This window comes from Euprymna scolopes, chromosome 2, assembly GCF_053919585.1.
Source record: "Euprymna scolopes isolate OS-2025 chromosome 2, ASM5391958v1, whole genome shotgun sequence".
In the NCBI taxonomy this organism is placed as follows: Eukaryota; Metazoa; Mollusca; class Cephalopoda; order Sepiida; family Sepiolidae; genus Euprymna; species Euprymna scolopes.
Window position 1 is genome coordinate 43,927,313 of NC_136483.1, and position 72,089 is coordinate 43,999,401.

Here is a 72,089-nt window from a genome sequence, read left to right on the forward strand (position 1 = left end):
ATTCCTTTTAAATCTGTAAATGACTGAATTTAATTTTTTTCGATTTCTGATAAAATAAATCTACAACATATAGCCAATATTACGCGAAACAGCTGTATTCCAAAATTAATAATAGACAATTGATTTGTTTAGGAGTTAATCCGGTACATAAAACGATACACTTATACATAAATAGACAAATATAAAATTGTGTTAAGTTTGTTTTACTCTGTCTTTCCTTTTATCTCTCGTCTTTTTCTTTCTCTTACTCACTTTCTCTTTCTATTTCTCTAGACCGTTCCTTTATGGGTCTTTAGCCGGTTAAATAGTTTTAAGAGGTCAAATAATGGGTCTAAAATGGAAAAAATCGTTCTACATTTTGTACATTTATCATAGTCTATTTTTAATCAGTTCCTATGATGTTAACGTTTGTACACTAGTAACGTCGCCATCTTTGAATGCTAAATTTTGCTTTTGAACTCACGGCTCTATAGTAATATATATGAAATCTGGGCAAATTAAAATATCATATTTTAGCGTATTGTTACGGCCGGGCAAAACCGGGCGCCCCCCTCTACTATATATATATATATATATATATATATATATATATATATATATAGATAGATAGATAGATAGATAGATAGATTAAGAATAATCTGTTATTTATGAAAATTATTATTCTCATACTTAATAGGCAATTGCTTTTTTCTATATGCAGTTGCCAATAGCAATGATATGGGTTTTATGTTATTACTTGCAGACGGCCAGCATTGCTCTGTCAAAAATACGCAGAAAATATTGTATTTTGATTAATGTATACTATATTTTCTAAATATTTCATTTCTGGTAAAAAAATACTCGAGCTTAGATTGAAACCAAAACCTGAAGACAATGAGCAAAGTACGAAAACAATTAGGCCAAGTTGAACCAATATTTAAAATATGTTTCCAAACATACTTATTCTTAACATAAGGATTCGTGGACGATTCACGCATGCTTATAGGAGAAATAGTTGACTAACAGATAAAAATCCGATGACCACCACGTACCTATTTTATAATTTTGACTCATTAACTGTACTTTTTTCCGGATAAAACCCGATTAAAAAAGATTTCACATGTCTGAATACCCTATATACACAATATCAAATCTGTATACGAAAATTTTGTTGAGTAGGTAGATTGAGAGGGATCCTTACTCACACACATTCTCACGTTTTTCGAAATGTCCTAGACTAGATATATTAGATCTGAATGAAAACCGGTTATATAAGTTGTAAAAAGATGTTTATTAAACTCAGTTTGCAATATGACTTTGCAAAAATGTAAAAAAAAAGTTGCGGAGGTGGGGGAATCCAATATAAATCTCATTTTCTCTTTCTTTCTCTTTCTCTCTTTGTATAGATATATATATATATATATATATATATATATATATATATATATATATTATAGAAATATATTTACTTATAGTATATAAAAATCCTTATTTAAGAAGCTCAATGTAATTACGGAGCAATATAGACAATAAATGACAAAAACTATATTCCAAAATTCATGATGTTGACCAGGTTTGATAAAATTCAAAATGGCGCAATGGAAACATATTAAAGGTATATGCAGCTTCTCTTCCCATTTTTGGATTTTAATCATGTCAAATCACGCTACATTTCCTTTTGAAGGATTGATTAGTGCTATTTCTTCTGATGAGTTAAGGACATAATAGATTCACTGATTGATATAATTAAGTGATTGATTTTGCGCTACGAAACAGATACTGCCAAGAATTGTAAAAGTCAACTGAATTAAAGGAATAAATTATAAGATGGTTAACATCATAGATTTTGGGATATAGTTTTTTGTAATTTATTCTCGCAGTCACTCTGTCTGTCTGTCTGTCTGTCTGTCTGTCTCTCTCTCTCTCTCTCTATATATATATATATATATATATATATATATATATATATACTTATTTTGGTTTTATAACAATAATGTGCAACTATGAGAGTAGTTTTGGTGTGGAAAATGTAACGAACATTTATTAGTACATAATTGCCGTTTATAAGACAATATGGATTAATGATTATTTAAATAACGTTTTTAAACAGTTTTAATTAAAGTTACTTTATTATTATTTTTAGTATGTATTTCAATCATGTCAAACATATATGTATATATATGTATATATATATAATTATTTACTATAATAATTAAATACCTACACACACGCACACACATACACCCATATATATACATATATATATAAATATATAACATTCCGTACTTTAGTAGAAAAGGGATTTAAAAAACAAGAGAATGATTGCAAAATGCCATCATATTTCTACGAAGATATATACTATACAAGGAAGATATTTGATAAATAGGCTGATGACTATGGTAGTAAATTTAAACGACAAGGTGAAAATTCCTTCCACTTCTATGAAGAGATGACTGTCTTAGAAAATGTCGAGCTGGATAATGCATAAAACTTCTTGAAATCTAACGAAGCGAACATATTCTTTTCCGGAAATGCATAATGAAATGTGCCAAAATCCTGAACTCTCATTTAAACTCACATTTAATGTTATATAATTATATAGTTTTATAATCTACTTGATGATTTTAGTCGTTGATTTCGTCAAAAATTTAATAATCATGATAATAATAATAATAATAATAATAATAATAATAATAATAATAATAATAATAATAATGCATTAGTTGAGATGGGCTAAATGACACAGCAGTAGATAACTATATAGATAGACATAGAGAAAAGAAAGTAGGAAAAGCAAAGAGAAGATAAGGAAGGCGAGAAGGAAAGTCTTAGAAAAATTAGAGAGACTGATGGTGAGAAGAAGAGGGAGAAAGATAGACAGGAAAAACAAAGTGAATAAACAGGGAGGGAATGAGAAAGGAAAAAGAGAGCGAAGATAAATAACAACGTTAGAAGGGGATAGAGAGTGAGAAAGAGCCGGAGAGCAAAAGAGTAATCGATTTCTGTGCATGTATATGAGACTATCTGCTTTCTATATGTCATGAATAGAAAGAAAAACACTGATACTGTACGAGTAGAGGCGAGAACCGTTTATCAAAACCTCTGCTTAATCTATAACGAAATGTGACAATGTTATTAGAATTGATACGCTTTTGTACCGTTATAAATAGACACTTGTCTGAACGTATGGAATGGTGTGAATTACTTGTTCAGTATAACATATCTGTCTGCCTCGACATATCCGGTCTCCAAGTCAGCAATAACATCGAATCAACACTTCCCTGGAAAATAGCGATCGTGAACGAATATGACTTTGCATAAATCTAGTTTGCCTTTACAGAGCTTCGATTAATTTCGAATTCGCTGTAGCAAGGAAATTGCAACAAGGAAAAAAAAAGAAAGAAAAATGTATTGACAATCAGAAAATGTAAAATATAGAATAGCTTTCTATCTGATCCAAATATCGGGTGTTTTATGGCAACAAAAACTTCGAAATTTGTGACAAGGAAACAGACAGCTGAATCTAGATAAGTAATGGTAAACTGAAAAAAAAACGAAATAAGTTTCGAATGTTCTTAAAAGTGAAGAAATCACGTGTGTGCACGATTCATAACTATGAAATTAATATATCAAAGTGTGAGATAAAGAAAAAGCGAGGCAGAATGTGAGAGGGTAGAAGAAGAGAGGGAACGTAGATATGGAGCGATATTAGGAGAGTGAATAGATAGAGAAAATAAAGTGGACATGTATTACAAATTCAACCTGCCAGCCTTCATTCATCTTAATTTGAATGTATGCATGGTTTACTGCACAAGGCTAGAACATAACCACTAGGACGAATTCAAAACACTAAAACATGCTAAAAAGAGGTTATTATGATTATACCGATTTACTATGCCTCCCTACGGGACAGAGTTAGACATCAGGGTCGTTTTTTAACGTGGAGAAAAGGTACAAAAATAAAAATTGTCCCAGTCGTGAAGGATTTCTCTTCCACCGAAAGAGAACAAGAAATAGAAGTGCAGCACTTCTGAAGAACAGATACTACACTTTGATCTTGTCCCGAAGGCCAAGAAAAAAAATTCGACCATTCAATCTGCGAGTTTTATAAAGATCTAAAAAACTATATTCAAAATTTAACGTGACAGATGGAGGAAATTATATTACGAACTTCATTATGGTAGGTCAGAAACTGCTTTTCAAAATTTTAGTGTTACAGATCGATGGAAATTCTATTAAAATTTAAACTTGTTAGTCGGTGAAAAATCTATTTCAAATTAACGTTTAAGAGACCGACGGCAATATTATGTCAAACTTAAGTGTAACAAACGACTGAGGTCAGACACATCATCTCATACGGATTTGTGTATTCATTTAAACAAAAAAGACATCCTTATTCATTAATAGTAAGATTTGAGAAACAGTAACATTGTCTATAATCAAAAGTAAACTTATTAAATAAGCTATATTGATTTTTGCTGCCATCTGGGTCAGGATCAAAGTGCAGTAATTGTCCTGTCCTCGGTCGCGAGAAGAGAACTCTTTCCTTGCTGAGGCAATTTTAACTATTGTATACATCATAGTGCCATTTTGATGAATCTTAATATCTCCCACATAAAGGGTCAACCTTTAGTATAACTTTGCAGTTATGGTGAGGCAGGTCTTAACTTTTCTTATAGAGAGACGATTGGAAAGAAGATTAAAATGAAATAATAGTGAACACTTTTAATAATAAACTAATTTTTTCCCCTTTTTCCCCTATATTTCAAAAATGTAATTGATAATAGTCATACCATTAACAAACATCTAATGAAATAAATAAAAACTAGACGTTAAAACACTAGTTCTTGATAAATACATTAAATTAAACACCGTTCAGTTTAGGTAGTACAAAGTTGGGTAATCATTTCAGTAGATCAAGTGTCCTAGCTCAGAATATATCCTTCGAACCAGGTTTATTAATAACCTTAGCCAAAATATAAATTTACAACCTCTGTATACAGTTATGATTAGGAAAGTAGACTTTACTCTGAAATATCGTTAGAGAACGAGGATGCCGAAACAAACATTAGTCCGTATATTCGCTTATCTTTACATCACTTCCGGTTGTGTCGGATAAAACCAAACAACTAGAATTAAACGTTTTGCCAGGAGAAGGAGATTGTAAATCGAGTAGGCACCTTTTTAGAATATAATTTATTCGCTTCATATTGTAGTAAGGTGTGACAGAGGATTGAAGGTTTGAGAAAAACAGCCGCTCGAAGAAAGACTTTGGTTGGGTTTAAAAAAAAAAAAAGCAGTAAATAGACTTGTCGATAGTACCCGGTAGGGGCACCTCAGATGATTGGTGAGAAACCTATCTCATCTAAAAAGTGTAGATACTGATAAATGAAGTATACATTATCTCCCTTCACAGAAGGTGGCCAAGTCAGTTAGTCTGTTATAACCTATGACCTTGCACAGATGGGTGAATCAGTTGGCAAGTAAATAACAGTCTTGCTGAATAGAAGGTGTGGATGACTTTTAATAGTTTTGCCTTGAAACTGAGACACACGATAGTAACACCCAATATGTTTTATTTATAAATCTATGCTATTCATTAAACCATATCATATAATTAACGTATACATACGTGGGAAACTACAATTTGCTAAAAGGTATATCTTTAAGGTCAAACATCAGGTGTTGACAATTCCATCGTTGAGAGCGTTTGAAAATCTGAAATGCAGTGCTTTAAACTCACTTCAGTAACCGTCTCAGAACAGGTTCATATATATATATATATATATATATATATATATATACATATATATATATATATATGTATATATATATACATATATATATATATTTCACATATATGTATGCATAAATATATATATATATATATATATTTGTTAAGGTTATTATTTATACACATAAAAAGTGCGTATATACCTATATATACGAGTATACGAGTGTATATGTTTACGTATATATATATATATATATATATATATATATATATACATATAGATATGCATATATATATATATATATCATATTTTTATTCATACAGAAAAATATTACCTAGCGGCTATGTAATATTTGTCTATATAAAAAATATATTTTGCTCTTTTTATTGAGCACTCTTGAAAACCTCGTTTTAATTTATGAGTTTTATCTCTTGAATACCTTTAACTTAGTATATATATATATATATGTACATACATATATACATATATATATCAATAATATTAAGAAGTTTGTCTTAATTTTTAAATTGAAAATGTACGCTTTTAATAGCAATGTCAATGCGAGTACACTCAGCTTTATATGTGTATATATATGCACACTATGCTGTATGCTTATTTATATCTCTCTCTTTTTCTTTCCCTATCTCTCTCTCTCAATATATATATATATTATATATATATATAAATATATATATATATATACTAGTAAAAGTACACGTCGTTGACTGAGTTAAAAAAAAGCCTTCAGAAAATGGACTCTGATTTATGAAAGTATGATAGGTTATGAAAAGAAGGGTTGTAAAGAGATAGCTTCGAATTTGGGGGTATCAAAACCAAAGCAAAATATAATGAAAGTAAAAATAAAATAGATGAACCCCATAATTTATTATACCATACCTGCTCACACTGAAACACTTATCACAATATTCTGTGGATCTATATTAAAAAACCTTGTTAAACTTTGTGACATATTTCCATTCTATGGAGGTCAGGTGCGAACGAACACCCCATAGTTTTATTATACCATATTTCTTTAGACTGAAACATAATTATCAAAGTATATTTACGCAGATAGATATGAAAAGTCTTTATTAAAGTGTGTGCCTATTTCCATTCTATAGAGGCCAGGCGCGAATGCAGAACCCAAAATGTATTATATCATATCTATTTAAGTTAAAACATACTTATCAAAGTATTCTTATGTACATCTATATCTACAACACTTGTAAACGTTGTTTTAAAATTTTATACTATCTTATTTCCATACTTTGTGGACCAGGCGCGAACGCATACCCCACAATTTTAATGAACCACCGTTCTGACAGATCAAACATACCAATTCCTGTGTCTCGATACATCTTCTATCATTATATGTAATCAGTTTTTTAAAAATATTCAACCATATAGGAGCCTATTCGTGACCACACACACACCCACACACACACACACACACACACACCCACACACACACACACATATTCAGCTTTATATTATAGATATACATATCGGTAGTTATATAATGTATAGTTATGGATATAGATAGTTATATAATTTTATATTGGAAGATAGGGAGAGAATTTGAGAAAATAGAAACCCGTAGTAGGCAGGTAAAATTAATTTCATGAAAGTAATTTTAATTTCCTTCACCTTAATGTCAAAAAGATAAGAATAGATACATAGTAAACCCCATATATAGTATCCTTATTCACATTTTCATCAACACACTGCATTAAAATTAAAACTGAAATTCTGTGAATCTTGGTTAAGTTTGATGATAATGATTATGGGTCAACTTCAATGTAAATCTGAAATATCTGAATTTTTATTTGGGATGTTTTGCCGATATTATATCCCCTAAGATATTTTTAAATACTCTGAAGAAACTTAAATTTCGGGAAACCTTCTTAATTGATGTCTAAGAGAGGTGTGCAATAAGTAATGCCACTGACCCACTTCCAATTTTCTTATCTAGCTGAAATTTTTCATTTGCAATGATTGATATCTCTACTGGTTATGTGGCAAATTACAGCTCTGAACTAATTGTAGTCTCTGTTTCACAGGTGTTTGAACTGAATCAGGTGTGAAATGGAGCATGTTGAATGTCGAGCAGTGATCCGGTTTTTGTATGTGAAAGGACGAACACCACAGAAGACTTTTGATGAAATGAAAGAAACTTATGGAGATAATGCCCCATCATATGACCTTGTAAAACGCTAGCATCGTGAATTCAAACATGGCAAGAAGTCTGTGGAAAAAGCTCCCGGACATGGTGCCCCCCTTCTGCCAATGATAAGGCATCTGTCCGTCAAGTTGAGGCTGCCATTTTGGAAGATCGGTGCATTACTATTCGCCAAATGCCCCTGATGTCAAGATTAGTACAGGGTCTGTGGAAACTATCATTCATGACCATTTGCATATGCATAAGTTGTCTGCCAGATGGATTCCCAGGTTGCTGACGACATTCCAGAAGCGAGAATGCGTCGAGTGCTCGAGGATGAATTTGGAGATGTGCCAAGAAGATGAGTCAAATTTTTTCAAAAGACTGATTACACAGGATGAAACCTGGATCCATCACTATGATCCAGAGACCAAAGCCCAGTCAATGCAGTGAAAGCACTTGGACTCACCACCTCCAAAGAAGGCAAGGGTGCAGTCCTCCGCTGGCAAGGTCATGCTCAGTCTTTTGGGACCAGGATGGAGAAGTGATGATAGATTTCTGTGCAAAGGGTACCACAATTACAGGAGCATATCATGCTTTACTTTTGAGGAAATTAAGGGAAGCTATCAAAATCAAGAGGCGGGGCAAGATCAGCAAAGGTATCCTCCTCCTGCAGGACTATGCTCCGGTCCACAACTCGCATGTCGCCATATCAGAAGCACGGGCGTATGGTTATGAAAGTCTCCCCCATCCGCCCGACTCTTCTGGCCGTGCACCCTCTGACTTTCACCTCTTCCCAGCCATGAAGTTGCTTTTGAAAGGACAGCGTTTCCTAGATGATGCAGCCTTGATTTCTGAAGTCACGTCGTGGTAGGAGGACCAACCTGGGGTGTTCTACAAAAACGTCTCCAGAGCTGCATCAAACGATGGGAGAAATGCATAACTCTGGGTGGTTCTTATGTAGAGAAAAACTAATATTGTGCCAAATTTCGTTTCTCTACTGCTATGGAAAGTGGGTCTGGGGGATTACTTATTGCACGCCCTCGTAATACATAATGTTCTCATTTCACAAAACCGACAATATTTAAATTTTTACAAAGGGATTCTATTCCCTGTTGAATGAAACTAAATTATCTTTGATATAATCCGCACTGATATTGGCACCTACTAGATGTGTTTCATAGTTTATTACGATTGGTTTATTAATGTAGGAGTATGTTTTTACATGCATGTAGATAAACATATAGACATTCTTAACATTGTAAAGAGGAAGGTTTATTTACTGTGGGGTTATTTTGTTCATACTGAATTCCACTTAATAACCAGAGTGATACTCTGGTCCCGAAGTAAATAGAGTCACCACAGTTTATATTTGCATTTCATGATTTAAGTTGAATATTAGAAAATTTCATCTGCAAATGATCGATGGTTAAGTTAGACATTATCTCGGTTTTTAATTTAAGCAAATTCCGGCTATTCAAAAACAGGAGTTGTTAATTGTGACTAAATTTCCTCAATCTATGAGCATTCCTCTTTTTATTACTGATGACAGGGAGGATATTATAATGTGATGCTAGCCAAATACTATTAGCCTTAAAACATTATCTAATTGGATCTGTGTAGATTATTACATTGATTTGAGAAAACTTATATAATTATATGCATAATCTAACCCTTCTATCTCCACAAAATATCAATTATAGAAAAATTAATAAAATTCACTACTTCTTCCAAAAATCTTTGGTTCAAAATCTACACAAAACATTCATTAGACTTTCCCTAAGGTTTCAGTTATAAATATTCTTCGTTGTATTTCCGTCAAATGATATACATGAATTGTACACATTTGTGTTGCATGTAACCTAGGTAAGACTTACTAAATTGCACATAAATTGGCACTGCCTTGATTTCGTGGAAATGGTTATGTTCAATTCAATTATAGTCCATGGATTGTGTTTACATGTATAATGGTTCAACTCAAATTTTAAAATCTGAGGTGCTAAGGTATAATGAAAGTGGAGTTCATTCTGTGTGATGGACCACAGTTTTCCTTCAGTCATCTTGAGTGTTAAGGCTTGTCTTCCCTCCGATGAAATTACTGTTTCCCTTGCAACGCTTATACGCCCACCGAAAGATGCCCAGAACTTCTTAACATTCACGGGTCTTGATCATTACTGACTGCTCATTATCATCTTCTAAGCGTTTTGGACCGATTATCCGACGCTCACATATTACAAATAATGCAATGAACTAAAAAAGTTAATTGAGCTTGACAGCAAATCTGAAAATAAAATCAGTGATTTATTACAGTTATTGACAATTTTACCCATCGGAACAGGTTAAATAGAGATAAAAACTAACATTGCTTAACATTCATTACTGAAATTTGATGTACGAGTTTGTATAGATTAATGTTTATTTATACAAAATAGATTTTGCTTGTAGAATAAGTTATTGATGTGGTAAATAATTTAATCGTGAACCTTTTACATAATAAAATACTGAATATCCTAAATATTCGGTCATGTAATATATAGAATAAAAGAAGGTATCTGACAAAAACATATCGAAATTATTGAAAGTACATTAACTAAATTCTTTCTTTCTATATTAGTCTATCTCTTTTCAGTTATGAATTAATAATATTTTAAAGCTATTAATTCGCATACCCTGTCAGATAGACTTATTTTATACTAATCTAGTAAATAATGTTTTGATTGCAGAAATTCCCCTCTGGACCAAAGTACCGTACGTTTCCAACAACAAACGCTACATACAAATCTGTGATGCTTAGACTATTAGCCACTATCTTATGTAACTTTAGAATACCATTTAAGACACAGTTAGTCATTAGAATAAAATTCTACATTGCATCCTAGAAACAAAATCATCACAATCGCAACCATTATTAGAGTAAATACTTCCTATTTTTCTCTCTGAATAACAAGTACTCATACCGCTCCCAGTCATAACCGCGAGGAATGTTGCACTTGGGATATATATATATATATATATATATATATATATATACATATATTTCGTTGGTTGGTTGGTTGTTTTACGGCATATCAACACTTCAGGTTATTTAATGCCGAATCCAGTGATTTTGAAGAAAAGTTGTTTTAATAGAATATATTTATTTTTCAAGTCGGTTTCTATTTAACCCATAGTTGGGACCCTAACAGGTCTTACCACTCAAGGTCAGAGTGAACCTGGAGCAATGGCAATTAAAGGGTGGCTCCACACTCCCCAAAGCCCGAAAGCTAGGGGCCTAACCACCAGATATAGTTTAAGGTTATATCCAGAACCTTCAACCTTTGTAACTGAATAATAAACTCATTGATATAACATAATCGTTTCCTTTTCCGTTACAAATAATAACAAAGTATCCCTAGATTTATTCCGTTCCTTCTGATTATATGATTTCTGGCCATTCCCTTATTCCAGAATAACGGTATTAGCATAATGAACGCTTATCAACCATTCACGCATGGCATCGCAACGATACCTACTGTTGCCTAATGAGTAAATTGCTCGCTGGATGTGTATATTTGTTTCAGTAATTAATTAAACTTTTTACATAATTACGTTTTTTTGCATAGGTAATTCTTTTATCCATACTTTATTTAAACTTGCGTGATCTTCTAGATTCTCTCGCTGTATATATTCTTCTCAACTCTCCCCCTCTCTCCCCCTTCGCCACTTCTCTTTCTCGCTCGCTCAGTTTACAATTTACGATTTTTGCAAATAATTTAACAAAAATTTCTTAAACAAACTTAAATTAAATTCTGTTAAGCAAAAGAAAAAGAAAATAAATAAAATATGTACAAATCTGTACAAAATCTTACAATTTACGGTTAATAACACATTCATCTTTCCTTAAAAAAACTGTTGATAAACAATTTCCACAACAATTTTTTTTTTTAAATAAACAAAACATTTACATTCCGTCATTATATGGTAGGTTTTTGTTATTTATGTTTAGTGTAGTTCTATTTTTCCGGTTTGTTTGTTTGTTTGGCAATTAGTCTGCATCTGTTGCTGCGTTCGGCTTAATTCGATGGTGGCCGGTCGCGCCCGATTCATGAATGGCTGGATATCCCGGGAGTCTGGGTCAAATGGAAAAAAAAAGTTAAAAGCATTTAATCCCCACACCCACCACATCTCTTAAGTATCAGAACACCCCAAGCGTGCTAGCTACTAGTTAGTTTTCGAGATGACCTCGGAAGAAAGAGTCGGTGCCTTCATAGCTAAGTTAAAAACTTTATCCATAACTGTTGGAATGTATCCTGTCTTAATTTTGCCAATTTTTTTGTATTATATATAATTTATTTATTTATCTTTGTTCTCTTATTGCAGTCTTACTAAAAATTGAAAGTCCTTAACATTACCTATCATGTCTTATTACTCGTGTTTTAAACATTTTTTGTTAAATAGGTCTGGTATTATCCTAAACTAGCCTTTAAATAAGGTGCCCCCAATCTAAAAAACATAAGCTGTCCTCAGAAGTTGCATTATTGAAACGTAATTATGAGTTTAATCTGGAAGGTTCTATCACGAGGAACCAAAAGCAAAAAAAAAAAAATAAATAAAAATAAAAACACTTCCACGGATTAATATGGGAGGGGAGACTATCGTCAAACTCTATTCTAAACTGGGAATGGGCAAAGGACTTATACTAAGTAGATATAAATAAGTCTCTCTTACCGTTTTTTTTAATGGAGAGTAGATAATGCAGTGGATTTGTTATCGGCAGCTCCAGTAACTCTCGCTGCTCCTTTTTTGTCCCTCAGTCCTCATTTCTAATGAGTGATGTTTCTGACAAAGGGTAAAGAAAAAGCTGCTTCCCAGGTTGGTAGTACTTCGTGAACAGTAGTCTGAGATGTCGGAAATTTTCTGTCTCTATGTCTATCCTTGCGGCCATGTCACTAGTAAGGGTGCTGGAGGTAAACGCTTTCATCTGGACTGACGTTAACTGCCTGATAGTCAGGGACCCGAACCTTGGAAAAACCACTAAGGAGGCTGTCCTATCAGCAGGTGCAAAGTACTGGGTCTGCTGTATTGCCATTTGGTGAATGGATTCTGGACCATGCAGTAGTCTCTGGTGGGGCCTCTCAATGTCATACTAGTGGGTAATTGTTACGGCTTTACCTTATGATGTGCTACAAAAAAAATTCCTGTCTTTCCTCTCTTACTGTCCCTCTCTTTTCTGCTCTAACCAAGTATGCTGACCTGTTCCACAAACCCAAAAACCCTCAACATGAAATATCTCAAAAAAGAAAACACGAATAAACCTAGAACCCCACACTCCTACGTAGACCCCTACTACCATATCTCCTTCTCCAACATCAGGGGTCTACGCTCTAACCTTCCAGAGGTTGAAATACAATTACAGGAGACGACACCTGACATATTCTTTCTAAGCGAAACTGGAATAGGGCCGACCACCTCCCTAGATGAGTTCATAATTAAAGGATACTCTGACCTAACACCTAAATCTGACCCCCAAGACCGCCACGGGCGTGGAATATGTGCCTACATTAAAGATGGCTTCCCATGTGGCAGGGATATCTCAAGAGAAGACCCTGATCTACCTTATATGTGCTTCCGGGTTGCACTTGCTTACACCACCGCATTTATATTTGCCCTCTATCGCCCCCACAACAGTGGAGTTATTGTCTTTAAGAGTATATCAGAAAAAATTCGGCTAACATTCACATTTGCGGTGACTTCACTGTCCATAATGTGGAATGGCTGACCCACTCAAATAAGACTGATGAGGAAAGGGGGGCTCTGTCGTTATTTTGCCATTGCCTATGACCTCACTCAGATTTTCCGCGAGCCCACCCGTGTGCCCGATAGTACAGGTCAGTTCGCAAGCCTCCTAGACCTTTTTCTATCCACTTCCCTTGAGCTATGCTCATGTTCTGTTCTATCTCCTCTGGGATCCTCAGACCACTGCGTCGTATCAGTTAAGATAAAAATGAAGTATAATAAATCTACACACGTACCTCTCCACCGTACTGTATACCGATACTTTATGGCGGACTGGGATAGCTTCCGTACATTCATATCTGATCTCCCTCTCCATTCCATGTTTAAAAAGGATGTGTGCTCTATAGTATCAGATCTGACCGAATGGTTACTTGTAGGCATAGGCCAATTCATGCCATCCAAAAAATTCCAATAAAAACCTAACAGCCAGCCAATGTGCTGCTTCCATCGCACACAGAAATCACTTTTTCCATAGCTACCAAAGTAAAAGAGTAATAAAAATGCAAGAGAACTATATGCGCAATCCGTTCAGTCCAAAGTAGCTGAGCAGCGGCTTGTTTCCCACCAGTTCTGGCAAATAGCAAATAGGATCTTGAACAGAAGTGTGCGTTCTATCCCAACCATTATCAATGGACCAGAGGTCATCTCGACAGCATCCGACAAGGCCAAACTATTTGCCAAAACCTTTGCGGCAAATTCTACCCTGTGTGACGAAGGCCATCAACTCCCCATATTCCCTCCTATAACAGACAACATGCTATGCAACATACAAATATCTGTGCGTGAGGTCGTCAAGCTAATCAAGAACCTTGACTCCAGTAAAGCAACTGGTCCCGACGGTATTCCAATTATAGTGTTAAACAAATTACAACCAGAACTTGCCCCCATACTTTCCAAACTGTGTAAGCGTTGCCTTAAGGAGAAGTGCTTTCCAACATCCTGGAAAACCTCATCAGTATGCCCTGTATTTTAGAATTCATGTGATAAGTCATCCCCCTCTCAGTACAGACCAATAAGTCTCCTGTGTGTCATGAGTAAGTTGCTGGAATCCAAAATAAATAGAGAAGTAGTCAACCACCTCAGCAGAAATAACCTTCTTAGCGACACGCAATATGGTTTCCGCTCTGCTAGATCTACAGCAGATGTGCTAACGGTTATATCTCATAGGATTAGCGATTCTCTCGACAAAGGCTTCATTTCTAGGGCAATTGCTCTTGACATATCAAAGGCCTTCGATAAGGTTTGGCTCAAAGGCCTACTACACAAGATTTCCAGCTACGGTATAACTGGAAATGTTTCCTCTATCATTAAATCATTTCTATCTGATAGGCTCATAAGAGTAGTGGTTGATGGGAAGAAATCAGAGGCCCACAGTATTAATGCTGGAGTCCCTCAGGGGTCCATACTGGGCCCAACTCTCTTCCTGATTTACATCAATGATCTCCCAAAACACATACTAAAATCTTTCCTTGACATATATGCTGATGACACGACCATCTATGGCAACACATCAAAGGCCGTAAATGATGATGTTCTCTCTGATTCTCTCTCCTCTGATCTTGAGCACGCGGTACAATGGGGAAAGAGGTGGCTGGTTACCTTTAATGCATATAAGACCATGCTCCTATATCTACATCATCAACGCTCTGATCCCCATCTGCCATCAATTGAAATGGATGGCTCTCGTCTAAGGGAGGCCCCAGGATTTGATAAGCTCCTGAGTTTGACCTTTACACCTGATCTTAAATGGAACACATACATCAAGTCTGTGGCTAAAGTCGCTGGGAAAATGGTGGGATCCTTCTACCGCTCCAGAAGATATCTCACTAATGATGCAATTCTCTATCTATATAAGAGCCAAGTACGTCCAAAGATAGAGTACTGCTGCCACATCTGGGCGGGGGTTGCAAAATACCTATCCTGCCTTGACGGAGTACAAAATAGACTCCGTGGCTTGGGGGGATGCCCTTTTCTCTACCCTGCAACCTCTTTCCCACAGAAGAGACGTAGCGAGCCTGTCATTGTTCTATCGTTACTTCCATGGCAGGTGATCGTCTGAGCTCCATTCTCTGGTCCCCCCTCGCCAATCTTTCTCAAAAAACACCTGACTAGCTGAAACCACCATCAATAATTTTCCCCACTCCCTATCTGTGCCTAAATCAAAACGTAGATTCCATGAAGAAAGCTTCTTTCTTAGAACTGCACGCCTTAGAACTCTGTTCCGCTTGCCTGTTTCCATCCCGACTTCAACCTGGATGTCTTCAAGTCCAACACAAACAAATTCCTGATAAACCGCCCCCCTAAGTAATGACACCTTACCAATTCTCCAATACTACTGCTACACTATCCCTTTGATTACTGTACACAGAATAACCCTTATCCCTGAGTGGCCATTGGGCCTTGATAAAAGGTGAACTTCATGTAAAAAAAAAATCCATATTTTGCTGTCATACTTTATTTGACAGACTTGCACGCGAGTTGTCAAGTTAGGGCTTTGTCTTAGTCACAATTACTGAGTTTTTCACTGATTAACTACGCTACAGTTTTAACGTAAATTTCATTACATAGGGAATTGAATTCGGTCGAGTATTTTATTTAAATTTCTTTTTCGGTCTTATTCACAAGATTGTGCACACGTTAATTTTTTTTTGTGGGGGGGGGAGTAAATTTGTACATAAGCCCATCTTCACATTTTTTTAGAATGACTACTTTTGTAGATTATTGACTACGCTGATTAACAATTTTTTTTCAAATTTTTCAGAGACAAGTACTTGTAGAGATATAAATATCTGTATTAGGCACTGTAATTCACTGGATGCCAGCGCGACCCCCCCCTACCGACATTGCTAACCCACCTATTTTTTAGCATTTGCGTATGGGTATGCTGACAAGGATTATCACGGTTAAATTTGAGGGAGTAATCCCCCACCCCCCCAAAAAACACAAAGGTGTGTTTACTCAAAAAGCCGTTCACATGGGGATGTTGGAGGTGTCTATTCCAAATGCCATTCTTAAGTTGGGGAGGTTCATGGTGTCTATTCTTAAAGTTGTTCTTAACATGGGGATTTTGGGATGTCTTTTCCAAACGCTGTTCTTAACATGACAATACTCAAAGAAGTGAAGTGAAGCGAAGAAAGTTGTAATTGTTTCTCCAGTGATGATGAGTTATTACCCGGAAGGGCCTTTGGAATAAGTACCATCCACAGTTGAAAAAAATATTCAGGTAGATAAATAAATAAATATAAATAAAAAATAATATTAAAAAACATACTGAATTATTTATCATTTATTTATTTATTTATTTATCTGCTCATAACGAATGTACACTCCTGCATTGTAAGCCTTCAAAAATACTTTTATTTCTTTAACAATGCTTCAAGCTAACCACGCCGTGTTTCTCGTAATTGCTTTGTTTTACACGTTAAAAACGACATAAAACCTGAATTTACTTTAATACTACTGGTGGAAGATTTGAAATGTAGAAAAATACTTGTACAACCAACGGAAACAGCTAGGGCTGCTGCCACTAATTTCGATCACTCTAAACTGAGAATCCCTAACTTCTAAAACTTCTTTTTTGCTTTACTATATTATTCTAATAGGCCATTTTCGTACTTGTATTAATTCATACTGATTTACGCATTCCCTTAATTACTTTTATAAAATTCAAACAGTACCTAATTGTCATCGCCCCATACTTTTTTGCTACGTTTTGCGAGAAGAGCGCGCAGGTTTTCACCGGGCAACGCAGGTTAACAGGTCATGTTATTAAAATATAATAAGTAGCTGAAAAATGTTTGCATTACATTAAAAAAAGAAGTTTTATGTCGTGCAATAGATACACAAATCTAACCGTATGTCATAGAGAGGTACTACTACTATTACTACTACTATTACTATTAGAATTAATACTATTAATGCTAAAAAAACGAACAACTATTACTTTTAAAACCTGTAGAACTCAGTAATTGGCTGAAAAAACAGAATTTAGAACAAATTAGTTAAAAGTAGTAGTCGTACTTGACGACGAGCTGTTTGAATAACTTATGTAATAAGAATAATAATTCAATCATAAAGCGTTAATGGCACTTCGCTTTAAGTATATTAAACGGGTACTTTGGTAGTAGAAATGTAAAAAGTAAAATGTGTTAAGCAATTAAAGTGCCTGCTAACAAAGGAACAAAGCACCAAAGTACATCATATATATACATAAATATACTAGGGGAAGTTGATCCGTTGAGTCGCCTATTCGAATTATTTCACATTATTTATATAAAAAACATGAATTATAGAAAATATGAAGAGAAAGTTCTAAATTAATCGATTTCTGATCGCTATATTTTCTCCAATCCTTTTCCCTTACTTCTCTCCTTTTTCCTCTAACCTACAGGTTAAATAGTATTACAGCTTGTGCCTTTATTCCCTTTCGTTCGTGATAGACTATACCAAATATTTAATTGTTTACTTTTATTAACTTCAAATGCTGATAACTAAAGTGAGAGGGAGAGAGGGAGAGAAAGAGAGTGTGTGTATGCGGGGGGGGGTAGCGAAAAAGAAAACGACAAATACTGTATGAAATAACAGTGAGGGGGAGAAAGATCAACCAAAAAACCAAAAATGAAAAATGAAAACAGATATTTTAAAAAAGTAATGAGATAAACAAGTCAATTGGTGAGTTGATTGCAAATTAAGGTTAATGAGAGCAATTAAAATGGAATTCTTTCAAGGATAATCCCAAAACTTAAGAACATTTAGGAAAAAACTTTGAGAAAATAAACGTTAATTATACTCTCTCTCTCTCTCTCTCTCTCTCTCTCTCTCTCTCTCTCTCTCTCTGTATATCTGTGTGTATATATATATATATATATATATATATATATATATATATATATATATGCGTACATATATAGTTTTCTATACAATATATTTAAGGTGAACGAATTAAATTTCCGCTCAACCTGTATTAAGATTCAGCCAACAAAATCAATACTTTAGTATTAGTTAATCAATATAATTTTATCTAGTTCACATATTAGATTCCATGTTTGTCTAGCGAGCACCATATTTATAAACTTGATTCTGCCTTTTGGACTGCATTATAAACACACACACACACACACACACACACACACATATATATATATATATATATATGTATATGTATATGTATATTATGTACGTGTTATGCGTATATGGATTTGTTCTATTCTTCCTTAGTCTATTGTATGAACAATTTTATTTTTAAATCTAGCGTTGTTTGTCTCAGTGCTTATCAACTCTAGACAAGTGTTCGTTTATAATTTATATCCTAAAAAATGAAACCTTCAGCGTTGTTTTATATAGTTATCTTGAAACAAATATTAGACACAATTATTACTATGTATATAATACTACGCTAAGCCATTTCATGTCCTTACGTTATAACTTTTCACCCACATCAAACAATTAGATCGCTTAATGCTGATTATCTTATTTTTTGTTTGCATGCATAAATAGGTTTTTGTGTAAATAAGTTGATATATGCATAAAAAAGGTTTGTGCGTAAATAGGTTTGTATATACATAAATAGGTTTTTGTGTAAATAGGTTTGTATATGAATAATATGTTTGTGCGTAAATAGGTTTATATTTGGATAAATTGGTTTGTGTATGTATAGGTTTGTATATTCATCAACAGGTTTGTGCGTCAATAGGTTTGTATATGCATAAATAGGTGTGTGTGTAAATAAGTTTGTATATGCATAAGTAGATGTGTGTGTAAGTAGATTTGTATATTCATCAACAGGTGTGTGCGTAAATAGGTTTGTATGTGCATAAATAGTTTTCTGTGTAAGTAGGTTTGTATATGCATAAATAGTTTTGTGTGTAAATAGGTTTGTATATTCATCAACACGTTTGTGCGTAAATAGGTTTGTGTGTAAATAAGTTTGTATATGCATAAGTAAATGTGTGTGTAAGTAGATTTATATATTCATCAACATGTTTGTGCGTAAATAGTTTTGTATGTGCATAAATAGGTTTGTGTGTAAATAGGCTTGTATATGCATAAATAGTTTTCTGTGTAAGTAGGTTTGTATATGCATAAATGGTTTTGTGTGTAAATAGGTTTGTATATTCATCAACACGTTTGTGCGTAAATAGGTTTGTATCTGCATAAATAGGTTTGTGTGTAAATATGTTTGTATATGCATAAATAGTTTTGTGTGTAAATAGATTTGTATATGCATAAATAGTTTTGTGCGTAAATAGGTTTGTATGTGCATTAATAAGTTTGCGTGTAAATAGGTTTGTATACGCAGCAATAGGTTTTGCGTAAATAGGTTTGTATACGCATAAATAGGTTTGTGTGTTGGGTTGGATGGGTGTTTATTGCATTTATTGAAACGTATGGTTCCGATAATAGTCACAGACGTAAAAATGATTAAATATTTCCTTTCGCGAAATAAAATCGGGTGATTCGCGTGTCCAGGAGTCGTTGCCGCGTTCTGTAACCATTTCGCAAGATCTGGAGGCATTTGCCAGCGATTGCTGAAACTGGTGGCGACGGTGGCATCGACAGTGGCAGCGACGGTAGCGACGGTGACGTATATCCCGAGGTGCGCTTTCTCTTGATTAGCCGGGCCTGATTGTTCATGGCACATGTCGGGCAGAATGTGGACGCCAGTGAAATTACATTGTCCCCCTGGGCAATTCGCCAGCGAGAAAGGACCCTCTTTCACACGCACCCCGTCACTGTGCTACTTGTTTTGTGGAAGAATAATGAGAATCGAGATTTTCTCTTTCTAGCCACCGAACACCAACTCGTCATTCAGCTTATTGTTATTGGCGCTGATTGATTTAAGATTTAACTTTGTTGCGTAAATGTGCGATTTTCTTTTATTCAAATCGAGTTTGGCTGTTCTGGTTTCAAGTTATATGCTTATATCAAATTTTCACACATTACATGTTAAGTAATGTCTACACACCGTCAATTCCATTTAACAATCTCTAACAGGTTCATCCAAATGAAAGTTTTACACTTTTATTCAATAAGCCTTTCATAATTATTTATTTTACGAACGAATTTAAGAAGGTGCATAATTAACCTAACTGATAAAATCTTGTCCTCTGGAAGTGAATATATTGTGACCATTTACGCTTTATTTAACTCATATTGTCGTTCACAGGTACGAACTCGTAACTTTTGTCAGCTTCTGATAAAATACCATATTCTCTTTTGTTTCTGTTTTTCAACATGAAGCAATTTAAATGCAACGTGAACAAACAATTTTCTGTAAAACTACACACCTAAATTGCCCCCAACTATATTATCCTTCCACGCTTCAATCGAAATATGTCTTGTTTGGTTCGAACAAAGAAGACAAAAAGTGTTTATAATGTTAGATAACCATTATTAATATATTCAAGATATTTACTTTCCTGCTTAGATTATTTAGTTATTAAATGTAAAAATACAAATTATTAAATTTTCTCAATTGTGTTTTGTAACTTTCATAGAAAAAACACATACACTGCACATATCCTCCTCTCTCTCTAAGGACCTTAAACCATATCCAGTGGCGAGGCCCGAGCTTGCAGGCTTTGGGAAGTGTGGAGCAACCCTTTAATTGTCATTGCTCCCAGGTCCACTCTGACCCGGAGTGGTAGTACATGTTAGAGTCCAAACAATGGGTTAAATAGAAACCGACTTGAAAACAACAAATATATTCTATTAAAAATGTTTTCTTCCAAATCTTTGGATTCGCCATTAAATAACTTGAAAAGGGTTGATATGCCGTAAAACAAAAACAACAAACAACAATCCTCTCTCTAAAAAACCCAATGATTATAATTTACACACACACACACACACACATATATATATATATATATATATATATATATATATATATATATATATCAAATTTATTTATACAAACATTAATGGCAACATATGTGCATACATGTGTCTGTAATCACCCTCGTTGGGGGACTACGTCTTCAGGCCAAGAATTACCGTCGAAAACTGATATTTCAAACAAAAACATTTTCCTATTTCGTTTATAAAGTTAGAATGTAACCAGGGTGGGAGTCATAAAGCGGTGAGAGGACAAGTAAGGTCTTTGAAGATAATAAACATCTTCTTTTTCATTTCCCTTTCTCTTTATCCATCCCATCTTTTGGTTTTATGGCATAAGGTACTTGAGAATTTAGTATTTTTGTCTTGCAGTCTGTAAATTAAAAACATATCCTATGGTCACTGAGTACTGACCGGCGTCTTTCAATCTACGCCCATCCACCCACGCACATGCATGCACACACACAACACACACACACACACACACGTTGATACAGATATTCAGAAGAGAATATATGCTTTTCGTTTTATTTTACTCACACGCCCGCACTGAAACTAGGCAATAACTATAACTACGCAAGAATAAAATTAAAATTAGGTAAATAAAAAATTAAAATTAAAATAAGGTAAATAAAAAAACAAATAAGCAAACGAAATAAAAATAAACATAAAACCTCGAAAGTTATCTAAACTCCACATTTACATATATATATTAATATACTTATAAACGCCCACACCTTGCTACACCCGCGCATATATACACACACATACATACGTACATATATATATATATAATAGTCACATGCAGTTATGACATGTTTACATCCATACCTACATACGTAGTAATATCCATACGCGGAATCTCAAATCCAGACATCAATGTACACACTTGGGTACCATACATCATGACTGTTATTATATCAAAATTATATTAATCCCACTAATAATCCTAATAATAACAATTCTTGTAATATTGATAACACTAATGATACTACCAATATCAATAATAATAACAATGATAAGACTGTACGATTAGGAACCCCAAAACCAGTGGACCCCAACTGGATACACGTCCTCATAAATCAACCCATATATATATATATATATATATATACATATATATCTACATATATATACATATACATACACACATACATACATATAGATACACACATACATATACACATACACACATACATATACACACACATACACATATATACATACACATACATACACACGTACACACATTTATATATATAAGCACAAAAACATATATACACATATACATACACACATACATATACACACACGCGCACCAGCATACCCACAATACATAAACATTCAGACCATCCGCAGGCGCAGACAACATCCCCATCCACTCGTGTCTCCACATCTCCACAGACGTATATAAGACACATACACATATAGATACCAACACAGACCACCGCATACACCCACATACACACGCGCGCAGGGACACACATAAACCCGCTCACTCACAACGCAGGAAAACACAGCAATACATGCACAAATGCAAAGACCTTTTTCAATAATAATAAGGAGCCTTTTTTTACTTCAGTAGCGTGGTAACCTCTTTTTATATATGAAATAGCATGCCACTACAGTCCACACGGATGTATATATACATATATAACATACATACATATACACTCAGACACCCATACATTCTTGTAATATACATTGCTACAACTATCATATACGAGACAGCCTATTTTAATAGTTCAGAAATATATATGCATACATACATACACATATACAAATACATCCATGTACATACACATACATACACATACACACATATATACATAAACACACATATATACGTACACACACATATATACATACAAACATACCGCATACAAAAATACACTTATACATACATATTTACACAAAATACAGACATATATATATATATATATATATGTACACTGCCATCAAACGATACATCTAAAATAGAAATAGACATGAATTCATTTACTACATAATTCTCTTTTTCTATCAAACTCCACACGCATAGTTATATTACCCGGCCCCACTCGCTTGTTACCTTTCCCTAAGTTGTAGGTTTTTTTTACTACGTAAATATTTATACTACGTAAAAATTTATAGTGAATTCAGCTTGAAGTTCATAGGCCTATCCTCATATTAAGCAAGCACTCTTTCGATCGTTACGCAGATATACATAAGATGTATAACGATACAATAATAATATATAATAACATATGACAGAAATAAAAGTATTTAGGTTATACAAACTGAGTATAAAGCTTATATATTGTAGTACTTACCTTCATCTTTATTCATTCACCCTTATTTCTTTATTCCCTTTTCCTTCATTCACCCTTCATTCCTTACTTTCTTTCATCTATTTATTCATTTATCCTTTTTTTCTCCTTTTTTTTAAAATTAATTTCCCTACCCAGGTATATAAAGATCATATATCCATGCATGCATACACCCAAAAATATCCATATGCATACATTATTGCGAGGTTCACCCAAAACAATCTATTACTCGTTTGGTTCAAATATACTTTCATACAGGTATTTATTTAGGTTAGTAATATTATAACTGCTTGATGAAGTAGAATATTAAGCGACTTATGTAATCCATACGGGTAGTATCATAGTTGCGACCTCACTTATCCTCTTTGGGGAGGTTATTTGATGGGGTTTAGTTGTACTCATAGTTGTTCTGGTCTACTAATTTAGAGTTCTTTAAGTGCGTGTATTCTGAAATGTTTGCAGGATATAGCAGTTTCTTGTTTAATATTTAATAATTTATCCCTATCTTTAAACCTAGTTATCTCAAGTTTTTCTGATTAGCATAATAGACATGGTGAGTTCAATGAGTGGCAAGAATTGGCCCTTCTAATAATCTTCCATTCTATACTAGGTGTTTTATTTTCTCTAACTAATTTCCAGTAATATAACGATAAGAATAGGGAAGTGTCCTTTTCATATATCTATAAAAAGGACACTTCCTTATCGTGACATTAAATGTAAATTCATGTAGAGAAAAAAAAAAGCTTACAACGTTCACTATAGTAATGTCGACAAGTTGAATTCCCCCTAAGCGCACAGTAAACCGGATGAAGATAGAATACCTCCTTAATGTGTACGTAAACTTGCAAACATGTGTGGATATTATTCTTGTATATCAACAATTGGATAAATAATTTTATGCTTTGAGTTTTACGTTATATCTTCATTTGGTATTATTTGTTTTCTGTATGGTTTTGTTTGTTTTCGCCATATATCAATCCTTCCTCGGTTAGAGCAATGCTGTAACAGTCATTTTACTAACTGTTTTATCATACCAAAATATTTAATGCAATATATTTTGTACACAAATGGCTGGCTAATTGTCTGCCTTGGCGTATATATTTCCGTAATTAATAAATTCTATTTACCTTATAGATTCAAACAATGATATATAGTAGCACGTCGTCTAAGAATGCTTCTGAAAATCATGGTAATTAAGGGATTACTTCACACTTCCTAAAACACCAAAATTTTGGCCTCACCATCGGTTGTAGTTTTGAGTCATTACTCCAATAGTCTTTGAGTGATTATAAGAGAAATGGGTGGAAATAATTCGTTTGTGTTGGTCGAGTGGATATTGTCGTAAAACCTGCCGTTGTGTATGTCAAGGAATTGCATGTCAAATCTAGCTAAAGTTCTATTTACCTATAGATTGGTCCATGGTAGATCTTAGTAGTCTTGGGAATAATAACAAGCATGATACTGACTTCAAATGCGTCAAACCACTCAAAGTGATGCCTCAACACCAGATGCGCTTTAAAATTACCAACACTGTATAAATTATAACGAAGTAATATTTATCGTGGAAAGCATTCAAAAAATTTTTGCACCAATGTTTTTTTTGTAAAACATTGTTGATCTTAAGCCACGGCAAGAATTATGATGAAGAATTAAAACAGATACACATAGTTTTGAAACATTTTCACGCTGATAGTACTCTGGGAAACAACCACATATGGAAGAATATGGAAACGAAAATAAAAAAATTAGTTTGTAATGAAAAAATAAATTTATTTTATTCATGATTGAAACTATAACGACGCAAAACTAACAATTTTACGTTTAATTACTCAAATCTTATTTTCTCATATAGGAAAGGAAAGAAATGAAACGAGAAATGTTAATTTTTTTGCGGTGGGGGTTGGTCATTCATATTATTTGGATTCTTCTGACTACTGATTTTGATTGAGTGTCATTTTCACAAAGTTTGCTTGAATGTAACCTTCGATCTTCGTAAGGTGCATTTTGCCGAACTCGGGAATTTATCCGTCAATTGATGGAATGTGCATGGAATTTCGAACAGAACCTTTTGTTTAACTCACGGGATTAGCGAGCTATTTTCACGGCAGCCATGACCGGATTGAGGTCCTAACTTATTCGCAATTGTATTTTCGTTCGTCCACATTGAAGATTGAACATTCGACGCAGAGAAGAATGTCCCTATTGACCCCACTGCTGACCAATGGATTAATGGAATCGTTTGATAAAATGATAGGGTCAACGTCACTAAAGCCAACAATGTGCTGCCACATTCATACTCTGGTTCAACCAGGAAGATGTTCAAATATTACTAGACCATGGGAACTTTATTCGTCCTTCTATACGGTTCATGCTAGAAGAAAAACATAATAACATTATCATTCTTAGATGTTCTGATAACTTGCAGTGGTCAAGGGTTTATCACAGCTATATACGACCCCCCACATACATAATAAATAATGAAATGGAGAAATTGAGATAATAAATTTTATATAGAGAAGTAATGTTGCTAGATCTGGGATGGAGTTCCTATAAGTACCTTTTCCTGCATTGGCAGGGCGCAAACAATCTTGAAAATTTAGTTGGCTAGGACCTTTTAGCCTACCTACTTCCTTCTTCTTACAGAAAAGATGTTGCAAGTCTTCTCGACTCTATCGTTGCTTTTATGGTAGTTGTCTAGTTGAGCTCCAATCTATGCTTCCCTCTGTAAAAAAGTTCGCAAGAAATTTTCGTCTAAATATGACAACCGTCTACAATGTCCCTCACTCTCTATCTATGCCTAAAACTAAACGAACAGAACTGCTTTCCTAGAATTGTCCCTCTGTGGAACACAATATTGTCGAACTGCTTCATAGCAGACTATAACATGATCATTTTCAAATTAAATGCAAATAATTTCTGTTGAGACGTCCTTTGAACAATGAAAACTTACCAAAGTTCCACCATTACTGATCATGTTATTTCATCATTTACCTAAGTCATACTAACACTTATCCGAGAAGGGCTCCGAACCTTTATAAGAGGCAACCCCCGCTTCCAGTAAAAAAGAAAAACAGAAAGAAAAAGAAAAACCGGGTCAAAAGGAATTAATGAAAAGACAACAGCAAAAGATAGGGGGGATCAAATTATAAAATAAAGAATGAGATATGTAAAATTATCCAGAAATTTAAATAACATACAAGATTGAAAAATAAAATAAATGAAAGGACAAGAAAACTCAAGACTAGACACAAGAAGAGACCGGATATGAAATAAAACGAAACTACGTAAATCAAGAGCGCCACCTACAACGATGCGGGGAAAACATTTCCATATGCAACAAGGGGAGGTAATAATAAAATAATATAAAACGAAAAGTCAGACACTTAAGCAAAATTCGACGTGCAAATGAGGAAAGCATAACCATCCTTCAGGAAGCAATAATAAAAATATGGATGCCGCACTTATTCAACCTTCCCACATTTTGTTACACCTTCGACTTTTCTTCGCGGAAAACCTCCTATTTCTACTCCCATTTTAGACTTTTATTTTTTAGGCTACGTGATCCTATTATTATTATTATTATTATTATTATTATTATTATTATTATTGCTTTTGTCATTAATGGTTGATGCATTGGCAGTTTTGTTTCTTTTTCTAATCAATTTTGTTTTCTACGTTTGCCTCTCAAATTAATTCTATCATTTCTCCCATTATTTTATAGTTGTCTTTTTCTCTCTGAAACTTTTGTATACTTATCTTCTTTTTCCATTTCTTGTCATGCATTACACACGCACACACACACACACACACACACACACACATGCGCATATATATATGTATATATATATCGATTGTCTAGAGAGTTCAATTCCTTGAGTTACATTTTTTCTCCACATATGTATTGAGCATTCTAGTGAAAAGAATTAAAGGTAACACGCAGCATAAAATATGATCTGCATGAAAGAATTGGGCTTTCTGCGAAGTCGGTAATGGAAATGTAAACGGAATAAGAATTCATTGAGAGCGTAATAGTAAAAGAATAAACGGTTGCCACGTAAAGACATCATGCCATATTGAAGCGAAGCAATATTGTCTAATAGTTGTCTGTGCCTGACTATGTAATAATATATGTATAGATTTATATGACTTGCTCTCTTGATTCGGTGTTGCCCAGGAATATTTATGGGTTCATGTTTATGTCGAATTGCCAAGGATAATTGAGCAAGATAAGACTATTATCTATACTCTTACATAAAAGTCGATTTGTGTTTGGGTCTGAGTTCCTTCTTCATAGGTTCCGAAACGGCTGAGCATATATTTTGCAAATATAATACAAAGCTAATTTATATGTCTAGCAGTTCTACAGGAATTCATCCAATTTTAAAAAAAATCCAATCTTAAGAACAGATTTATTGTCATCTGTAAATATAGCTTAATAGTAGAGCATTCGATTACAGATCGATTAATATCCAGTTTAAGCCCGGTTGCACCTCACCAATTTATTTTATTCTTTTATTAATGAGTTCAATTTACAACATAAAAGGAGAGGTATATTTTAAAAATCGCCGTAAATCATTTCTCCGTTTGTATATTTTATAAGTAAATACTAATCAAAAGTGACTTTTCTAGGGCATTCACAGAAAAGACAAAAATATCAGCTGACGTGATATTGTGAACAAACACAGACGGAATTTATTGAATGACATTATTATTATTATTATTATTATTATAATTATTATTATTATTATTATTATTATTATAATTATTATTATTATTATTATTATTATTATTATTATTATTATTATTGCAAATTGGTTTCCTGGGCAAATCATTCCTCGTAATATATAAGACAATCAATAGATGATTTATACTATAATAATACATGCGCAATCTGCATAAATTAAAATATCATATTTAAGCGTATTGTACGACCGTGTAACGCCGGGTGTCTTGCTAGGTAATTATAAATCGTTCGGACGTTGGAGTTTAAAATTAGAAAAATACAATAAAAGACGGCATTTATACTTTCACTTTGGTTGTCTTGAAAAGTTAAACTATTAAAGATTCTGATTAAAATTTGTTCATAGACTTGATATTCTGGTAAAATTTAACTCGCAAAAGTAGGATTTATATTTACACTTTTATTTCGCATTACCCTTGGAAAATAAAAAGAATCTCTCCTATTAGAACATTTAGATCGCTATGACTTCTGACAAACGGGTGAAATAAAAATAAGGAACTTATCGCCGAGAGTTAAGCATCAATTGATTCCGAACTTGAGCAAAATCATAAACAAAAAGTTAATGGGGAGAAATTGTGCTATAGGTAAAAAAGAATCTAGTGTACACACACACACACGTCTATATAACGAAAGTTTTTTTAATCTTTAAAATTATACTAAAAACTTATTTAATTTTTATATTTTTTTCATTGGTTGGAAAACTTTTTAGTCAGTAAATCATTCAATCACCTGCAATCACTGCATTAGTATATACACTGCTGATCAGAAAAAAATCACTTAAAAATCTTTAAAATGAAACCTTTTTTAAGGATAGATTTTAAACTCTTCCGACTTAAGGTAACTAATCTAAAAAGTTATGGAAAAAAGGTACATTCCAAAAAAATTATTTAAACATTTGCATTTTTATTAATAAGGCTTTTTACACATAATCAAAATTATAAGACCAAAGATTTAAATTGTTAGATTTCTGGTAATTCTAATATTTTTAGTTAAGTTAGAGATTAGCAATCACTGTGTAAAGCAATTACTATGCTTAAAGCAAGAAAACTAACCGACGTTGATCGCTCTTGAATTCTAGGATTCCGTAAGCAAGGTTTGTCACAGCGAACGATAGCAGCTAAGGTAAATCACAGTATAACTGTTATTGCAATATTGACAATTATGGAAAAGCAAAATCCTTTGCTAGCCCCCCCCCCCACAAAAAAAATTCTCCTGTATCGGGGAAGAGAATCAGACGGGTTGTTATGAATGACAGAGGATTTTTTTCTAGTCAAATTAAGGGTGTTACAGATGCTGATTGCAGTCCAATAACCATCAGACTACACTTACAACAAAAAGGCATGGTAAATAAAAAGCGTAAACAAATTCGTCGATTGCTTCCACGTCACAAAGTGGACTGCTTAAGATTTGGTCGTGAATGCCAAACCTGGGACGTTAAGAAGTGGAAGAAAGTCCTGTTTTCTGATGAGAAAAAAATTCAATTTAGATGGTCCTGATGGCTTCTAGCGATATTGGCATGACAAAAACATGCCCCTTGAATTTTTTCCACACGTTATAGTGGAGAGTCCGTAATGCCATGGGTGGCTTTTCTTACATAGGGACGATGGAGCTCCAGGTGGTGCAGGGTCGTCAGACAGCAGCTTGTCTTGTTAGCATGCTACAAAAAGCATCTTTGATGATGGAGGGTTTTGTGGGGATGGGTGGTTATTCCAACAGGATAATGCTACAATCCGCACTGCAAGACGGATATTGAGCTTTCTACAAGAAAATGGAGTCCATCTCTTGGGACATCCTGCATGCTCACCGGACCTGAACTCAATTGAAAAAATTTGGGGATGGATGACAAGAGAAATTTATCGAAATGGCAAACAATATTCAACAAAAAATGAACTTCATGGAGCCGTCTTCAGAAACTGGAGCAGGATCCCCCACGCCTAAATCGAAACCCTTATTTCTACCATGACCCAAAGAATTTTTGAAGTCGTCAAAAGCAGTGGAGGTAGAATTCTTTATTAAGTTTGATTGTTGAATGTTTTCATACACTTTACATATACTTTTTGTACAATTTAATAGAATTTTTGTACAATTTAATAGAATTTTTGTCTCTGCTCTTATAATTTTGATCATGTGTAAAAAAACTAATTTAGTGTGAATTTAAAAAATAAATTTTTGGAATGTAGCTTTTTGTTTCCATAACCTTTTAGGTTGTAGTATTGGTAACCTTAAGTCGGAAGAGTTTAAAATCTATCCTTTAAAAAAAGGTTTCTTTTTAAAGATTTTGAAGTGGTCTTAAATTTTTGATCAGCATATATATATATATATATATATATATATATATATATATATATATATGTATATACATATATGATTATTTACTATAATAATTTTTTTAAATACCTACAGACACTAGTGTTTCATCCTTTCGGGACTCATCAGTGCAGGGTGTAACCATTAACACCAGTCGATAGTGGGCCAGCAATGCCACAAGAGAACCACCAAAGCAAATAAATAAAAATAAGAAAATTTCACCCCAAAACAGCAAAACTGAAGCTGGATTGCCAGGTCACTATATATATAAATAATTCTTATAGACTGTGGAATTTACTTTATGTATGAAAACCAAAGAGGAGAGATATGCCAAATGAGAAATATTTGGAATCAAGTCTCCACTTGCTGTTATTTTAGATCATTTGAAACCATAGCAGCTAGTTTTAGTCTCCCCTCCATCAAGGCCAAAGTTTTGGGGGTAAATGTAAGATATTTTGTAATCCATATACAAAACTAGGAAAACAAATGAGTATGATTGAAATATTGGTAAAGTTACAGTATTTTTCTACCCTCAAAGATTTATTTTTTAAATTACCACCATTAAAGGTTTTCAAAGGTGCTGAAAACGGAAATTGCCTTTAAAATTCCAGAAACCTAGTAGTTTTCAAAATATAAAGAAATTATAGTTTCAAAAAGTGGGAGATCATTTTTCTATAATTATTTAACGTAAAATGAACACCTGATTTATGGCTACAGTTTTTTGGAGGGCGTCTACTTTTTTTTAGGGGGTGGTGTTTTTTTCTTTTTTTCTTTTTGGTAATAGTGACCAGGTAGACGAACACAAAACCTAACTTTAAAAACTTGTTTTCTACATGTTTTCGGGTGTGATGAAAATGAATATCGCATTTAAATTTTCCGCAAATAAATATTTTCCCGGGTATTAAGCTTTGTAATTCATTTATGTTATAAGTGGTAGCCATTGTAGTACGCGCAAGTGCCCCCATTTTTGCTTAATACCCGCACAAGGGGAGACTTGATTCCAAATATTCTCATATGTTATACCTCCCCTCTTTGGTTTTCATACAAAAAGTACATTTTATAGTGTATAACTATTATTTGATGCTGGAGATATCAAGAATCGCACTCTATTTCCAAAAGAGGGGAAATATAACATATGAGAAATACTTGGAATCAAGTCTCCACTTGTTGTTATTTTCAGATTATTTAAAACCATTTCAGCAAGTTTTAGTCTCCCCTTCATCAAGACCAGTGGTTTGGGGAAAATATATTTACGTATATATTGATATATCTATATCGGCAACTAAATTGAATATTGAAATGCTCCTATATTTGGTCCTATTTAACAAAACTACATGGAAATGAGCAGGCCTTTTTAGGATAATAATACTATTCTATGGTTAATATTTTTATGACAATTGGTAAGAAAATTTTCAACCAATAAAATATGCACAAAATTTTCCTATATTTTATGTATAGTGTCTTTGCAGGCCAGCTTTGGGGTGAATTTTGCTTAGATTTTTTGTTTTTGTCTTCCCCGTAGCCTTGTATGCCACTGATATATATATATATATATATATATATATATATATATATATATATATATATATATATATATGCGGCCTGCTAGTATATATATATATATATATATATATATATATATACATATATATATATATATATATATATATATATATATATTCTTTGTTCCCAATGCTATTTTATTTCTTCTACCAAATTCTATAGAAATACCCCCGTCGCCATCCATCGTGCATTCTGTCCTCCTCTTTTAATACAAACTTGATTTATTTTTATTTTTTCTCCACCCGCTCATTAGCATCTAACCTTGGATCTACAGTGCTAATCGTCGCAGTGATAATTATTCTCCTCCTTACATCATCATCAGCATTATTATTATTATTATTATTATTATTATTATTATTATCATTATTATTATTATCATCATCATCATTATCATTATCATTATAATAATAATAATAATAATAATAATAATAATAATAATAATAATAATAATAATAATAGCTATTCTTATATATTTTTAAGATTTGTCTGAAGGTAACACCTATTATTTAGAAGTTGTATTAATAGACGTATTTGTAATTGTAGGAGTAATAGTGTTCGTATTATTGTCTTTAGTTTTAGTATTAGTAGCATAATAAATTTATCGTAATTATTAATTGTAGTAATATTAGCTAGAGAAGTATTAGAGATATCATCATCATCATCAACATCATCATCATCACCACCACCACCACCATTATTATTATTATTATTATTATTATTGTTGTTGTTATTATTATTATTATTATTATTATATTTATTATTTTTATTATTCTTATTATTTATTTATTTTAATCATTTTGGGTTCTCACTGATAACAACCTTTCCTGATGTCTGGAGTCTAGGTGTCAACAAGTTTCCCCAGTCTTCCAGGACTCTCCACTTTTTTGTGCAACCTTTACAAATGAATTTGCGTAATCTTAACAGTCGCTTGCATTTGATTTGATTGCAATGGCCATTAGTCGTCACTGAAATTTGGATGGCAATAAGTTTTTTTCCAAAATCCCAGTCCTTTTCTTACTTTTCCAGTTGAGGTCTGCTTAGTGCTTTCTCCTCTCGGTCTTTCCATTCACTTTAACCATTATCGGTGTGAAGTGGTGTCAGTCTGTGCCGACACTACACTTTATTTTAGGGTGGGGTAATCAACATTTTGCGTATTTTCTTCTCTTTTTCTTTTTCTGGTTTTCTTGATTGTCTATGCGTCTCCTGTTTTGTTTCATTTCTATTCTAGTTGCTAGTTAATATTCCTTATTCATGTAGGTTTGTTTCCACATCCTAGGGGTTTCCCTAATAAATCGGCTGTTTCATTATTTCATTATCTGCTGTATCTTCTCTGATTTCCTCGTTATTTTCTTACTGGAAATTTTTTAGTGAAATCTTTATCAGCGATTGCTCACCAGAAAAAAAAAAAAGAATGGGATCCAAAATGTTTGCTTCTTTCAATAACTTTACTTTCTCGCAACAGCCGTTTATCATTAGTTTGTAGCTGATAACGATCGTTGTTTTTTTCAGGCAAATAAAGTGTAAAAGTTTACTTATATTTGCATCATTCTCCGTATCCTTCCAATGGAGGTCGAGATGGTCCTTTTTTCTCGGTCTTTTTATTCTCTTTAACAGTTCACGCCACCCTCCTTTCTTTTGTTAAAATAAGAGAGATTGTTGCAATTACGGGTGTATTTCTGACTGTTTTCGTGCTTCCTTTTTCCCTGATAGGTTAAGAAGAGTAGTGGTCGATGGGCAGAAATCTGAAGCTCATAGTATCAACGCTGGCATCCCTCAGGAGACCATACTAGCCCAAGTCATGAACGACCTCCCACATCACATTCGTAAATGATTCGCATATATTTAAGTAAACGACACCAAAATCTATGGAAACACTTCAAAGGCCGACAATGCCAAAGATCTTTTTGATTCTATCTTTTCTGAACTTGAGCATGTAGTGCAATGGGGAAAGAGGTAGCTGGTTAATTTTGATACATCTGAAACAAAGCTTCTCACTTTTCATCATAATCACTTTGATCCCTATCTAGCCCCAATTGAAATAAATGTCTCTCCTTTTGGGGAAACACCATTTCTTGACAAGCTTCTGGAATTGATGTTCACTCCTGATCTTATATGGAGCATACGTATCAAATCTGTTCCCAATATAGCTGGAAAAATAGTTGGCCCATTCTGCCGCTCCAGTAGGTATTTCACTGCCTATGCAATCCTCTATATGGATAAAAGTTAAGTACATCATAAAATCGAGTAGTGTTGCCACATTAGTGATGTAGCTGTTCAGTGTGGCCTATTCTACATTGATAAAGTTAAAAACCGGCTTTGAAACCTAGTAGGTAATGCCAGTTTCCTTTTCCTGTAGCTTCTTCCCTACAAAAAAGACCTTGCGAGACTGTCTCTGTTCAGTCGTTATTTTCATGGCAAGTACTCGTCTGAGATCCAATATATGGTCCTTCCTTGTCAAACTTTCACAAAAAAAAAAAAAAACTATGCTTGCTACGACCACTATAAATAATTATTTCCGCTGTCTGTCTGGGCCTAAATCTAAATACAGCTTCCATAAACAAATAGAAAGGAAAGAGAATTTAGTAATCTTTAGCTCACAGAAAACTGCCGATCGAATATACAGCGTTTTCTTTCCCCTTTGCCAGAAACATCGCTCATGATTTAATATGAGAGACAAAACAGGGGAGGTGATAGTGTACGGGCTGCTGAAAATGCATTTATATATATTTTTTTACTCTTTTTGTCATCTTCCTATTTCTTTTTAATTCTCTAACAAGCGGCACGTTGTCGTTTATTCGTATAATCTAAATGACACGCATTACCTATCCTTATCTAAAAAATTCAGAAACATGAAATAATTACTTTTATACTGACAATTTTATGCACATTATGAAATGTCCGGAAGATAGACATTCAAATCTAAAAGAGGATTAAAACCATCAAATATCCAGCACAGGCAGACACAGATAAAATAGTATATAAGTTCTTGAGCACGGAAAAAAGCAACATAATCACTCACAAACAACACGGGAGATGAAATAGAAATAATCAAAGGAACTGAAACTGATTATTTAAAAAATGGGAATTATTTTATAATGATCCCCCCCCCACAAAAAAAGAGATTATGACTGCACCAGTTGGTACCATACAAAATACTACTAAAAGATCAACGATAGTATGACTTAGCAGGGGGATAACCATCTAGACTTCTGGATTAACAAGTAAATACGTGGTGATCGTAAACAGAAAAGGCAAGAATAATAAATGGTTATTGCTAGAATGATCGATATATTGGGGAGATATTTTGTCACTCAGATTTAGGGAGCTTCACCAATAAATGCTAACTGATAATGATTGTGCCAGAACTCCTGCAAAGTAAATGTTAATGACACTAATACTAAAAAGCAAACTTCTTTCATCCTATCGTCTATAAAAAACAATAACAACGATAATAATGATAATGATTACTTTTACTGAAATCTTTACATTCCTGGCTACATTTCCTCGCCATTAGTCGACACCCTTTGCCATTTCCCCATTAACTTACCGTCGTTTTACCACTTCGAAAACAACTGGTATACCATCGCAAGCGTGATCAAAGCGAAGCATGTAGCTGACGTGACAATTTTTTTTACTGCTCTGAATTCTCCGCCTTACCCAGTTGGCCTTCTTACCCTCCTATGCCATCGAAACCGCCGGCGCCGTATATTAACTGAGGTTGCTGTATACGCCTCCTCCTAATTAAGGCCGAGCAACCGAAGATTGTCATATCGTTGATGGTGGCTCTGCTATGCAGAAGAAACGAATTGAAAAGAAATTAGAAAGAAAGTGAATATTGGTAAGAAATAAAAAAAAAAGTCAAAAAATTATGATGTACGAGAGAAATGTTGATGATTAAGCATGAATTTGATTGGGAGGAGGAAAAGAAGGAAATAATCGAAAAGGCTACAGAGAGGAACGAAGATATGTGAAATAGAAAAGGAACTGAAGGAAAGGACAAATTCTAGGGAAATAATAATAAAGAAGGACATGAAAATAAATGATAAAATAAAAGTAAATGATATTTCTGTGAAGTTTAGGAGAGGAACGTATATATATATATATATATATATGTGTGTGTGGTGTGTGTGTGTGTGTGTGTGTGTGTGTGGGTGTGTGTACGTGTAGTAAGTTATGAAAATATATATGGCAATTTAAGCTACACAGAATATTCCACGTTTCATCCTCGTAAGAATTCGTCAGGCTTATGCGAAAAGTTGTGGTTATCCCACATTTTTTATGCAAACTCACAGTATTGAATTTTCTAGTCAGCTAATCAGATTCTTTATTGTAAAGGCACCCATCCTAATCAGGCAATAGTCGGACACTTACAGGACAAAGGTACAGTTTTCCTCCGTTTCACCCTTTCCTTTTGTGTGTGTTTTACGGAAAGGATAGATATCCTCGGTGTGAAGGAAGCTGACCTAGTTTCAACCTTGGTGTAAATAGATATGTTATTTTTTGAGTTTTTTTAATATTTCGAATATAATGCTATTTTTATTTATAAAATTATTTATCATGTGAATATATATATATATATATTATTATTATTGTTATTGTCAATTTTAATATTATTTATGTACCGCTATTATAGAGTTACGTTTAATCTAGTACCACAGCTGTTCGCTGGTTCTCTCCTACTGTATATTAATGTTGGGTTTCTTAAAAGAATACGATAGCGACTTTCTCATTCAGACATAATTTACATGGAGCGTCTATGTTCCTACATGTACTTGCTTGTCTTAATATTTTTCATTAGACCATCGGCGAACATCTAATTTCTTAAAGTTCCCAGTATTGGTTTGCTAGTGCTCTTTTCATTCGGTGTATTTGTCATTGAACATGTTTTTATGGTCATAATAACTGGTTTTGAAATCTAAAGAAGTCATACCTATGTAATCTTTCTTGTTATTCGGGTTTTCTTTTGCAAATATTGTGGCTTGGTAAACTATTCTTTTGGTTAGACATTTATTTTGAAGTAGGCAGAGTGTGCGGGATCTACAGTTGCATTTATCTTGTTAATTATGAGTATTTTTTTTTATTTTATTTGCATTAGGGTTGTTGTTTTGGGGGTTTGTTTATCATTATTAATTTTAATAGTTTCATTTTTGTCCTTTGTGTTAGTTTTATTTTTGTAAGCTTTCGTCAGCAATGTTATTTTCTGTTTGAGGAAAATGCAGGACCGCATATAATGTTTATAATGGTATTCATATTTATTTAACTATAGCCTATCTCTATTTTTATATATTTCATTGTATTTTAATATCAATTTTCTAATTTTTTAGTAAATGTATGTTTAAATTAATGTTGTCCTATTCTGTTCCTAATTCCCATGACTTCTGGTCTTAATGATTCTGTAAACTTTTGTCTTTATTTTCATTTAGTTAAAGGGGGGTAACTCATGAATATTTGCTTTTCTATTATATTTCATTTTTTATATTTCTTTATATATTTTTATTATTATATATATATATATATATATATATAAAGAAATTTAAAAAATAAAATATAATATAATAGAAGAGCAAATATTCATGAGTTACCCCCCCTCCACTTAAACTGAATAAAAAGAAAGGCAAAAGTTTACAGAATTAATGAGATAGATTAATTACCTTCCTTGGACTAGCCAAGAATAACTGATTAAGACCGGATGCCATGCCAACAAGGAACAGAATGACAACATTAATTTAAACATACATTTACTAAAAAATACATTAAATAAAAAATTTAAAAATTATAAAATTGATATTAAAATACAATAAAATATATAGCAATAGAGATAGCATATGGTAAAATAAAAATAAAAATAATTATAAACAATACATACGGTCCTGCATTTTTCGCAAACAGAAAACAAAGTGGATGACGAGAGCCTAACATTATTTACCATTAACTGGCCCCCCTTTATGTTAGGCTTGAAACTTACGGTAACAATGTTTTTCTGACCTCCTGTACAATTTTATATATATATATATATATATATATATATATATATATATATATGTATATGTATATGTATATAAAATTGTACACACACACACACACACACACATATATATATATATATATATATATATATATATATATTAAGTAATGTGATTTATAATTTAAAATTTAAAAATCAAATTTTAATTAAATTAAAAATCAGTTTCATAAGAAGGAACAACAACAAAATCAATTATCTGTACGATCGTTTCGGAAAACAATGCTTTTTATTGTGGTATACATCAAGTTATGTAGAATAATTATATATAGTTTTTTGGTAAGCAAGGTCTCCTCATCAGCAAATTTAGGAGGGTTTTTATTGAATTTAAAAGACACCATAAATAAACCTAGCATTAAAAGTAAGGCAGATGGATCTTTTAATTTTTCTTTTTTTGAAATCAGGAACTGTGGTTAAAGTAGTCATTTAGATGTTTGCTATAGCGTTTTATCTTATTGTTTTTCCGAAACGATCCTACAGATAATTGATTTTGTTGTTGTTCCTTCTTATGAAACTGATTTTTAATTTAATTAAAATTTGATTTTTAAATTTTAAATTATAAATCACATTACTTAATATTGAATTAGCTCTAGGACATTTAACTATCGAGCTTATTATATATCTAAATTACAACGAGCTCTTTCTATTACCTGTATTTTAATTAAACTAGTAATTTCACTGTTACATTAAAATACACTCAGCTCTTTAGACTATTGTCCTAATCTCCTTTAAATTATATATATATATATATATATATATATATATATATATATATATATATATATATATATATAATGAGGATGAAGTAAAGAATAGAAACGAAATATATTTTCGAAAGGGAGTCGAACAAAGTAAGTTAGAAAAAGGACATATATGATCAGAAAAAATAAATTATGTCAATTGTGAAAACGGATTAAAAATAGATTGAAAACAGAGGAATACTAATTATAAGAAAGGAGGGACAATAAAGATATGGAAAACAGAAAAGGCCAGGAAATAAAAGAAAGACAACTTATAACATGTGAAGCATGCATTGTTCCCCGTAACTGCACATGAATGAGGCATAAAAATGATTAGTTCAGCATTTGTCCTCTCCCATTTAGTTCCAAATGCCCCGAGGAGACATCAAATCCTGGTGAAAATACACACACGGTGCAGTTCTAGGCCTTAACATATGTAAATTTAAGTGCTTCACCTTGCAAAAAAAGAAATGACTAAGTCCATCATTTGACCGCTCCCATTTAGCCCCAAAAGTCCCAAAGGCCTTAACATATTTAAATGTGGGTTCAGCTCTATGGAAAACTGCTAAATAGAAAATTTTGAACAAATATGGAACGAGGGGCGTGCAATAAGTAATGCCCCAGACCCACTGCCCATAGCAGTAGAGCAACGAAACTTGGCACATTTATTAAGCTTTATTTACATAGGAACCACCCAGAGTTATGCATTTCTCCCATCGTTTGATGCAGCTCTGTAGACCGTTTTTGTAGAACATCACAGGTTGGTCCTCCAACCACGACGTGACGTCAGAAATCAAGGTTTCATCATTTGGGAAACGCTTTCCTTTCAAAAAGCAACTTCATGGCTGGGAAGAGGTAAAAGTCAGAGGGTGCAAGTTCAGGAGAGTAGGGAGGATGCCGATATTGTGGTACAATTTGCCATGAAATCTGTCATCACTACTCCGTCCTGGTCCCAGAAGACTGTGAGCATAACTGGGCCAGCGGAGGGCTGCACCTTTGCCTCCTTTGGAGGTGGTGAGTCCAAGTGCTTCTACTGCATTGACTGGGATTTGGTCTCTGGATCATAGTGATGCACCCAGGTTTCATCCTGTGTAATCAGTCTTTTGAAAAAATTTGACTCATCTTCTTGGCACATCTCTAAATTCATCCTCGAGCACTCGACACATTCTCGCTTCTGGAATGATGTGAGCAACATGGGAATCCATCTGGCAGACACCTTATACCTATGCAAATGGTCATGAATGATAGTTTCCACAGACCCTTTACTAATCTTGACATCTTGGGTTATTTGGCGAATAGTAATGCGCCGATCTTCCAAAATGGCAGCCTACACTTGACGGACAGATGCCTCATCAATGGCAGGTCTGGGATCTGTTTCCACAGACTTCCGACCATGTTTGAATTCACGATGCCAGCGTTTAAAAGATCATATGATGGGGCATTATCACCATAATTTTTTTTTCATTTCATCAAAAATCTCCTGTGGTGTGCATCCTTTCAAATACAAAAACCGGATCACTGCTCAACATTCAACAGACTCCATTTCACACCTGACTCAGTTCAAACACCTGTAAAACAGAAAGCATGATTAGTTTAGAGCTGTAATTTGCCACATAACCCATATAGATATAAATCATTGCACATTCAAAATTTCAGCTAGATCAGACAACGAGAAGGGGCATTACTTATTGCACACCTCTCATAAAATAGTCAAAAATTGAGTGTTTTTATGAGCCCTACAAGTGCGTCTGGGGCACACACAAGAGTTATTGCGTAGTATAGACAAAGAAAATTATATAGAAATCAGTTACAACTTTTCTGAAAGTTTTATAAAAATCGAAGGCATATATTTTTTTATGAGCACAAAAGTGTAATTTTTACCCTTTTTTTAAAATTCAATTTTCACCCCGAACAAGGCACAGTCCCAATTTAAAATAGGGGGCTACTATCGGGGTATTATTATGCAGGGGTATTATGAAGGGAGGTGAGTAGCCAGATGTCTGTTCACATTACACTTGAACTTCTGCATGTCAGTATAGTTGGGAAAGCAGAATCCCGGAAGGGAGTTCCAAAGTCTAGCAGCTTTGTGGACTAAAATATTGGTTTAGAAGGCCTTCTTACATCGAGGGATCTCTACTGTGATGCGGTGGGATTTAGCTGCTTGTCGGTTGTGTCGGGGGGATTCACATTGAGGAGGTACAAGTGCTTGTAGTTCGTCACAGCATTCAACATTAAAGTTCTTGCAGAGCAGGCAGAGAGATGCGACATTTCGTCGATGGGACAGAGTCTGAAGCCTAGATCGCAGTTTTGGACCTATCAGGTTAGCGATTCTCTTTTGAACCCTGTCAAGAAGTGAGAGACAAGTAGCAGATGCACCAGCCCAAATGTGACAACAGTACTCTATACATGGGCGAATGTATGGAGTACTGTTGGCCTTATGGAGGTACAGCATACTTTCAGGCATAATTAGTTTCCTATTGTAATTATTGAAGGAAACAAGCTTAGTCTTGGCAGCATTGAATATGACCATCTATTTTGTGTCTCCATTCCACTACAGATCTGAGGACATCCTCTAGTGTTTGCCATTTCCTTAGATATGTGTTTATTTGTTTTCCCCTCGTGCCTGTTATAGAGAGTGGTGTCATCAGCAAATATACCCATCTCTGAAACAATTTTATCATAGAGGTTATTTATGACTATCAGGAATAATAAAGGTCCAAGGATAGACCCCTGAGGTACTCCCGCATTTATATTATATTGTTTAGATTTACGACCGTCGAGTACAGCCTGGATTTTTCTTCTACGTAAGAAGGATTTTATTACATTATGTGTTCTTCCAGTGATACCATATGATCTAATTTTCCTTAGAATACCCTGTCAAAAGCCTTAGATATATCGAGGGCTACCACTCTACCCTCCTCTGTTTTGTCTTGTAAACGGTATATGCGTTCAGAGATTACAGTTAGGTTATCTGCTGTGGGATGGGTTTGCTTGGTTCACATTGTTTGCCAGTCAGGAGTTTAGCATTTGTAAAGTGATGGAATAGAGCTTGATTAATTAAGGACTCAAATATTTTGGCGAAAAGCGGGAGAAGGCTTATGAGGCGATAATTTAATGGGTCAGTTCTTTCGTCAGATTTCTTGTAATCTGAAAGGCCCCCCTAGGGGGCAACCGGAGTTTTCCCGGAAAATCCGTTCTGTAATTTTTTCATTCGTATCATGTTTAATGTTTGTGCAAAATATTTACAAAATCCAAGGCGTAGTTATTAAGAAAAGTACGAACGGACAAGGGTAACTTTACAGGACGACTCTCCTTTTGCCGGGGGACGAAAAAAGAAAGTAATACGAAAAAAAAGAAAGAATGTTAAGGCGTTGAAAACGAAATGGAAACGAAATTATAAAAAAGTAAAAATGTTAGAAAATGAGATTGAAGTGACGATTTATCGGATGAAAATTATACGAAACGTTAAAAAATAAATACGTGAAGAAGAAAGCAACATGATTGAGAAGTGAAAGAAAAATAATGTTAAACAGAGAAATTGAATTAGAAATACATGTAAATGAAATCTTAGTAAAATTTTACAAAATAGAACATTTTTTTTTACATGGAGGTCACCACTTATCAAGGCCCAGAAGCCACTCGGGGCTAAGGGTAATTTCGTGTACAGTAATCAATGGGATAGTGTTGCAGTATTGATTAGTATTGGAGATTTGATAAAGTGTCATTACTAAGGGGGCGGTTCATCAGGAATTTGTTTATGTTAGACTTGAAGACATTCATGTTGAAGTCAGGAGGGAAACAGGCAAGCGGTAGAGAGTTCCACAGGCGTGCAGTTCTAAGAAAGAAGCTTTGTTCATGGAATCTACGTGTTGATTTAGGCACAGATAAAGAATGGGGGAAATTATTGACAGTGCTTTCAGCTAGACGGGTTTGTATCGTGAAAGATTGGCGAGGGAGGACCAGAGATTGGAGCTCAGACGAGCACCTGTCATGGAAGTAACGATAAATCAAAGATAGTCTCGCAACGTCTCTTCTGTGGGAGAGAGGTTGCAGGGAAGAGAAAAGGGCATCTCCCACTAAACCACGAAGTCTATTTTCTACTCTGTCAAGGCAGAATAGGCTGTTTTTAGCATTTCCTGCCCAGATGTGGCAGCAGTATTCCATCCTCGGACTACTTGGCTTTTATATAGATAGAGAATTGCATCTGTAGTGAGAGGAAAAGGGACGTGTGACGTAGTAGTAAAATAAAAACAAAATATAAAAACGCTTTCTAGTTTAAAAATAATTGTTTTTTCTCCTTTTGTATTTTTGTCTTATTTCCCTACTAATTTCAACATTGATATGTTTTTCTACCGTTCTTGTATTATTTTACTTGCTTATATTTTTTTCTTTTTCATTTGATCTTTTAAAATTTATTTTCTGGTTAATTTGGAAAGAAACCGCAAAAAATGAATACGTAAAAGACAAAAAGAGTTAATGAATTGAAAAAGAAGAAAGTGTTTAAAACAAAAAATGTATCAACATAATTGAAAATTCAAAAGAAAGTGATTAAAATAAAAATGCATAAACATAATTGAAAATTCAAAATAAAGTGATTAAAACAAAAAATGTATAAACATAATTCCAAATTCAAAAGAAAGTGATTAAAACAAAACGTGTATAAACATAATTCAAAATTCAAAATAAAGTGATTAAAACAAGACGAAAAAGATAAAGAAAGGTTATAGGATTAAAACTGAACATAGGATAAACTCGAGATTGAAATACTGAAGGTAATGAATGTAATATTTTTTTTGATTTTATCAATAAAAAAAAACAAAAAAGAAATCGTTTAAGGCGAAAAAACATTTAAAAGTATAGTAAATAAACAGACAAACGAAAAAAAAAATCAAATGCTATGAGGAAAGTGAAGAAAAAAAAGACAGAAAAAAAACTGACAGAAAAATATAACAAGATATAGTGGAAGAAAATAATTGGAGACAAACAGAGATGTAAGGACCAAATGAATGACAGACACAAAGAAAAATGAAAGCAAAACGCAATGAATGAGGATATATAGCTGAATTTAAAATGAAGTATAATAATAATAAGTGAAATAGAAATAAAAAAAGTTTAAAATATATGACTGATAAAAAATAATAAAAAGTAAAATAGAAATAAAAAAAAGTTAAAAATAAATGAATGGGAAAAAAATAGAAAAATATTTTAAAAAAAGAAGAAAAGATTAGAAAGCAAGTATGATGCAAAATTCTGTTTGAAAAGTATATGAAAATCAGAAATGATGAAGATGTCAGGCATCTTGTCTTCATAATTATGAACTAAAAAGACGTCCAAATAAAAATAAGATAACAAAATGAATATAAAACATAAAAGATAAGAAAGGATAGATTCGGAATAAATGTTTAAAAAACAATCTAATATGCAAACAAAAATGGTTAAAAGCAGTAATAAAATATTTAAAACCCACGAAAACCACGAAGTTTGAAATTTCAACTGTGATTGGGCATGACTCTATTTAAAAGCGCAGCTGTTAATGGCAGGAAAAAATCTCAACGTCTTCGCCCCAACCACCAGCCATTTTGCATTTTTGATCGTCGTCCAACATGAACCCGTCACGCTTTATTCCCTTTTTTGCGTACGTTTTCCTCCTCCTGATTTTTTCTAACCCTCATTTACGTTATGACAATTAGATTTAAAAAAAACAACATAAATAACAAAGAAAATAATCCAGCGTTGTTCAGGAAAAATCAGTTCGAGGTTAAAAATATGATAAAATTTTAGTTTTAATCCGCATATTTCTTGACATTTTCTTTTTTCCTTTTTGATTTTATTTTATTTTTTTATTTATATTTCATTTGTAAATATTATTCGGTCGTATATTAGTGTTTGATATCTATTTTACACCCTGTCTCATAGATAGCAATTAAGAATTAAAATCTGTGAGAGTTAAGACGCCAAATTGAAGGGATTCAAATGGACTTATAAAGATGGTTATCTTTTTTCCATGGCTTTTAAACTTATTTGCCATACAAATCTGCCCTGCTATTGTTTCCACGCTTTTCGTTTATAGAATAAGTAAAGACAAAATTCGTGCCAGTGAATTCAGTGATCAGTTCATTTAAATTGTATCTCTCATAACATTATAACGCGCTGTTAGATTTTCGTTAGTATGATGTGAAAATGTTTTTACATATGCAATTTGCTTTAAATTTTTAACAGTATTATTCACGTTTTACATGTACATTATTACGAAAAATGTATTCATCATTTGTGTATAAAATTATGCGGTAATTTAGATCGATTATTTAAGTAGTTCCTTTTATATACGCTATAATCACGATGACGATCCGTTTTCGTAGATCACCGGAGTTATGAACCTGTCAGATGTGAATACCAGGAGCTCTATTGATGAGGACATCGATATCTCCCTGCAAGAACTGCAGTAATCTTAACGTCGTTATCACCCTTGATCGGAAGATGCATGCAACTGGGGACTGCGTATGAATTTGATATTACCGTAATACTTCTTTCTTCGTAGGAAATCGGTTCAACTCCCGTCCCGAGGATGAGCACCGCTGAGCTGGGCTGGGCTATGAATACTTATATTTGTTATTTAATTTTGTTTCTTTTCTTTTCTTTTTTCTAAAATATACACTGTACGTAAGATATATGAAAATATTTCTAATTTTAAACAAGAATGAGTTATAGAAATAGATGATAACAGAAATAACATCTTTGAAGATAAGTATAGAAGTTTATTTTACAACATTTTATGAATAAAATTGCTTCAGAATCAATGCAATGTGTGTGTGTGTATGTCTATAATAGTTTTTCAAATAAATATTAACAATTATTTTATACCTACAGGTAATAGTGTTTCATGTATACGCAATCATCAGTGTAAGAAGTGATGAGTATTGCTGTTCGAGAGATTTGAACCCAGACACAAACTCACAATTTACATGTTAACGCGCTATATTTCAAGGCAACCAGCAGTTAACACAATAATTGAAAGAAAATTAAACGCGTATATTCACACTATATTTGCACATTACGGTTTTCATTTCTAAATTATAAATTGTAATTAGATACAAAAATGTATTTAAGAAAAGATATGCTCTGCATCGACCTTTGATACATGTTATGCAATACGTCATAAAAAGGATTGGTTCGATTGCGAACGTCAATAATATTCATGTGTTTTTAAAATCCTTAACTTATTAGGAAGTATGGTGTATATATTCTAAACAAGACGGTGAATGACGTCAGCAGGTAATTCGTATTATATTTATTTTATAATTGTTTTCAGATAAATTAAATATCAAGGTAATTTGCTATAAAATAAGGATACCGTTTTTAAAAATCTTTAGTTTAAAACATAAGCAGAAAAAAAACAGAGTTAGTTGTATGAAGTAAAAACAAACACAGAGCTATCCGTGTTACATATAACGAAATATCGTTGATGGTAAACGAACGCGAATGCACGGAACAACCTTATTCCCAAAATAAAAGCCTGCGATATTTCGATTTTCAATTTATGATATTTCCAGTGACAGCATTCGATTAGAGCTTATGGTTGCTTGGTAATAATAGTTGAAATAATAGTAAGCATACTGTTTGTAAGATTAGTACTAAAAGTGCATCGAGCGTTAGGTGCGTCGGATGTTAAAGACGCGCCCAGTCTTAGATTGGCAGCATTCGTGGCATTACGTAGCAAACACGATTAATATAATGAGTGGGTAGGAGGCAAGAAATAGAGAAGCAGGCAGAAAAGGCCAGAGTAAGTTAGAAAGAGATATATAAGCATATATAAAGAGAGAAAAGGATGATATATGATTTGCTTAAAATATTCGCAACTCTCTCTCTCTCTCTTTCTCTCTCTCTCTCTTGCTCTCACAATATACGTCGACTAAACAAATCCAGGAAATACTTACTCGCTGACAAGACGTCAGTCAACGGGTTCAAAGAGTTTCATTTTATAGTTCAACAGATACATGAACTGTATTAAATAATAATAATAATAATAATAATAATAATAATAATAATAATAATAATAGATTCTCAGCGATGATTTCATATCTTAATCTAATTATAGTTATCTACCTACGTATGTTTGAGTTCGTCTGTACAATTTACGCCATAGCAACACTAAAGCTGTGATGAGTGTTGCTAAAATATAATGCCGATTGTCGTTCACACATAAAAAAAAAAATTTTAAATTAAAAGTGGACAATGCAGATACAAAGGAAAAGAAACTATGTAACATTGATTTTTGAAAAATATACAAAAACGTTACAAAATTCACGAGTAAAACAAAGAATAAATTTAAGATCAATATATCAGAATTAGACGCATGTGTATAAAAACTACGGGATAAATTGCAGGTCAAAATTCACTCGCTTTAACCGAACATAGACAAACGAATATAGACATTATGGAATAAGTAAAAAAATAAATAAAATAGAATAAGTAAACGAAAACCAATTAATTCATGCGATATTGATTTGAAATGATTCATTCAGTCTACATAACCTAGAGAGATCTTTAATACTCTAAATATTCTTTTCTCTACAATTATATAAATGCAACTTTGTCTTTGTGTGTATGAGTTCGTTCCCCATAGGTTCCAAAACGGATGCACTTATCTATAGCAAATTTCACAAAAAGTAATTTATATGTCTGACAGTGTTCTTCGATATGTTTTTTTTATTACAGATTTCACTCGATAAGTAGCGAAAATCAAAAAAATCCGATCCTAAAAATAGTTTTTTTCTTTAAGATAAAAGAAAATAATTTTACATGGGGAATTTTTATACGTCACACTGGAAAGTGAGATCATGCAATTTCAGCAGTTGTTTCTTATCAAGAAAAAAAATATTGATATCTGGAAATATAGCTCAGTTGTAGAGAATTCCGCTACTGATCGAATGATCTAGTATTCAAGACCGAGTGTACCTCACCATTTTATTTTATTTTTTATCTTATTCGTGAGTTCAATCTGAGCTTCAGTCTATGATCCCCCCTGACCAAACTTTCACAAGAAACACTCGTCTAGCTGAAAACACTATCAATAATTCCCCTCCCACTCTTTATCTGTGCCTAAACCTAAACGTAGATTCCATGAACAAAGCTTCTTTCTTAGAACTGCACGCCTGTGGAACTGTCTTCCGTTTTCCTGCTTTCCGGCTGAGTACAATATGGTTGTCTTCAAGTCTAACGTAAATAAGTTCTTGATGAGCCGTTCCATATAAGTTAACAAATTTACCAAATTTTAATTACTAATGATTACTATATTTTCCAATTTCTACTCTACACTCTTTAACCCTTATCCTTGAGCTGCCTCTTGGGCTTGATAATGTGGTGATGCCTGTGTAAAAGAAAAATATATCTATTAAAGTGAAACTGTCTGTCTTTCTCTGTGTGTGTACATTTCCCTACCAAACTACTCTGACAGTTTTCAGTCTACAGAAGGGGTATTGAGAATTTTCAGTCTACACAAGGGGTATTGAGATTTAGAAAAATCTTTTTGATCGGGTTTCAACGATTTGACCTGTTATTACTCTACCAAACTCCTCCGCATATTTGGTTCTAAACATTTGAGATTTTAGATGTAGGTTACTTGGACATGGTTCAACCTTTTGAATTTGATTGTGAACCAAAATATTAAATAGTTTATGGCCGTAAGTTTTGCTACGAAGGAGTCAAAGTTCAAAAGAGTTTACCTTTGCAGTCTATAGCAAACTATTTGTGCATAACATGGTCTGTAGGGTCAAACCCCGCACGTTAATTTCTTAATGTTTTTTTTTTTTCGATAACTGGAAAGAAGTTTATTTATAAGATTGAAAAAATTACGTGTGTGTATATATTTTTAAAATATCTATACAAACACAACTTAACATGTTTTTATATTAAAAGCAAAAATTCTTAAATTTAACTCCAGGGTGCCTTCTTTTGTTTTGATTCGTCCACGCTACTATCACTTTTTTTAAACACCTCTAACCACCCGGGATGAACTGTTGGTTTTATTTTCCCTAACCTCACCTCCCTACACCCGAGCAACGCCAGGATCCCCGCTATCTCTATCTCTACAATTATATAAATGCAACTTTGTCTCTCTGTGTTAGTTAGTTCCTTATAGACTCCGAAACAGCTGAACAGATTTTCTTTAAAATTCTCAGAAGTTAGTGTATAAGTCTGGACGTTGTCTTAGTTAAGTTTTGTCTCAGAATACCCCCGATAATTACCGATAATCGATAATCGAAACCGTTATTTTAATTTAACTATCATCGATAAAGCCATTTTCCATGTCGTCGCTTAGCAACAACAATAATAGCACAGCGGTCCGTGAAAATTCTACTGTGGGTAATTTGATAGCGTGTTTTTTTTGTGTGCATGATGTAGTCTGTAGGTTAAATATCCGCACGTAAATTTTTCTTTTTTTTTTTTCATTAATTGCAAAGAATTCTATAATACTTGAAAATTTACGTGTTTTTTTTGTTGTTTTTTCAAGACATGGTCTTCAGGTTCAAACCCTTCACGTAAATTTCTTAATGTTTTTTTTCGTTAACTGGAAAATGTTTATATATAAGATTGAAAAATTTTCGTCTGTGTATATTTTTAAAATATCTATTATTTTTGCAATATAAAACTGAAACTTTACCGTATTTTAATTAAACATTATAATTGATTATAGAAAAAAAACAACACCATATATGTTACTATGTTTTCATTCTTTTTTTTTAGTTGATATAAAAGAAAAAAACTTGTCTGATGATTGTATTGATAATCCTATAATCTAACTTTTTCTTGTCCTATTGATTAATAGGACTAGGGCAACAGCATATACTTTTCATTGCTTTGACTCTCGAGTGTGTATCAGTTGGTATCTTATATGCTTTTATATAAAGTGGAGTAGTTCTCGGTTGATTTACTGCGTCGAGAGTCATGATAATGAAAAGAATATGCTGTTGTAATAACCCTAATAATGACCAGTTGTTTTTTTTTAATTTTAATTATTAATTATTTTTTTTTAAATAAACTGCTATTATTTAAATTATTTCTTGGTTGGTGCCATACGTTCTATTTAAGTATTGATATAATTTCATAACTGTGAAATGAACTATATATTTATGTGATTAACCTAATGAAACGTCTTTCTCTGCTAAACTAATAAATAAAAGTAAATTGAAAAAGCTATGATGAATACAAAAGAAGAACTTAGGTTTCGAAATCAGATTGTCTTCATGCGACCTTCAGTCGAGGGGAAGAGACAAAATCTATCTCTGCTTGAAAGACTGGATTTCATTTCTTTATTTTTTTCAGCGGGACATTTTGACCTGCATTCAATTCAATCCACTTCCTTTACAAATAGAACTTTTATTTGAATAATTTAATTAAACAAAGTAGATGAACCCAAGGCTATATTGAGTCTATAATTAAAACAGTTATTGATTTATTTTGAATATTTTTAATTTCATACAAATTCCCAGATGCAATATGCAACGTATTTTCTATAAGCTTCCATACTTTATAATTAATACTAGTGTGCCCACTTTGTAAATAATGATAGCTTACTCCAAATAGAATACACACACACAGATACACCCACATACCCACACACACACACACACACACACACGCATACGCACACATAACCACATACACACGCATATATATATATATATATATATATATATATATATATATATATATATATATATGCATATTAGCAGTTCATCCCGGCTTTGCTGGTTTTTTTGTACGGTTCATAACTTTATGTGCATATATATATATATATATATATATATATATATATATATATATATATATATATATACTAGCCTGGGAGCCCGGCGTTGCCCGGGTGTCTGTAGGTGTGTGTTGAACAAAAAAATAAATAAATAAGGAAGTGATAGTAAGTAAGCAGGCTCGAACCCTACTGTGAAGGAGGAAAAGAACGTGAAAAAAGAACGTGACGTCTTTTCTGTATCGTCCATCGCCAAACCGGAAGTGATGTAGGTTTAAAATAATGCTAGTCAATCGAAAAGAGAGGATGGCTTTCGAAAACATCAACAAAGCGCTCAGTTGAGGGTGAAGTGATTAATATTTTTAGCCATTTTTCCTATTTGTCGTCCGAAGGGTCGGCTTCACAACGACACCGATCTCGTGAAAATCCTTCGCCTGTCGAAAGTTTTAGGCAGACCAACATACACACATATATACATGCATTTAAACAGACGGATGAGATTTATATTATAGATTATATTCGACGCAATATATAGTAATGATTTAAAAAGTTTTAAAAAAGACTCGTGCGCCACCACCGAGAATCAAAACCAAAACGTTCAGCTTACGATGTATTTTTACCTCTATCGCCAATGACCGGACTATGAAGACATATTTATCGCAAGGCTAAAAATTAAAATATGAGCTAATAGCTACTACGTTATGAGTTCGTAATGTCTGTGTTCGACCTTCACCTGACATGTTTCATTTTATTTAATTTTCACACTTTTACATCGATTTTTCCGGGCTAAAACCCAAAATAAAGTTTCGCATGGATTCAAATTCCTTATATACGAAGGATCATGTCTGTAGGCCAAAACCTCTATGAGGAGTTTGGTAGGCAAAATTTTTCAACAAAAATATATACGTATATATATAAATATATATGGAAACAATTTTGTGTTTACTATAAACTTTTTACGAAAATATTATGCAAGTATAAATCATGTAGAACAACTGCATTAATTTAATTAAATGTAATAGTTAAGTAAAGATGATCATCTCATAAAACAACCGAAGGGAATTAATTTAAACGAATGTTTAAAAGAATATGCAAATTAGCTAGATCTTTTGCTAGTAAATGCAATTCCACGACCCATATATAAGAAAATTGTATTTTCTTTTTAAATAAATAAAGAAAGTGAGTTTAATATGAATATCAATACACACGCGACACCCCCCCCCCGAAATTATAGGAGTATTTGTATGTATGTATGTATGTATATATATATATATATATATATATAAAATTTATTCATGAAATGGTAACCTACATCTAAAATTTCAAGGGTTTAGACCCAAAATTGGCGGAGAAGTTTGGTAGAATCTGCAAAGATCAACTCTTTCAACTGTGATATGTTGGCAGCCAAGTTTTCGCTCCAAATCTGATTAAAAAGCTAGCTTTATGCAATATTTCAAATGTTTAAACCCAACATTGGCTGAACAGTTTGCTAGAGACCGCAAAGGTGAAATCTTTTGAACTTTGACCTTTGGCAGCAAAAACATGGGCCAAAAACTGATTAAAAATCTTGTCCTATGTCTGAATACAATTTATGTAAGATTTCAAATATTTAAACCAAAAATTGGCTGATTAAATTTGTAGAGACCGTAAAGCTAAATTTAAAAAAAAAAGTGTAATCCCAATTTTGACCCCTTAACATTTATTCTTTTGGGCTCAAACGAAATTTAAAATTTTTAATCCATGTCCAAGTAACCTACATCTAAAATCTCAAGCATTTAGTCTCAAAATTGGCGGACGAGTAAGGTTGAGTTTTCAAAGATCAAATCGTTGAACTTTGACTCCTTAACAGCCAAATTTCTGGCCGAAAACCGATTAAAAAGATTTTCGCAAATCTCAATACTCCTTATGTCAAATCTCGAGTCTCTAGACCGAAAATTGACAGAGTTATTTGGTAGGGAAACGTGTACACACACACACACACACATTTTCACTTAATACACCTTATATCAAATCTCGAGTCTGCAACAAAGAAGTTTGGTAGGGAAATGTGCAGACCCAGACAGACAATTTCACTATATATATATATATATATATATATATATATATATATATATATATATATATATATATATATAGTGTTATAATGGAATAAATCCAGAGGAAATCCGGGTATGAGAGCTCAATGTGGTAAACAGAGCAATAAGATAAAAATTATAACACGGAAATTACATAATTGTCGATGCAATAATTTATTTCAACCTTATGGTATTTTCAAGCATCTAAATCAGACAATTACATTTTTGATACTGAAAAAGAAAAGAAAAATCGTGCTTCGACCCTCAAAAAACCAAAGGTGGTGGTAGTAGCAATCCACTTAATACATTTATAGAGAGGGTGGTAGGGATTTAAAAAAATAAAAATTAAAAATTAAAAATAACAAATAAAAAAATTAGATTAGACACTTATAAGCGGCAGCTCGATGTAACCATAGATACACACACACACACACACACACACACACACACACACACTCACACACACACACACACGCAACACATACACATACACACACACACGCCTCTAAGATGTACGTTCTGACATGTAAATGCCTTGACACGCGTTTACTAACCTATGAAGGAGGGGCGAAAGTATACGGATATATAGTGAAAGAAATAGAACAGCGCGTAATGGAAAAAAGAAGAAAAAAAAGAGGAAGAAAAGAAGAGGATACAGTGATTGAGTCATGGAAAGTAGGTCTATTAAAAGATAAATAAATTAATAAAAAATATAACTAAAAAAATAAATAAATAAAAATAAGAAAATAAAAATAAAAAGAATATTATATATAAAGTTTTAAAACTATCTGTATGTTATTATGTAAAAATTAATATTATCTTATAATTTATTTAAATATTTTATATGTAATATAATACTATGAATTTAAAAATTGAGTCTATATATTTAAAAACAATTAAAATAAGTTACTCGTGCACTAAAAACATGGACAGAATAATTAGCACTCATAATAATAAAATATTAAACAACTCTAATAGAAATAAGGCGACAGTAGACAAATGTAACTGCCAAGTGAAAAATAACTGCCCACTGGACGGTAATTGTAAAGTTGAGTGCGTGGTTTATAAGGCCACTATCCACCCAGAAGATAATAACAGGGACAAAAAAGTTTACTTCGGTATCTCCGCCGGAAGCTGGAAACAACGTTTTTATGACCACAAACATTCTTTCAATAACCCAGAACTTAAGAATAAAACCGAGTTAGCTAAACAATGGTGGTTATTAAAAAATGAGAATCGATCCCCAGTGATTTCATGGTCAATCCTATGTCATTCGGACGTTCCAAACGGCTTTAGGCAGAGATGCAGTTTATGCCTTGAGGAAAAAATAAGAATCCTGAAGTACCAACACAGTAATCTCCTAAACAAACGAGATGAACTGATGGCCAGATGTAGACATAAATGTAAATTTAAAATAACCAATAACTCTAGATCCGACGAACAGAGAATTCTATAATGGTAAAGACACCGAATCTAACACCACTAGATTAATTACGATAAACAATCCTACCCCACCCCACCGGCAATTATAGTGTTGTCCGGTATATACTCGATAATAACTACTTTACGATTTGTTGTCCGAAATCTAAGCTAGGCAGATATATATATATATATATATATATATATATATATATATGTATATATATATATATATATATATATATATATATATATATATGTATTTTCCCCGAAGTACCTGGCTTGTCCAAATTACTTATAAATAAATGAGATAGCCTTAAGATAATAATTTTTCTCTGCAGATAATACATTAGTTATTAAACTGAGTTAAGTCAAAAAGACCAAATACTAAAACTAGATATTATTAGATTTTATACAAATCAACACAAAAATTTAATTATTTTACTTATTTCTTTATGCGTGCATGAGAATAATTTTGTTGTACGGAGGGAATAAAAGTATATATTAACCGAAACTAGATACGTCCTATCGAATTGGGGGCGATCAATATTACATTTTCCCACTTCTTAATCAATTAAGAATTGAAATATTAATTACAACGACCGCTATAATCACCAATAAAATTATTTACATGAAAATATATAAAATATTAAATATATAGACTCAATTTTTAAATTCATAGTATTATATTACATATAAAATATTTAAATAAATTATAAGATAATATTAATTTTTACATAATAACATACAGATAGTTTTAAAACTTTATATATAATATTCTTTTTATTTTTATTTTCTTATTTTTATTTATTTATTTTTTTAGTTATATTTTTTATTAATTTATTTATCTTTTAATAGACCTACTTTCCATGACTCAATCACTGTATCCTCTTCTTTTCTTCCTCTTTTTTTTCTTCTTTTTTCCATTACGCGCTGTTCTATTTCTTTCACTATATATCCGTATACTTTCGCCCCTCCTTCATAGGTTAGTAAACGCGTGTCAAGGCATTTACATGTCAGAACGTACATCTTAGAGGCGTGTGTGTGTGTATGTGTATGTGTTGCGTGTGTGTGTGTGTGTGAGTGTGTGTGTGTGTGTGTGTGTGTGTGTGTGTATCTATGGTTACATCGAGCTGCCGCTTATAAGTGTCTAATCTAATTTTTTTATTTGTTATTTTTAATTTTTAATTTTTATTTTTTTAAATCCCTACCACCCTCTCTATAAATGTATTAAGTGGATTGCTACTACCACCACCTTTGGTTTTTTGAGGGTCGAAGCACGATTTTTCTTTTCTTTTTCAGTATCAAAAATGTAATTGTCTGATTTAGATGCTTGAAAATACCATAAGGTTGAAATAAATTATTGCATCGACAATTATGTAATTTCCGTGTTATAATTTTTTTATATATATATATATATATATATATATATATATATATATGTGTGTGTGTGTGTGTGTGTGTGTGTGCATATATATATATATGTATGTATATGTGTGTATGTGTGTGTGAGTGTGTGTAATAATGTATAGATATTTTTCCACGGAGATATGTTTCGTTGTTGAAACGGATCATTAGCTTATCTGACTATAAGTGGCCTGTAATCGAATGCGTTAATCAGTATAAAATTATGTGATAATTAATCGATTATAAATTTATGTCGATTTTTACGCTATTGTTATTGATAAATATCTCTACTACAGGCTTTGCTTTCTGTGTCATTTGAGAGTTTCATCCCTTACATACAGAAATATATATAATGTTTACACGTCCCTGAAAATGTAGCGATAAAAATGGCAGGAGGCAAAATGTAGCGATAAAAAATGGCAGGAGGCAAAATAGCTTAATAAAAATGACACGGTAAAAATGGCAAAAGTGAATAAATAATAATGGGAAAATGTTGCATAGCAGAACCCGGGTAGGAGATTAAACAATACATTTGCCCAGAAAACATAACAAAGTGTTACGTGCGGAATCTTCGTGTGGTCAAGGGCGGCAAATAAAAACGTCGGTCACAAGTCTAGGAGATCCCGAGAGATGACGTCAAATCGAGTGCCCATATTCTTGCAAAACAATACCGATTGGAATGTCGGTGGATCAGAATCTTCATCTAGACCACATAAAACGAGACAAGAAGACTTAAACTCGACACAACAACAAACATGTGGGACAGCAACACAGTCTTCTACACACAACCCACTAACCACGTCACGCGGCCATCAGATTTGCCAATCTATCATTATAAACTTAGATCTACAAAAAATAAACAATGACATATTTTTATAACAAGCTGTATGTGTTTTCTATTCCATTGATGAGAGTTTAATTGCTATTTTATTCCTCTTCCTTCTCCTCCCCATCATCATCATCATCATTGTCATCGGATTTAAATATAACAAAATAAAGGCTGTTGGAGGAGTGCCGCATAAGATCCTATTCCTCTACTTAAAAATACGGTTAAGCCCCCCCCCTCCCCTTAAAAAATAAATGAATATTTTCAGTAGTTATTTACCATGGTAGAGTTGGGGTAAAGCCATTTGATAAATATAATAATAAAATAGATATACCTCATAATTTATTATACCGTACCTGTTCACACGGAAACACTTATCACAATATTCTGTGGATCTATATTAAAAAAAACAAACCTTGTTAAACTTTGTGACATATTTACATTCTATGGAGGTCAGGCGCGAACGAACACCCCATAATTTTATTATACCATATTTCTTCAAACTGAAACATAATTATCAAAGTATACTTACGCAGATAGATATGAAAAGTCTTTTTTAAAGTTTGTGCCTATTTCCATTCTATAGAGGTCAGGCGGGAACACAGACCCCACAATTTTATTGTACTATCCCTATTTAAGTTAAAACATGCTTATCAAATTATTATTATGTACATCTATATCAAAAACACTTGTAAACGTTTTTTTTTAATGTTAATTTTTTTTTTATTTCCATACTTTGTGTACCAGGCGCGTACGCAGACCCCACAATTTTAATGAACCATCATCATGTCAGATCAAACATACCCGTTCCTGTGTAGCGATATATCTTCTATCATTATATGTAATCAGTTTTCGATAATAGTCAACCATATAAGAGCCTATTCGTGACCAGACACACACACGTTCAGCTTTATATATATATATATATATATATATATATATATATATATATATATATATATATATATATAAAGTGATGTAGGGAAGATTTGACCTCTACGCTTGAAAAGGTTGCTTAGATTAACCAGTTGAGTAGCCGAATCCTTCGTGGGGTTTCTATCGATTGACACCGTTCCACTCCCATTTTCTTTTCCATTAGTTTTCATGGTTGACCTAACCTTCATAATTTCACCGTTTTGCTTATTTCATTCAAATCGGAGATAAGCAAATGTCAGTGAAAATCCATGCTCTTCTTCAAACTAACCTATAATCTACATATAAAGCATGAAAATTGATTGCCTGGTCGTCCATCAGTTAACAATTTCGTAGTTTTTAGACCTATAAACATCCACCAGGAAGTAACCCTCCCTATATATAAAGAGAAAAATGGTACAAATCAAAAGAAAAAAATTACAAATGGCGGTATGAACTTGGTGGATTATAACAGCAATACACTGTAGTGCACTGTAGTACACAATAGTACACACTAAACGTCAATTATTATATTGAAATGCCGAATATGCCCTGAATTATTCACCGCGAATTATTTCAATGAATGTATATTCACTTACATTGACTTTTCATCAATTAATATGGAGTATATCATTGAACCCTATCAAGGGGATTTATTTTACAAAATGAAAATGAATAACAATTATGGCATTTTTGTGTTAAGGACTGGGTACAGAAGGTTATAATTTTCTTCATTAAATTGCGGATAAAACCGTGTTTTCCTGCCGGCTCCCGACATAAAAGCTTTCCATATTTAGAAATCTTATTAATTATCTTGAAGCTTTCAATTAAATCCACTTTCCAACGTCTCATGTAAAGTAGTTAAAGGCCAATTAAGTTCTAACGATGACCTCAGTTGACCTCGCAAACGCATTAACCACATGCGAGCGACTTTAATCAGGAAATAAGGCTCAAGAACATGCAAATGGCTTAAATGCTGATAATTTATTATAAATAATGCACAAGAAATTGACCAGCGTCCATCACTTGAGCAGAAGTGTCACTTATGTAGAGCAGATGATTAGCCATTTCATTATTATTTACACGCATTTAAACATATGCACGGACGTTGAAGTTTATTTCAGTTGTGATGTTTAATAAGTATAAATATTTTAAATGTATGCTTAAATAAATACGTGTTCTGTGATATTTATTCTGTTTTTGTTTTTTAGTTAAGAAAATAGTTATATGTAAGAAAGGTTTTCATCGGAAAATATCTTCTTAAAATTATTCTACTAAGCAATATTTTTCTTTATGAGGGAAGCATAGTATATGTTCTTTTGTCAGTATGCCAGCCTCTTGTGTGTGTGTTTGTGTGCGTATGTGTGTGTGTGTGCGTGCGTGCGTGCGTGCGCGCGGAGGGGTTGTTTTGTATATGTTATTTCGTCATGAGAGCGTATTTCTAAGCTTGCAAAATTATGTATCATACCATATATTTTCTAAGTAAAATAATATAAATGTTCAAAAACTGGGAGGAGGAGGATGATGATGATGATGATGATGATGATGATGATGATGATGATGATGATGATCCTCATCTCTTTCGACAGAAGAAAATGATATTTCAGTTCGGCTAAAAAACGTTCGACCACTTCTTTATAAGAGCAATGAAATAGCACGTCAACATTTATTATAATAACGGGTTGTTACGGTAACTACGGAACGGCAAGAAGGGATTAGCGAGATAACTTGTTTTTCTCCAGTTATTCAATTCATGAGGCACCCTTTTTTTTCTTTCCGATCTATTTAAGTGGTTGAAAAGCGTCGTATACATTACTTTTTAATTCAGAGGCAAATTTGTTGTGCGTAGATTGGTTTCGATTAAGGCTCTTAATTGACCGCTGCCAACATCCGATGACCGACCACTACGCTCATCAAATTCAAGACTCTCATCGCCACGACATTTTTTAAACCACTTTTATGCTGTGCTTCCAGTAGTGGTTCCTGAGCTAAACGCTTCGTTGATATCGCGAGTTGTTTCAGCTTTCAAGTCTAGCTTGAATTGAAACAAGAAAATTGTGCGAATTTTTATTTTCTTCATCTTGTATTGAATGTTATAAAAGAAGACATAATTGTTTTAAACGTTGTAATTTAAACGATTATATAAAGCTAAATACGCTCCTTAAATGATACATAAATTTAAGGTATTATAACGAAACTGATTTAAAAATACATCAGTTGAAATCAAAATGTAAAATTCGTAAGAACTTTCAAATCAATATAATAAAGCGTGCTATTTTTCATCTAAGAAACTACAGATTTTGAGAATATCATTTTTTATACAGACACTAAAACGAAATGTTTGGATAAAAGATTACAAAATTTACTTCACGTAATAAATTTATTAAAACAAAAAGACAAATATTAACTTTATTTTTTGTTTTGTAATAAAATGAAATAATGAAAAAAAAAGACGATGACAATAAATGCAACTAATCACGCGTAGACATATTTTTATAGTTCGATTGATCCATTTCATTTTATGGTCTCAATAATGCGTGGATAAGTATTGAGAGATTTCGCGTGAGATTTTTTTTTTTAAGAAACTGAATTAATCAGAAACTGTATAGTTAATTCATTTTTGGAAGCTAGTTTGGTTATTGTCTTGTTGTCATGAAACAATCCTCCCAGGGATTACTACTTTCTTAGCGGGAACAATGATATAATGAAATGAGTCAACAAAAACACGATTAAACATTGTTGTAATATTTACTATAAATGATGAAATGCGATTCATGTTTAATTATAATTTTATTTCACCAAGTTGTGTTTTTCATATCTAGAAAGGTATAAATAAAATAATTGGATGAGCATAATTCAAGATTAAAGAATTCAAATCTCAAGAAAATACCGCAAGTTATTCATTGAAAATACACTTGAACACTAGGCAAGTTTTTTTTTCTGAAGGATTCTATGTGTTTAACCATCGGAATGAGTACGTCAAATATGTCTTTGCACCTGGAGAACTTTATTTCGATTGATGAGTTAAACAACAATTAATGTAAAATTGCAAACACCCGAGAGATGATGATATTTATTTACAACATTTTATAATGAAGCAATAATCGTGTTGACACAGCACTGCAAAAACTTCGACAAAATCATTTTCTTTGGGGAATTCGGTTAGATCAATCCGAAGTTAATGTTACGTAATCATTATCAGGTAATGATTTCAATAAAAGTTTTTAACTAATTGAATTAAAAGGGTTTACAGAGGGAATGCACCTTAGAAACTACGGTACCTGGAATACCTGTGTGAATCTGGTATCAGACTTTTAAAATACAGTTAAGACGATATGATGGACTTCATGTTTAGTAGGAATGGTGGAAGAGTGCAGAAAAAAGTAAAACACAAGCCGAGAATATAGGATAGGCGAACTGTCTCTTAACAATCCCGTTATCTTACCATATTTTCTTCTTGTGTATGTCACTCCTCTCATTCAGGATTACTTTTATCACCTTTTACCGCACCTTAATGCTTTGCTTTTATTTGACGCGAAAATTAATGAACCAGTTGTTCGATGGTCAGCTTAAAGAGGTTGAATTTTCAAACTGTCCTTAAAATATGGTCAGCGGCTTTTTTTTTGTTTGTTTTGTCAATCGTTTATGCAATATGAATGTTTGAGAACAAATAAAAAAAAATGTAAAAATAATTTTATTCCTTTAATAAATAATAATCTAATTTCACCAATGTTAAAAACTAGGAAACTTTAATCTTGCAATCACAAACAATATTACAACTAGCTATTCATTTTATTTAAACTAAGACATTTATGCATCGTATTTTCTTGCGAAGTACTACTACTACTACTTATATTACTACTAATAATAATAATAATGATACAGAGAAGACAAAAAATAATTTTAGATTACTATAATTTGAATTCTTCGCAAAATATTGCAAGTACTGTTGATGAAATATCCATTTGGATGGCGGACCAATGTGATGCTAGCACTTTCGTACATGATGCTAACACTACAAAAATACAACTAGTTATTTTGGTCTTTTTTCCGGTACCGTTAAAATAATTTATTTTCAACCTTTTCATTTTTTTAGATAAATGAATACTGCGGATTTAAAAAAAAAATATTTTTAATGTTAAAATAAAAGCAGTATTTTTGTTGGTGAAATGTAATTAATTAAAAAAATAATAATTTACAAGTTATTACAAATTTATGCACCAGGATAATGTCAAATCCAGCAGAGTATATTGTCAAAGATAGTGTCTTATATGACGGCGGCATGGAAATTGTTGTAGGTGACGTCGGAAATGATTACTGGCTCATAAATTTACTTTCACTCGATTTCCAGTTTGAGCAGGATAACCAGCCATTGTCACATTTTCAATCATACAAAATATGCAAATGTTGCTAAACTAATTTTAATAAATGCAGAATAAATTTACACACTTAATGAAGCAACCGCACTTAGGCTAACATCTTGTTTTAAATTAAATTGTTCTAGAAGATATTTTCCAGTGATTTTGGTTGCAAGACGAAAATAATCGAACTTATTTGTTTTGAGTAAGCAGTGATGTAAAAGTACTGACGTCATATTCGACCGTTATTGATTGTCAAACTGGAGAGGCCTCAGTACCACGGACAATGGCCGTAGCGAGTCTCAAAAGATAGTAAAACTGTAGACGGATAATCAAAGATGATTTGCATTAGAAAGGCTCAGAGATTATAAGGTTTCTGATAAAGCCTGATGACTCGATTTACGTGACTCTTAATCAGAGCATAGTAGTACACAAGGTCAGTTTTTAATGGTGGGAAATCTGACACCTTTCCCCAAACTGAACCAAACATGCCATCTATCCTAACAATCATTCATCAACCTGAGATATGAGATCGTAATTTTGTCAATATGTGACAAAGCCATATTTGCTAAGCACTTATACGATATGCGACATAAAACTATCTGTGCCTGATGTTGCCAAGATTATCAAATACAATTATTGAAGGAAAGCAACTGCCCTTGACGGCATGACAATCATAGTGCTCAAAAAACTGCAACTGGAACTAGCACCGATACTTACAAAGTTGTTTAAACGTTTTTTTTTAGGAGAAATGTTTCCATCATCTGGAGATCGGCCATTTGCCTCTCAGTACAAGCCAAGCAGCCATCTGTGTGTTATGAGTAAGTTGCTGGAATGTGATAAACAGACAAGTAGTCAATCACATTACCAACAACAAACTACTCAGTGACATGCATTATGGGTTCCGTTCTGCTAGATCTACAGCTGATGTGCTAACTGTAATATTACACAGGGTTAATGAATCTTTCGTGACTTCGTTTCGAGAGCAACTGCTCTTTACATATCAAAGGTTTTTGATAGGCTATGGCATAAATGGTTACTTCACAACATTTCTAGCTACCTGATATCGAGAAATGGCCTCTCAACTATGACATCCTTTCTCACTGATAGGTTCATAAAGTAGTCAAATAGAAAATAGACATTAAAAGCTCATAATAACAACGCTGGTGTCACTCAAGGTTTTATCATGGGTTCAACTCTCTTCCTGATCTTCATCAATGTCTCACACCTGCATTCTTATATCATTTGAAGACATTTATACATAAGACACTACCAATGATGGCTCACTCCCAAGCTCGGCAATGACCAATATTATCCTTATCCTTTCTCTTCTGAACACGTGGTGAATATGGGGGAAATGTGGCTGATTAATTTTAACGCATCTAAAATTAAGCTTCTCTCAACGCAAAATCTATGAAGAAAGCTTTTTTCCAAAAGCTACTTACTTGTGAAACTTTGCACTTGTCTGCTTTGACTAAAATATGGTCGTCTTCAAGTCTAATGTAAACAATCTTTTGATGAGCCAGCCCCTTAAATAATCAAATTATACTAAATTTTCACCACTAACGGTTACTACGCTGTTGTCTTTGTGACCACATTCCACTCGTTAACCTTTATCCTCGAGTGGCCTTTGGACTTTGATAAGTGGTGACTCCGTTTTAAACAAAACAGCAGGTGCGAAAACGCAACTTGTTGGTGATAGAAATAAGCGGAGGGTACTGATAATCTGGAGAGCTGTCAGAGTAAAAACATGTTTTTATCAGTGAACGATCATGAGTAATGACCTGTGTGAAGAAAACAGCATATTTATTTCATTATTTTGATTCTTGAGTACATATCCGTTAATATCTTATGTTTTAATATAGACGGGTGTGGTTCTCGGCTGAGTAAGTGTGTCTAACTGTGTCGGATATATACCCGAGAGTCAAAAGGTTGAAAAGAATATTCTGTTGTCACAGCCCAAGTAATGACTTGTTTGAAGACATAGTGAGTTAGAAATAAATGTTATCTTTGCTGACTCAGAAGAGAGAAACAAGGGATGCGCGGTAAGGCGACTATTATGTATTTTTCATGTCATTAACAAGCTACAACGCATAATTAAAGATAAAACAAACAATTTAAGAGAAACTATAAACAACAAAAAACTGGTTAATACTGTGATTATTATTTAAATAATCAATCACACGCACTCATACACACATACACACATACACACACGTACACATACACACACGCGTATATATGCATGTGTGTATGAGTGCGTGTGTATGTATAAGTGCGTGTGTATATATATGTATACCCTTACTTTTATTTTATTTCTTTTTTTATATATTTTCATTTATTTTCCAATTTATTTATGCATATATGTATGTATATATGCATATATATATATGTGTGTGTGTGTGTGTGTATATATATATGTGTGTGTATGTATGTTTGTATTGGGGACCGATTTTGTGCCTTACTAGGCCCTCGTGGTGAGACGAGTAAGTAGGCACACACATAGGAACATACACGTGGAAAGAAGAAATCACAGATTCTAACCCATACACACGCATACACGCACGCAAGGCACAATCACTCACCCTTACACGCACACATACACGCACGCACTGATACACACATATCAGAAAGAAAAAAATCCTAAAAATATTCACAAAATAGACTTAACACCTCTCATCCACCAAATGGACTTAACATTCGAATGAACTCTTAACCAATCTCACTAGAGACATTCAGTCACACATCCATATATCTTTTGAAAGCACAATTGTTCTAGCTGAACTAAAATAAAAATAAAAAGGAACCCCATTAACTTTTCACCAAAAGACAAACTTCTAATTAAAAATAACTTTTAACTAAAAAATACCTGAAGAGAGCTATATAAGACCCGAAACGCGCTATGAAAATATTTAAAAATATTAAAAAATGATACAAGTTTTAAAAATAAAAAAATCTTGTTGGCTAACCCTCTTTATATATATATATATATATATATATATATATATATATATATATATATATATATATATAGTGTGTGTGTGAGAGAGAGAGAAAGAGGGAGAAAGTGAAAGAGAAAGAGAGAAAGACAGACAGACAGAAACAGAGAGTGGAGAATATTATTTACTCACTAAGATTAGTCACACAGGCCACCATTAAAGATTCCTCTTTGATAACAACTTGTGTTTTCCTTTAAAGTCTGAGTGACACCAAGTCTCCTCAGATTTCTAGTACTCTCCAGCTCTTTCTATAACCATTACAGATGGATTTGTGTTTTCATAACAACCGTTTATCATTGATTTCTCTTTGGCGGCGACTATTGGTCTTCACTGGAATTTGGGTGGCAAAAAGGTTCCGCAAGGTTCCACTCCTCCAGCGGAGGTCTGGCTAGTGCTTTCTCCTATCAGTCGTTTAATCCTCATTGACCCTCCTCGTTTATTTAGTTTGGCGTCAGTTCTTGGTGACACACACGCAAAAAGAATTGGAGGGGTTTAACTTACAAATATACAGTTCCAGTTTCATGATTTCATGTGATATTCCTTTGTGTTTTACATCTGTAGCATTTTCTGTTGGATCAGTTTGTGCCTGTAGATCATGTGTATTAGTCTCCGCATTTAAGGATTTTCCTTAATATTTTAGCAGTTTTCATTGCTGTTATCCGTTGTATCTTCTCAGCCACCCTTCTGATCCCAATCTCTCCTATTTTATTTTCAATTTTTTTTCGTATGGTTCCGAGCGCTCCTAATATTATTATTGCTATTCTAACTTTTTTCATCTTTCATATTTCTTTGAGCTCTCTGGCAAGTTCAGTATATTTGCTCCGCTGGTCCGTCTACGTGATTTTCACTCTGTGGTGGCTGGAATAGTAAAATCTACAAGCCGACAGGACTTTTCTTGTTAACTAATATGCCATTCAGTCGTTTGCTTGGATGGATTTATACGTTTGTATATCCATGAACCATAGGATTTGTGACATTATTATTATTATTATTATTATTATTATTATTATTATTATTATTATTATTATTATTAAGTTTACTTAGTCTACCTTTTTCCAGGGGCTTTTCGCATATATTACAGAAAATGTAAGTGATTTATATTTGAAAATGTCTTCAATGTCAATTGCTTTAGTAAACTGTAATATTCAAATAACATATCAATTGACATTCTTCTAACTTTGTCATATTTTACCCACTTTAACTACACGTCATTTGACCATGTGATTCCATACGTCACCTATTACCCTCGTTTCCTGTTCTCTCTTTTTTCACTGTCCCATTTATATGTCTTTACCTTTCTCTCTCTATTTCTTAATGAAGAAAATGTAAAGAATAAATATATTGAATTAACCCATTATAAACAATATGTTTCATTACTGGATTTATTAATATTTTTAACCGGCAGCTGAAAAAGGAAATAGAGTATGTGAAAGACAAAGAGGAATATAGAATCATTCTCATATTTCTTCTCGGCCGATATAACCTCCAACCTTTTTTAAGTGAATTTTGTTAAACTGGAATCTTTCTGTCGAACATGCTTTTTTCTGATTCAAGAAATCTACCTAGAGCTCAATGGTTAGTACAACTGTTCATGTTTTTCGATATATATATATATATATATATATATATATATATATATATATATATATATATATATTGTGGTAATTTTTAATTACCGGAACTCGATGTGGAGGGGTGAAGCAATGGAATTCTGTGTGGCAGTCCTTTAGACAAAAGGGTTGAAAATGCTTGGTCGACTGATTTTATAATAGCGTTGATTTGTTGTCCACTCATTTGGGTTTGATGTGACAACATGTGCATAGAATCGACTAGTAGGTTATAAAAAACATCCCTATCGTCGATATGTGTTGTTGGTCTTTTTGTTTAGTCCAGTTATACGTTTCGTAGTTACTTTTACAAAGACGATCTGTCGTTGTAAGCAACGAGGTAATTCCTTAGAATTCCAGTTAATCGAAAAAAGCCGTGAAGGATTCACCACACAAGGTAAGAGTTTCATTGTTTTTTTTTTTTCCTTCTTCGTCGAGTTAACGTTTAACCCGTTTGGGTTGCAAAAACGTCTGCCTCCCCCTCCTACTTTAGTCGGTTAAAAATTCGACAATATATATATATATATATATATATATATATATATATATATATATATATATATATACTAGCATGGGTGCCCGGCGTTGCCCCGCTATTTTGAAGTGTATGTTGAGCAAAAAAAAAGTCAATTTTTTTAACTTTGACCCCTATTATGACCCCTTAAAATTTATCGTTTTGGTTTCAAATTAAGTTATTAAGTTAAATCCATGTCCAGGAGAACCTATATCTAAAATTTCAAGTGTTTAGACACAAAATTGTCGGAGGAGTTTGGTAGAGTTCTCAAAAGTCAAATCGTTGAACTTTGACACCTTAACAGCCAAATTTCTGGCCGAAAACCGATCACATAGATTTTCCGAAATCTCAGTACCCTGTATATCAAATTTTGAGTCTGTAGACTAAAAATTGACAGAGTTATTGCGTAGGATAATGTACACAGACAGACACACAGACACACAGATACACAGACAAACACACAGACACACAAACACGTTCATTTTTATAGATATATAGATGTATAATGGCTATATACAGATCATATGTATCATACACAATGAAATAAAAAGTTTAAAAAACTAAAAAAGCAAGCAAACTGGTTTTGGACCCCGCTGAACAGAGCAAAATCCATGGGTAAGAAATTACCATGAAAAAAATAATAATATGAAAATGGAAATATAGTGGGATACAGCAAAAAAGGAGAAAAACGAAGAGATAATATACACCTCAATACGTTTCTTTTTGCTTGCAAAGAGAAAGATTAAACTTGGAGGCACAACCACAGATATTTATAAGTTGTTTACAGATTGCCGAACGTAGGTTTTACTGGAAACATCCAGACGAAAATACACAACGCCTCACATTTATACGTTAGCATGCCGATCGCATATTAAGACTTTTGTAAAATCAAAGCACTTCACCATAGTAAATTCTAAAAAAGTAGCAGTTACAAAACATGACAAAATCTCTAGGAACGTTATACTTGATCAGTAGGATAATGCCAATAAAATGATGGTCATCCTGAAGAACTCATCTAAACTTGTCAAGTTAGGTCCAGAAGATATACACGATTCTAGCATGTATATTAAGACCAAACACGTCTGATGCAATGAGTAAAAAGTGGAGATCTTCCTGCTATCTTTTTAAATTGATCAGACCTGCTGGTTATATTCGTCCTCGTCTATATGGTTCATCTAAACTCCTTAAAGATGGGGTACCATTAAAGCTTATACTATCAATTATAGGGTGTTCTCTACATAAATTAGCCAAATGGCCTACAATTATTTAAAACACGTTGTTTTGCATTAAAAATGCATTTACATTTATGCAGACCTGTACTTAATCTAACAGATCTATATGCTATTTTTATAGTTGTAGTCTCTTTACTTGTGCATCATTCTGGCAACTATTAATACATGTGCAAAAGCTTTATATTTCAGTCAACTTCTGACTTACCTTATTTCTGGAAACATTTTCGTTGAAATAATGAAATTCGTCACTATGTCGGTTGAATGCAGCTTCAATGACATTGTGTATAGACAAATAGATCGTTGGTTCACTGGTTCTTCCCTATGACTAGCTTTGACAAATATTTGATTTTCTAAAAGCCGTACCTTTATTTTGTTTTGCTAACTTCAGTCATTATATCATCTTACGTTTAACATTTGTTTTATAATTTTAATATCAGGAAAGGATCAGAGATACGGGGAAGGGCGATCGATAGAAATTTTTAATTTGTTAGAAAAAAACAACAACAACATTGTACGTTTTTAGTGTTTCAAATTGTTTCAAATGATTATTCTATTAGTATTTTTATAGCAATCTGAGATGCAATCATATGGAAAAAAATAAAGATTAAATCTACTTTACTTGTTTTCTGTTGTTTTACAATTTTAATATTAGATCTAGAAAGGGCGATTGATAGAAATTCCAAACTGCTAAAAAGAAAATCAAAGAAAAATATTTTGGTACTCATGCAGCATACACACCACACCGACATAATAGTGTTATTATTTAGAAATCCTTTCTTAACATGAGTGTGCGGTGTTTTATTACTTCTATATTCTAATTCTGGCAGGATCATTAAGTTTAATATTGAATTTATCTCTTTCTCTCTCTTTCTTTCTCTCTCTCTGTCTATTTTTTTATTTTAATATCCTTTCGCAAAGTATCTTTTTTATAAAGGTATTACCACATATTAAGTTTAGGAAGCCACTTGAGGACCTAGGTTTGTAATCATTGGGACAGTTGCGAAATAATCGTTAGTGGTGGAAAGTTGGTACAATTAGATTATTTACAAGGTCGGTTCAATTAAACTTGTTTACGTTGGACTTGAAGACGACGATATTGTAGTCAGCTGGAAAGCAGAACAGCGGAACAGGCGGGTAGTTCTGGGAAAGAAGCTTTGTTCATAAAAAATACTTGATCAATTTACGTGATTTTTAAAAGATATTTTCTCGAGTATCACGCTTATGCATTAATTCCGTATACTAACCATCCCACAGCAAATAATACCATATACTGACTCAACGGGTCACATTTAGTCTAGTTTTATTATGAAGCTAACCTTTTACTGAACTACGATGGATATTAAACAAGTAAAATAAAGATTAAAAATAATATGATCCCATTGTGCAGTTGACTGTAAGCAATCCATTAATTCTGAATTGGTTTCGATTTTCGACATGATTTGACAGAATATAGTACGGCCTTATGTGCATTGGCGGAGGTATATGCTCTATTGAGTTACATTCTCTTTGTTTGTGATATTGTTTGCGACCATCTGCATTCGTGTATACGACGTGATTCGTCAGCTACAGAAATATTTCTGTATTTATGTAGTATTTTTAGGAGGGAGAGGTCGTTGATTATACGTATAGTAGGTATCCCATACACGCAAAAATCTCATTTCTCAAATGAAATTGTCAAATTAAGTTGTGGTGTCCTTCTTCAAGGTTAAACTTCACACACAACACAAAAAAATCAACCAAGAATTTGCCCACCATAACAGTCTGCGCTGTAAAATAGGTTTTTATTCGCATAAGCGTAATCGAATTACACACGATGCTAGCGTTTCAAGGTCACTTGTCGGATTAGAAGTGGAAATCTATGAAGAATTTTATTTTGTCCAGCCTTACGTATTACTAGTTGAAATACTCTATCCTCCCCGTATTATAGTAGTATATGGGACCATCGTCATTGAAATTAGTAGGAGCACTACGACCTAGTAGGTATAGTCAGCTAAACAGTGTCTCACTGGGGAGCTCATTGGCTTTACCTTTAGCTGGCATCTCTGTCGTATATTACGACTTCGTACTATATAGTTCTTAAACTCCCGAATTATGTTCGTGGTGCTGACGACGTTTTCTCCATTGAAAAGGTAGGCGTTTATGTTTTATTTTCGTCACGGTCTTTGAAGTTTATTATAAACAGTGAGAATGATAACTGTCTTCCTTCGTTGGATGTACTTATTGAACGTTTAAGAATTTAAAGGAAACCTATCTCTACTGGTGTGTATGTAAATTGGTTGGTCTTAGAGCGCTTTGTTTAATGACACCTTGTTACATACATGTATTTATGGCCTGTTCTCCTTACAGATTGGATTGCGAACTAAATAGCGTTAGGGAAATATATATTAATAATAGTTAACATTAAGACCTTATTAATGATTGTAGCGATTTGTGGTTGATGATTTTAAACACCCTAAAATATATGACCTTAAAATGCCCCATTTATTAAAAACTTCTACTGGATAGAAGGAAACAGTAAAACATGGGGTGCGCAGATTGCTGGAAGCATCATTGGGGTTTTCTACCCTGTTTCCGTGTGTCTAATGTATGCATCGAAACTAGCTTAAACCATCTTTGCGTAACGATAGTATGCGTTATATCAAAAAAAATTATTTATCAGTTTCAATGAAACTTGTCTGATCCGATAGAATCGGTGTTTTGACCTAGAGCAATGTAAGTGTGTACTGTCGCGGATATTACGCTCAGTGTATCAGATTCAAGTTTTGACAGAGGTATGAGTGGCAACGGGTTTAGTATCACCTCTGCGAAATTTTTGAATACCTCTTTTCATTCTCCTTAGATGAATGCATAGAGTATACTAGACTCTCGAGCCAATTTGAAGGTAAATGGATATCCCAATATGGTAATCGACCTTGTAACCTACTTTGTCTTCTTAAGGAAACGAGTAACTAGGGAGTCATACCGAATTTGTCCAAGAGAGGAAAAACTCAGAAATAACATCCTGATAATTAAGCTTTACTCTGAAAATGATTTTTCAGATTCATGGGGGATTTCCCAGCGGACACACGTCATAGATTTGTGGTCGGCAAAGAGAAAAATAAAACTGTCCGAAAGAGAGTTTAAATAACATAGTGCTAAAGAAGAGAAGCAGAAAGTGAGTGAGAGAGAGAGATTGATAGATAGATAGAGAGAGAGAGAGAGAGTGTGTGTGTGTGTGTGTGTGTGTGTGTGTGTGTGTGTGTGTGTGTGTGTGTGTGTGTGTGTGTGTGAAAGAGAGATAGGGGAAGATGTAAGCAAATACAGACTTTTTTTAAATTTACGTAATTGCTTGACATTAAATATGTCGGTCCTCAGTTTCGTCTTAAGAGACTTAACTTCACCATTGAGATTTTCTGCAGTATTCATTTTTCTTTTACACAGCTGCTTGCAACGCGCTAATCAAGTTAAAGAGACGTAAAGGCATACAAGCGATAATTGCCCCCTGCGTAGGTGATTGGAAAACAGGAAAAAAAAACAGCCACTAGAATGACACGTCTAATTAAACGTGAACCAATCCCTACTTTGATCTTAGATATTTGTGTCAGTAGAACTCCATCTCCACCCATTTCCCCATTTGAAACCATAGCAGCAAGATTTAGTCTCCCCCTCCATCAAGGTCCGAAGTTTCTGTTATGGTTTCAAATAGTCTGAAATAACAGCAAGGAGAGGCTTGTTTTCAAATATTTCTCATATGTTATATCTCCCATCTTTTGGAAAAAGGATACGATTATGAATATCCCCAGCATCAAATAATCTTTATACACTGTGAAATTTACTGCATATATGAAAA